This window comes from Hemiscyllium ocellatum, chromosome 11, assembly GCF_020745735.1.
Source record: "Hemiscyllium ocellatum isolate sHemOce1 chromosome 11, sHemOce1.pat.X.cur, whole genome shotgun sequence".
NCBI classification, from domain to species: Eukaryota; Metazoa; Chordata; class Chondrichthyes; order Orectolobiformes; family Hemiscylliidae; genus Hemiscyllium; species Hemiscyllium ocellatum.
In genome coordinates, this window is record NC_083411.1 from 50,474,062 (window position 1) to 50,546,150 (window position 72,089).

Below are 72,089 nucleotides of genomic sequence, written 5' to 3' on the forward strand. Positions count from 1 at the left end.
TAAAATCATAAGTTGTCCCGCGCTTCTCTCTCAGGCATATCTCCTCCATTCCCTCTGATACCGATCCCGTAATCTTCCCATGGGGTGCCCCCATCACAGGCTCCTCCAGCACCGCTGCCTGGTATGCGGGTGGGGGGTTATCCTTTCCCGTCAGGGCATGGTCGATCGTTCGTGTCACAAGCGTCCTGATACATGGTATACAACAACAACCACAGGTAATAAAGATAGCAACAGAGATGCATAAACCAAGGGCCAGCTGTCCCAGCACAGTTCCCCATCTACCGAGTGTGCTATTCAGCCAATCTATGACTGGGTTTTTTAACCCCTGACTGCTCAGAAATGATGCCAGTTGTTGTTCCCCTCCCTGTCGTTATCAAAATCATAAGCGGAATGGCTCTTTCTGCCCTTTATAGATCAGGACACTCCCGCCCAAAATGCCCTATCTTTCCACAATAATGGCATCCTGCCTGTGGAGACCTTCGTCTCTGCCCCTGTCGCTCAAACTCTCTATCAAATGCTCCTCCATGTCTCTCCCTACTCCCTTTCTTCTCTGCCCTACATGCTATCACTCGCTGCTCCGGTTGCTCACTTTTGGCTGCATTCTTCTCCTAATTACCTCATCAACCGCAGCTACCATCATTTACGCGTTCTGCTCCTGTCACTCGTCCTTTCTCTCTTTACAACCACTTTCTGTGCCCCTCCTAACAATTCATTTAATGGATTTATCCCATTTCACCCTTCTATCTTCCGTATCTTTCCCTATCCAGCATCCCCATATAGGTCTCCTTTCTCCCGCAGTAAATAGTATATTCAAAATAGACATTAACTCAGCCCACAAATACAGACTGGGCCTCAAAAATAAATTAATTTGTTCTGACAATCCTATCGGATTCTCAACCAGGACCGTCATTTCCCTTTAAATGTTCCGACCTCCCCACTGGTGAGGGGTCACACACAAACCCAATCTCCTTATCCCCTATCAACACTTCCCGAAGGGGACAAGTCGTTATGTTCTTCCCTGTTTCTTTCTTTTAAGAAATTTTCCAATGTTCCTATCTTCCCATATGCTCAAACACCAATTTATCAATTCATGCTTGACTAACTTTAAGGCCTGTTCCTAACTTGTAAACATATTTATATATTTACGTCCATTTATTCAGTGTTTAATATTTAAAATGTAAAATGCATACAGTTCCCAATTTTGAAATCCACAGTAATCGTCCAGATTTACTACCCTAATTTAGATCCAAAATTAGTTTTCTTATGTACTCCTGACCAATCATTTCTCAATTACAATACTTTAGGTCGTAAAAATAATCAGAGCTGTCTTACAACAATTTGTCAATTCAAGTTAAAAACTTCTAACGCATGCACAATGGTCGAATCCAAGGTCACAGATAATAACCATGGAAACTTTCGTTTTTTACAACTACCCACTGTCGAACGAAACTTCGACTGTCCTTCATATATTGCTTTTATGTAAAAATAAACGAGGTTAGTAAGAAAAGTAGTTAGGGAGTCATGACTCATAAAAGAACAGAAGTTATTAGCCTTAAAAAATCATGTTAAGCTCACATAAAAGAAATCACTTTAAACAGCAGTCCCGGAACTCAGGCTCTAGAAACAAAACCAAGAAAATAATCACCAAACAAACAGATGCATCTGAATCAGTTCACGAAGGGTTAAAGTCTTTGCAGGCTGTATTCCCGAAATGTTTACTTCAAACGTGCTGCCCTACTCTCTCTATCTATCTCTCTCACAGACACGGTCTGCTAGTGCTCAGCAGCATTCGCATTCTCTCTCTCCTTGGGATATGACACACAATTTCCTAATTCCACAGACCCACTCAGATTATTATATCAGTTATATCAATATCAGTTACCAACTAATCTTTCCCATCTCCACTCAATCTCAATAAAATCTCCAACCTGAAAAAATCATGTTAAGCATTCATAAAAAATCACATTCAAAAAAAAATCCAGGGACTCAAGCTCTAGGTGATAGCACTCAGACATTCATTCACTAACAAGCAGATGAATTTAAGCCGGAACACAAAGTGTTAAACTGTCTGCTGGCCGAGCAGTCCTTTGTTAGTGTCTCGCACTGTCTCTCTCTCTCTCTCTCTCTCTCTCTGTTCTCTCCCACAGACCTTTACAAACACAGAAATACTTACACACACACACACACACACACACACAGATTTTTACACACTCAGAGACTCTATCTTTCTCATAAACAGACTCCCTCTCACACACACACAGTCGCTCTGTCCGGAACTCTGTGTCTGTCTCTGACTGTTATAAAAATCCCGTCAACCACCCTGTCTAACCGTCCCGTTAGGTAATACGCCGTCCCCTCGTACCGTTACGTCCGTTATTATGTCAGCGCAGCGGAAGCTTCCCAGTCCCCAAGTCCGTCAGCGCGTGGGTTTATACTCCCGTAACCCCAGTACCCGCGTCTTACACTATCCCCCGACCCAACTTCCGTTCCGGGAGCCGTGCGGTCCGTAATACACAATCGCATCGCCTCCTACCTCCAGGATTTTGAAATTGCAAAGTTGTTGCCACGCACACCTGGAGAAATCACCGACTCACCACCAGGAGAGAAAGTGAATGAAAAAATAGTACTCACCGATTCCAGGACTTTCAATCTGCAGTGATGTTCCAACGCACACCTAGACGGTTCACTTGTCTAACGATAGGAGACTATAAACATATGCCTCAGCGTCTCCAGGAATTTAAAATTGCAGGGGTGTTTCAACGCACACCTGGAGAATTCATCCACTCTAGGACTTTAAAATTGCAGGGCTGTTTCAATGCACACCTAGAGGATGCACTTTTATAACCATAAGAGATCAAAAATAAATAACTCACTGTCTCTAGGACTTTTGGAATTGCAGGGGTGTTTCAACGCACACCTGGAGAATTCATCCACTCTAGGACTTTAAAATTGCAGGGCTGTTTCAACGCACACCTAGAGGATTCACTTCTCTAACGATAAGAGACCAAAAAATATAACACTCACCATCTCCAGGACTTTTGAAATTGCAGGGGTGTTTCAACGCACACCTGGAGGACTCACTCTTCTCACTATAGAAAGCAACAAATAAAAAAGAAACTCACCGTGTCCAATACCTCCGGCTTTTCCGGGACGACCAACACACCTAAAGGACTCGCACTTAGAACAAGCGATTCTCTGTCGTCTACTCACGTCTGCAACTTAGGTTGGCAAAGGTATTCGAGACGTCGGAACAGCTACTAATTTAGAGTGGTCAATGTCTACTGGAGACATTTATGCAAAGGGCGTCCCCGTACCCAGTTCAGAATGGCCGGCCGCCCGGCGGCTCTCAACTCCTGCCAACAAGCGTGTCTCCGTTCCCTCCGCACGTCCGGGGTCACCATCTGTTAAGACGGTTCTACCGTCCCCGTGTTCGTTTCGGAGGAATGAGACACCGGGTCAGATTCTAAGAAACAGACTGCTTTATTCGAGAGAGAATCGAGTTACAGCAAGGTATCAGGCTTGCTGGAGAAGGCGTTCTGACTATTTTTTAAATTTGTCTATCCTTTTGTTCTCTCACATTCCAGAGTTACATCCTTATTTGGTAAAACGCAGAATTTTCGTATGTGATTGGGTCTCGCCTGATAACGTTCTATTACCTCAGTTTGAGCTACGTGTATCTAGACACGGCTCTAATGTCCTGTTATCTCTCACCCTCCCTGGGGCCTCTTCAGGCTATGCCATCAGCTTTTCAGTCTGTTCTTAGTGTAACATAATGGCTTACTGTTGTCTAGTGAAGCTAACAAGTTCCAGACTTGCTAATACTACCTTACGTGAGCACTACCTAACAATAAAGTTTCTTACACTACCTAACCTTAATAATGGATCCCAACACTGTGTACCTTTAAATCTTTGTGACCTATCAATATTGTATAGATTTTATCTATATGCCATCTGTGTAAGAGCATTTACATTATCATAATTTTTTGTTTCACAACATGTAATGGTACTTAATCTTGTAAATTTCTTTGTTTGCTTCTCATATCCACTTTTGATGTGTCAAAGGGTACAATGTAGCTGTAATATCTGAGCACTAGATGCTGCTGAGTCATCAGATTTTAGGTTCAATATTCCCCACTCCAGGGATTTGAGCTCATCATCGAGGCTGACACTTCACTGCAGCACTGAAAGGGTGCTAAACTGTCTGAGGTGCCATTTGTGACTTGAGACATTGAACTGATCTCTGTCTGCTGGCAGTAAAAGATGCAGAATCACTTTTCAAACAAGAATGGGGAGTACACCCAGTGTCTCAGTCAATGTTTACCTCTCAACCAACATCATAATTGTCCATTTAAGTTATTGCTCCTGGTGGGATCTTTTTGTGCAGAAATTGGATGCTGCATTTCTCTGCACTTACGTGACTACATTTCCAAAGTAATTCATTCACTATAAACATTTTGGGACACGGTGAGTCATGCTGTATAAGTTCAAATATTTCTGTTCTTACCATCTTGGTATAAGAATATTTGTATTCCAATATTTGTGAGTTTAAAATGATAGTAATTGGGTGCCATTAGTGAATATGTAAACCATCTTGAACCTCAATGTTTGCATTTCAAGTCCTGCTGGCCTCCCAATCTCCTTGGGATATAAACTCTACTGTATCCAACAAATCCAGCTGAATTTTAACTCCGAAGAACTGTTAAATGGGAGCAGATGTTGGAGGTTTGGGATCGAGGGGGGAGTTGGGGAAGTGTCCTAGACTCGGCCATTTTCACCTCCTTCCACAATAACCTTCCCTCCATCTTAATGTCAGGAGTAGGGATGTTCACCCATGATTGCACGGTTCAGTTCCATTCATAATTCTTCTGATGAACAAAACAGTCCGGACTCATTTGAGGCAAATGCTATGAATGTGTCTCTTTAAAAGAGAGTAATTGAATTGAATTGAATTTAAGTTATTGTCACGTGTACCGAGGCACAGTAAAAAGCTTTGTCTTGCGAGCAATACAGGCAGATCACAGAGTTAAGTAGCATAGATAAGTAAATAATAGGTAAACAGCAGCAAAAACAAAAATACAGATACAGGTGAATGTCAAGAGTTTGTGAGTCCATTCCGTATTCTAACAACAGTAGGATAGAAACTGTTCCAAAACTGGCTGGTGCATTTGTTCAGGCTTCTGTACCTTCTCCCCGATGGCAGAGATTGTAGAAAAACATTGCCAGGTTGGGATGGATCTTTGAGAATGCTGCTGGCCTTTCCTTGACAGTGGGCCCGGTAGATGGATTCTACAGATGGGAGGTTGGCCTTTGTGAGTGTCGGGCTCAGTTCACCACTCTCTGTAACCGTCTCTGATCTTGAATGGTACAGCTACCAGACCAGATAGTGATACATCCAGACAGATTGCTTTTGATGGTGATCCTATAAAAGGATGAGTAATATCCTGCCGAAAGTCAATAATGAGTTCCTTGGTTTTGCCGACATTGAGAGCTAGGTTGTTCTCAGTGCATCATTTTTCCAGGTCTTCCACTTCCCGTCTGTAGTCTGTTTCGTCACCATCTGAGATTTGACCGACTATGATGGTGTCATCAGCGAACTTGTAAATGGCATTAGTCTGGTATTTGGCGATGCAGTCATGGTTATAGAGTGAATATAGTAGGGGGCTGAGTACGTGCCCCTGGGGGGCTCCAGTGATGAGTGTTAGTGAGGATGAAATATTGCCCCCAGTCTTCACTGATTGTGCCCTGTGGGTCAGGAAATTGAGGATCCAGTTGCAGAGAGTGGGGCTTAGTCCAAGTCAGTAAGTTTAGTAATCGAGGGGATAATAGTGTTGAAGGCTGAACTGTCGTCAATGAGTAGGATTCTTACATAGCAGTTCTTGGTGTCAAGATGTTCTAGGGAGGAGTGAAGGGCAAGTGATATGGCATCTGACATGGATCTGTTGGTCCAATAAGCAAATTGGAGTGGGTCAAGAGCAGTGGGGAGGCTGGATTTGATTAATGCCATGACCAGCCTTTCAAAGCACTTCATGACCACCGAAGTTAGGGCCACTGGGTGGTGGTCATTGAGACATACTGCATGAGCCTTCTTAGACACAGGGGTGATGTTGGCCCTCTTGAAACAGGCAGGGACAGTGGCCTGCTGCAGAGAGAGGTTGAAGATGTCCGAGAAGACCTCTGCCAGTTGATCTGCACATGAATGCACATTCTGGTACTCTGTCTGGTCCCATCACTTTCCTTGGATTCACGTGAAGGAAAACTGATCTGACCTCTGATGCAGTGACTGTCGTCAGGACTTGTCATATTAGGTGTTACCTCTCTGCTGAAATTCTGCTCAAAGCGAGGATAGAAGGTGTTGAGATGATCTGGGAGGGATGTATCATTGTCAGCTATCTTGCACTGACTCTTTTTAGAACTTGTGATGTCATTCAGTCCTTGCCATAGTCTCCAGGTGTCAGTCTGGGTCTCTAGTTTGGGTCGGTATTGGTCCTGTCTTAATAGCTCTGCGGAAGTCATACTTGAATTCCTTATATTTGAGTGGGTCTCCTGATCTGAAGGCCTCACACCTGGTTTTTATCAGGTTCTGTATGTCCTGATTCATCCTGGGTTTCCTGTTGGGGAACACCCGGATTGACATCCTCAGTTGTGTTCATGAGATGTCTCCTTTGACCTGAGGTGTGACAAAAAGTCCTGCGCAGGGATAGTGGTGATTATATTTAACGTCAATCCAGAGACAAGCCCATGTGATCTTTTGCTGTGCCCCAAACGTCTACAAGATGGATACAGTATCAAGAACAAATCCACAATCTTCTCAACTTTCTATCAAGCTCTCCTGGGTTCACCAGGATCCCTGAAATGGGTGGATTATCTTACAAACCATAGTTAAACAGGTTGGTACTCTACTCCCAGGAGTTTAAAAGAATGAGAGGTGATCTCATTGAAACATTTTAGATTTTTAATGGACTTGTCAGGGTAAATGCAGAGAGGATGTTTCCCCTCACGGGAACATCTAGGGGCAAAGGGCATAGTCTCAGAATTAAAGGCACCAATTTAAGACTGATGTAAGGAGTAATTTCTTCTTTCAGGGGTTTGTGAGTCTTTGGAATTTCTTGCACAGTGAGCTATTTGGAGCAGAGTCCTTCTGTGTACTTAAGGCTGAGACAGCTAGATTCTTGTTCAGTTGGGGAATCAAGGGTTACGGGAAAAGAGCTGGAAAGTGGAACATGAAGAATGTCAGATAAGGCATGATCCTATTGAATGGCAGAGCAGGCTTGAGACTGTAAGAGCAGAGATGAGACTCTATGAGGCTCTGGTCAGACTGTGTTTGGAATATTAGGAGCGGTTTTGAGCCTCATATCTAAGGAAGAATATGCTGGCATTGGAGTGGGAGCCAGAGGTTGTTTACAAGAATGATCCCAGGGACAAAGGCTTGTTGTGTGGTGAGTGGCTGAGGACTCTGGGCCTGTACTTGATGGAATTTAGAAGAATGAGGGGGGATCTGACTGAAATTTACAGAGTACTGAGGGGCCTGGATAAAGTGGATGTGGAGAAGATGCTTCCACCAGTAGGAGAGACGAAGACCTGAGGGCACAGTTTCAGAGTGAAAGGATGACCCTTTAGAACTGAGATGAAGAGGAATTTCTTCAGCCAGAGAGTGGTGAATCTGGGGAACTCATTGCTACAGAAGACTGTGGAAGCTAAACCATTGTGTGTCTTTAAGAAAGAGATAGATAGTTTCATGATTGGGAAGGAGATCATGGATTCTGGGGAGAAGGCAGGAGAATGGGGTTGAGAAATATATCAGCCATGATTGAGTGGCAGTGCAGACTCAATGGGCTGAATTACCTAAATCTGCTCCTGTATCTTACAGTCTTCTGGTCACCACTCCCTGCTGTATCAAGTTGCAACTTCTAGTGGAAAAAGAAACCCAAATCAAAACCCAAATTAAAAATGCAATGATAATCTTCACACCTTGGCACCGTAAAGGGGCTGGAAGAGAAAGGCAAGGTTGATACTGCGGTGTCGAGGCGTTGGTAGGAATCAATTTTTCTGTTTGAAGTGAGGGAGTAGAACTGTTGAGACTTTTGGAGCAATAGGGAAGGGAGGTAAGCAGCATTGAGTGGACCTTGCTGGTGGATCGTGTAGATTGACTGAGGGGAATGACATTTAAAGAACATTAGAAGATGCAATTTGATGTGATAGGGGGCAGTGAGCTCAATAGAAAGTCCTGAATCATGTGGGACTTGTTCTTGTAGGCTTATCTATCCACCTGATGTTTGATGCATGATGAAAGGAGTTGTAAGACGGACCTTGATTCCATTGGTTAGATACTCATCACGAGTTGCCCACAGGCCCACTATCTATGAGGGAAGCTGATGCTGCTGGCCCAGTCAAAGAGCTTAATAATCTCAATGAGAGAGAGAGAGGTGGGTGCTGCTGAGGTACAAGACCTTGGGAGCTCAGCCAGGGAAGTTTGAAAAAATAGATAAAATCAGGAGCTGAGAGTTGGAGGTGCAACCCTTGCAAGACGATCATTGCAGCTGCTGGAACTGCTTGCAGCTCCCTCCCTGAACTATCAGTCCTGAACGTTGAGCTGTTGTTGAGATGCTGCCACCATTTAACTGGCTTTCCCCCTGCATCGGGGCCGATTGCCTCACCACCAGCAAAATGACCCCAAATTGGGGCTTCAATTATGTTTTTGCAACCAAACATCCACTCCCTCCATCACTGACAACAGTGTGTACTATCTTCATTATGCACTGCAGCAATTCACCGACGATCCTCAGACAGCACCTTCCAATCCTACGACCATTTCCACTCAGAAGGACAAGAGCAGCAGATACATGGGAATACCGTTGACTAAGTCCCCCTTCAAGCCACTCACCATCCTGACTGGAAATATATTGCCGTTCCTTCACTATGCTGAGTCAGAATCCTGAAATTCCCTCCGTGAGGGTATTGTGGGTCTACCCACAGCACATGGACTGCAACGGTTCAAGAAGATATCTTCCTGCCCACCTTGTCAAGGGCAACTAGGGACAGGCAATAAATGTTAGCCAGCCAGTGACATCCATGTCCCAGAAATGAATAAAAAAAGCCCGTTCCCACCACCCCACCCCCCCCACACCCCCGGTGGACAGTCTCTGCATCCGTTCCCTCCACTGGGAAAAAGCCCTTTTGAAATGACTACCTGACTACTCAGACCCCTAGGAATCTTAGTGGCCCACAAACCGGTAAACACGTTTCACCAACTCCTCACAAAAGTTAAAGACCCGACACGGGGTCTGGCACGTGGGCGGCACGGTGGTACAGTGGTTAGCACTGCTGCCTCACAGCGCCAGAGACCCGGGTTCATTTCCCGACTCAGGCGACTGACTGTGTGGAGTTTGCACGTTCTCCCGTGTCTGCGTGGGTTTTCTCCGGTTTCCTCCCACAGTCCAAAGATGTGCGGGTCAGGTGAATTGGTCATGCTAAATTCCCGTAGTGTTAGGTAAGGGGTAAATGTAGGGGTATGGGTGGGTTGCACTTTGGCGGGTCGGTGTGGACTTGTTGGGCCGAAGGGCCTGTTTCCACACTGTAAGTAATCTAAACCCCCATTCAACAGGATGAACATAATCTACAAAGATACCCTGCAAGGCCTGTGAAAAACAGTACATAGGACAAACAGGAAGAAAAGTTGACCATATGAATGCATGAGCATCAACTCCCCACTGCCAGACTGAACCAGTACTCTGATTTCCACCCACACGGACAACGAAGGACACATATTCAACTGGGACGATGTAACCATCCCAGCACAGGCAAAATAGAGACACATGAGAGAATTCCTTAAAGCCTGTCACTCCAGCTGGAACTCAATCAATAAACATATTGAACAGGATCTGATATACAAACCATTCAGATACAGAACTGGAAGTACCAAAAAGCAGAGACACACAAGTACCAGGCAGGACAGACCGACAGCACTTTATCGAAGACACACTGATGATGTCACCTAGCAAGGTGACAAAACGTCTGCAGAAAACCACACCAGTTCAGCGAATGAATCTATGACCAAATCCATAACCCTACGAATCTTTTCAAAAACCCGAAGCCCTTTTGGCCGTATCACATCAAACAGCCAATCACACATGGCCACTCATCATTTCACCAGCTCTTCTACCTCCTGGTCCACCTCCGGGAGGTTTATAAAATCCTGGTTTCTATTCTCAGAACCTGCCTCAGCAAATTAACATGGATATTACATTTACAACATAGCCTTTACCTTGCTGATTTCTCTCAATTATGGCATTACATGCCGTGTACTGTAAAGCAAGTCAACGTTGAATTTATAAAACTACATTTTGTCACCAAAAGCATTATCGTTTTTGTAAATAAAATCTCACAAACAAAACAGAATGACCCTTTTCAGAAGCACAAAGCACTTTCAGTTGTTGAGAGTTTTGATTTTCCCTTGTCTATAATATAACAAACAGCCACAATTGCTACATCGTTAAAAGCCTTTATGAATTATTTATCTGCACGAGATCATGTCAATCACCTTGTCTGGAAGTAGCGGTTTTCTGATAGCCTGAAGTCAGATTAAATTTAATGTAACATAAATACCCTACTCCTTTAAGCTGCATCTTTGTTCCAATCCAGACTGTTTCATGAAAAATTGTTGCGCAATTAAAGAAGTAATTTTCACCCACAGATCATCAGCTCACATCTCTGTACAGTTGAGAGAATACTGTAGCTTAGACATTGGACAGTAGTCCTGTAGGCTCGAAGTCAGGCCTCCTGACCTTTTTCTGATGTACATTCCTTTTGAAATAGAAATACTAAATAGTAAAATGTACTCTTAAATCCCATTGCAAGATGATTAAGAGAAGGGGACTGTTCCACAAACATAGCTCAGGTATTTTCAAAGAACTGATTGGGGGTGGTCACAATGTACGAAACATTTGAAAGGTTAGATACAGTTCATATTTATACTGTCTAGCTTCTTAATATGGGCATCATGATAGTCTGACTGGCTCTCACTCAGAGCTGAAGCATCTTTAATACCCGATTCCAGTCGCTGACCAGAGTTGACAGTGAGATGTTCCGGTCTGCTCCCAGTGTTCTGGTCTGGCGGTGTTTGTGTGTGTGTTTGTGTTGTGGGTAGTGTGGTTATAGTGTGGTCATCAGGAAGGGCTTTTGCCCGAAAAGTCGATTTCGCTGCACTTTGGATGCTGCCTGAACTGCTGTGCTCTTCCAGCACCACTAATCCAGAATCTGGTTTCCAGCATCTGCAGTCATTGTTTTTACCTCGTAATGTGGTTACAGGGAGAGGGCTGGAGATAGGGCACAGTGTAGAGGGCTCGCTCCTTCCACCTCCTGTCGTGACCTGGCTAAGTCCCCTGTTTATAATTCACAATTTTAATAAGTGGTAGAGCAGGCCATCCCTGCTGTTTCCCCTGACCTGCAGAGGGGTGTTGCTATGGTAACCTCTGTTAGGCCATCCAGTTGGGGTCTGCATGGAACACTTCAGTGCACGGAATCTTGTTGCCCACCAATTAAACAAAAACATTCTAATCAGATTCAAACCGAACAAGGAGACTTCCTCTGCGTTTGTTTAAAAAATCTCGCTGATTTGAACTGATCTGTTGCTTTTTTACAAACTTTTTGTCAAGTACATCCTTTGAACATCCTGTACTTTCCAATACAGTGAAGTCGGGCTAAATTCTCCGATTTCTCCTGAAAGTGTGACGGCCAGTGAGTTTCACAGTGGCCCACAATCAATTTTCTAACACCGTCTTCTACGTTTCTACTCACTAATTATACTCCTGAGATGATGGCTGCATTTCTCATGAAATCGTGTTTCCTGTGCTCCAGGTAAGATCTTCTCCTGGTTTCCTTGTACCACCCACCCCTGCCCCAAAAGCCCAGCTGCCACTACTTCAGACTCTCCCAATCAGCATTGATCTCTCAGACCTGCAGGGGCTCGATCTGGAAACGGTCTCAAGGGGAAAGACAAGCTCCTTCCAGGACAGAGATCTGAAGGTGCTGCTGGGCTGTCTGGTGGAGAGGATGGGAATCCTTATCCTTGCTCACCTCCCCCATCCCCCAAAGGGGAACACCATAACAAAGACAACCAACCTTGGCATAAAGAGCAGTGTGGGTCAGTGCTGTGTACAGAGTGAAAAGATTTTCTGCGCTCTGCAAGATCAAGTACCACCATCTTCTCTCTGTTACCTCTTACTCAGGATACGGCACATGCCTTTGCCAAGGCTCATGAACTACTTGCATGCATCGTGTTCCACCCAAGGGCTCACAGCATCACATCCTCCCAAACTGCTAACCCTTTCTGCATTTCCAGCTTACTCACTGGGAACACCTGATGACTTCTTGTGACAATGCTGTGGCTTTAGGAAGTGTGTTTTGTCCTGGTTACAATTAAGCAAAGTTTTAAGGCAGAGGTGCCGAATTGGCTAGTAAGAGCCTAGAAAGTAAACAACTTGGGAGGCCTTGTTTTTATTTAAAGTTGGAATAATAGGTGCAGCCTGGATGGGTGTAGCCAGCTCTCACAAATCAGGATTTCTAGTTTTTAGTTTTTTTAGTTTTGAGATTCAGCATCGGTTGCTATTGTGATGTTGAAAAAGTGGAACCTATTTTCCCCATCTCTTGATTATAGCCAAAAGCTAGCGGTTCTCTTCGTAGGTTGCTGGATTACATGTGAGACAAAATCTGTTTTCTGAATTTGCCTTTTTGCCAAAAGGTGTGTTTATAGAATACTACTATACTGAAACAGTTAATTAATAATAGTTGTTGTATCTATTGTTCTGTTAAGTTTTCCAGTCGAGTTAATTTATTCTAAGTTCTTCTTTCTTTAGTTGTACTTTTAATGATAGCATTTGAATACATTATGTTTTGTTTAATATCAAGTAGTTTGACCAGTAAATAGTGTTCGGGACATGGCACTTTACATCTGTCTTTAAGGTAAGAAACAATTAGGGCCTAGGCTACCTTCTTAAAATATTTTGAGAGGGTCTGGTCTGGTCTGGTCCATAACACTCTCCTGCTCATCATCACCTCCTTCCGCTCATGTGTCCCTCTCTGTCATACTGAGTCTCTCCCTTTATCTCATTGCAAAGAAAAACTGGCCACACCCTCACAGATTGATCCCTCAACTGACCTACCTGTAATCACTACACTACATCACTTGAACTGACTGTGACCATCCCCATATAGTGTGATTGAATGACTGTGGTGGATCCTCTAACGTTCACACATCACCACTTACTCAAAGCACACGAATTGTATTTGGTGTGTAAGCAGCTGGCAGTCTGAGTGATGATAGTCTCTGACAGTCTGTAACCTGGTGCTAAAGTTAATGAGCGTCAATCCGCCATGTCAGCATCGATGTGTGAAGTGCATTGGGTGATGGCAGGATGGGTCTTCACCAAGCTATAATTGTCAGGAACTGGCTCTGACCTTTCTGTTGGGAATTTTCACTGTCTACGTTTCGTGGTAGAGGAGAGATGTTTTGGAAAAGCGATGTAAGTCTGTCGAATTGGGTTTTTAATGAACTGCAAATGCACTGAAATAAGGTCGTCACCTCTTTGAACTCACCTTTCTAAGCTCAGGGCAAGTCAAGACCTTCTTTTGCAATGATGCAAATCTATACTTTTTTCTTTCTCACCTTATTTTGTCACCACACTTGTCATTACTCTCATGACATCAGGGTGGGAGAATTCACTCAAAATTTTAAAATTAAACCTAAGCCTTTCAAATTCACAACTGTCCCAGAAGATGGCATTCCAAGATAATGTCTGGGACTGTAATTTTCAAAGTTTCCCAGCACTGGATCAAAATCCCATGGCCATTTGATGTCTAACCCAATAATTCAGATCTCTGAATCATTTATAGAGTCAGGGCAACACGAAAAGAGTATTAAATCCAATTCATCCATGAGGACCAGATAACTTAATTTAGTCCCATTTGCCAGCACTTAGCCATATCCCTCTAAACCCTTCCTGTTCATATACCCATCCAGATGCTTTTTCACTGTTGTAATTATGCCAATGTCCACCACTTCCTCTGACAGCTCATTCCATGCACACACCACCCTTTGTGTGAAAAAGTTGCCGCTTAGGACCCTTTTAAATCTTTCCCTTTTCATCTTAAACCACTGCCCTCTAGTTTTGGACTCCCCCACCCCATGGAAAAGTCCTTATCTATTTACCCTCACGATTTTATAAATCTCTGTAAGGTCACCCCTCAGCCTCCAGGGAAAACAGCCAATCTTGTGGCAGTGACTCTGTTGTCATTGTGTATCCCTCCTCCACATTCGTGTTTTGCTCCTTGATTTGTTCCATTCTGACTTAATTTGCCTAACACCATTACCCCCTTTGTTATTGTCCAGTCTTCAATCTCAGCACAGACCATCCCATGTTTTTTTCTTTCCACTCTCTACCCTTGCATTTGCTTAAAACCTGGTACATCCCTAAGGCTAGGATTTAATGTGGTGAGTACTAAGTGTGGGCATAGGTGACTTCAAGGGGCATTAACCTACTTAGGCTCTCTTTATCACCCCAGCATGAAAGTTCATTGGATTGAGCATCAATTTGGTACTTAAGGGCTTCTCCTTTGTCCAATCAGGAGCCTGCTCACTGAATCCTTGCCCTGTCCACCACCCACCCAGAGGTAACTGCTCAATCAGAAATTTGTAGGCTCAGGGTTGGAAGCACAAGTGGCACACCATGACCAGCTTCACCAGTGGGTAAGAAAGTGGGTATTTTGGGGACACTATTGGGGATGGGGTGAGTAACCCTCCCTGTCCCAATTAGCCCCAGATTCAGGCAAGTGGAGCTTCCCTGTGAAGAAAACACGCCCTGTTCCCACCAGCTGGGAGAGAGGGTATTCAGCCCAATGAGTGGCTTAGGCCCTTGGAATCAAGGGTTATGGAGATAAGGCAGGAAGTGGATACTGATTAGGAATGATCAGCCATGATCATATTGAATGGCGGTGCAGGCTCGAAGGGCTGAATGGCCTACTCCTGCACCTATTGTCTATTGTCTATTAGCTGGTGATTCAAAAGCTTCACTTGTTGGCGGGCTGAGGATGCCCACCATGGATTTTCCTGCCCGGAGTGGAGGTGGTGAGAAAGGGACTGAGTACACCTCTGGGTGAACTCAACCAAATATTTGCCCTTTCCTCACCATCTCCAGGGAGGGGAAATTGCACCCTGACTTTACCCACTTCTGATGAAGGCATATTGGAGCCTGAGCAGACCATTCAGCCCCTTGAGCCTGTTCCGCCATTCTAGACCATGGACTGATCAATCACCTCAATGGGCGTGTCAGTGACTCACTAACCTGAAAGTTTCTCCACAGATGCTGCCGAACTTGCTGAAAATTTCCTGGTTTTATTCACTAACTACATTTTGATCTCATCCTAGCCAATTTGCTGCAGTTTGGACAGAGCAGAGGTTCTGTGACTCATAGCCTCTGTCTTTGATTCTATTAACTCACCAAGAATCTTCTGATCCTTTGACATTCTCGAAACAGCTTGCTGGAATTTTTCACCCTGGTTTTGGCAGGTTCCTAGAGAATGGGTGTGTCAGTTTTGAGGTGGATACAGAGAAGCAGAGGAAATCCCTTTTACAATGACCTCTCTCTCAGAAAGCCAATGCGATGGGGAGAGACTACGAGTGAGAATTTTGCAGGAACCTGACCGAGTCCAGGCTGGGGGTGGGGGATGGGGGATTGAAGGGGTGTGGTGAGGATGGGTGAGAGGTGGATTAAATAATATGGAAAATAATAAGATTCTGACAATGATTGACAAATGTGACCCTTGCTTTGTTTGTGATTGAAGTAATCAAGGTCCAGCCGATGGAGCAGCTGCTAACACAAACCAGCCGAGCAGCCCTTTGAAGGTCACAGTGAAGATTATCAAAGATCCACTCCTGGACTACGGTTTTATGGTCTCAGAAGATTCACCAGTATGTGTGAAGTCTGTCACTGCAGGTAAATACCTGGGAATGGGAGGTTCCAATGTGGGCAGCATGGCAGCACAGCAGTTAGCACTGCTGCCTCACAGCGCCAGAGACACAGGTTCAATTCCAGCGTCAGGCGACTGTCTGTGTGGAGTTTGTACATTCTCCCCGTGTCTGCGTGGGTTTCCTCCGGGTGCTCCGGTTTCCTCCCACAGTCCATAAATGTGCAGGTTAAGTAAATTGGCCATGCTAAACTGCCTGTAGTGTTAGGTGAAGGGGTAAATGTAGGGGAATGGGTTTGGGTGGGTTGCGCTTCGGCGGGTCGGTGTGGACTTGTTGGGCCGGAGGGCCTGTTTCCACACTGTAAGTAATCTAATCGAACTGAGGGAAGGCCTGAAGTGTTTTCAAGAGGGGCTGAGGGTCTGATAGGGCCAGGGCTTTTAACTGATACAGTCCATCTCAACACCTCCAGCATTAACTCTGAACTCTTCTCAATCTTTGTCAGTTTTGCCATGGTGACAATACTTCAAGTGGAATTTTCTCTTCCCTGAAGATGGTCAGAAGGTGATATAATGGGCTTGGCCCCTCACCCTCTTCCTGCCACCTCGGTAATTAATTAAAATGATCCATAGACGGCCTTCTTGACTTCCACCAAAATGGTCAATTAAGGGCCTTAACCCGTCACCTTCCAAATTATCTGCCCCCTGGTGGACAAAGCTGCCTAGTTTCCAAACTGAGAAACCATGACAACTTGCAAACTAGGTTAAGGAATAGAGCCTGCATTTTATCCAACTAGTGACAATGGAGGCAGGGATGGGGGCAAGGGAATGGCCTCAAATCCGCACCCCTATCCAAGCCTCCAACTCCTCCTGAGACCCCTTCCTCAAGAACCCACCCCACAATAAGATCATAAAAGTGGCTTATCATCTCATTGCTGGATTTTTTCCAAAGGGTAAGACACGACCAGTGGACGTTAGGACCCAGAGGTTCTCTCCTCACGTATTTAAAAAAGTTCATAGAGATTTGTAGGGCCTTTACTACTGTCTCTGATCAGCTGAAAATTAGCTACATCTTCAGCCACTCTGTCCTTAATGATAGGCCTAGATATTTGCCAATGCAAGATGTGAGGTTAATTGGGCTATAATTCACCAGGCTTCTGAATTTAATTTAATTTAATTTATTGTCTCGTGTACCGAGGCACAGAGGAAAGCTTTGTCTTGCGAGCAATACAGGCAGATCACCGAGTTCAGTAGCATAGATAAGTGAACAATAGGTAAACAGCAGCAAAAACAAAAATACAGGTACAGGCGAATGTTAAGAGTTTGTGAGTCCATTCAGTATTCTAAGAACAGTAGGGTAGAAACTGTTTCGAAACTGGCTGGTGCGTGTGTTCAGGCTTCTGTCCCTCCTCCCCAATGGTAGAGGTTGTAGAAAAACATTGAAGGGTGGGATGGATCTTTGAGAATGCTGGCGGCCTTTCCTTGACAGCGGTCCTGGTAGATGGATTCTATAGATAGGAGGTTGGCCTTTATGATTGTCCGGGCCGAGTTCACCATGGTGACGCATCATGGGTATACAGTGAGTATAGTAGGGGGATGAGTGCACAACCCTAGGGGCTCCAGCATTGAGCGTTAGTGAGGATGAAATATTGTCCCCAGTCTTTACTGATTGTGCCCTGTGGGTCAGGAAACTGAGGATCCAGTTGCAGAGAGTGGCTCTTAGTCTGAAATAACTAAGTTTAGTAATCAGTCTCGAGAGGATAATAGTGTTGAAAGCTGAACTGTAGTCAATGAGTAAGATTCTCATGTAGCAGTTCTTGGTGTCAAGATGTCCTAGGGCGGAGTGGAGGGCAAGTGATATGGCATCTGACATGGATCTGTTGGTCTGATAGGAAAATTGGAGTGGGTCAAGAGCAGTGGGGAGGCTGGAGTTGATTAATGCCATGACCAGCCTTTCAAAGCATTTCATAACCATTGAAGTTCGGGCCACTGGGCGGGAGTCACTGAGACATGCAGCATGAGCCTTCTTAGACACAGAGATAATGTTGGCCCTCTTGAAACAGGCAGGGACAGTGGCCTGCTGCAGGGAGAGGTTGAAGGTGTCTGAGAAGACCTCTGCCAGTTGATCTGCGCATGCTCTGAGTGCACGGCCTGGTACTCTGTTTGGTACCATCACTTTCCTTGGATTCACACGAAGGAAAACTGATCTGACCTCTGATGCAGTTCTTCTCCCTTTCTCAACTGTTGGAGTGACATGAGTAATTTTTTCAGTCTATGGGACCAGTTCCTCAGCTTTGATAGGTTACAGTCAGGGCATATGCATTGTCTGCACCAATTCTCCTTTAAAACTCTGGCATGGAATCTTCTGCTCTGGGTGATTTGTCACACTTTCATGCCTTTAACTTGTTCTTTATTTTCATAGAATCATCATTGAATCCCTACAGTGCAGGTAGAGGCTATTCGGGCCATTGAGTCTGCACTAACCATTTGAACAGCATCTCACCCAATCTCCTTAACTCCACATTTACCACAGTTAACCCACCTAGCCTACACACTATGGGGCAATTTAGCACGGCCAATCCACCCAACCTGCACATCTTTGGACTGGCAGGAAACCGGAGCACCTGAAGGAAACCCACATAGATATGGAGGGGGAAGGTAGAAGCTCCACACAGGCAGATTTGCTTTGGTTATTTTGGTGAACTCCTGTCCTTGGTCCAATATCAATTTCCTTATGATCTCTAGCATGCTGGTCCTCGGGTTCTACGCTGTGATTATTCAACACACACAAGAATCCTTAGTTTCATTGACATTATCTGTGTTCCCTAGTTCTTTATAAGAAAGTCACAAACAGGTACAATTCACCTCTCTCTCTCTTCACAATCTGAGAAATGCATCATTCCCTTTTCATTGAGATGAGACAAGCTTCAGGCAGCAAGATGTGCAGTTGTCAAAAAAAAGTATGAATAATTATCTGTTTTTTTTTAACCTTTGCATATGCTAATAGCTTCCCATGTACTTTCAGTTTTTTCTCCTCTTTCTGTGAGGGACAACTAATGCTCCATTCAAAAATATGCTGACTTCATTTTGCTTCTTAGGTGGTCCTGGAGAGGGAAAGCTATTCCCAGGTGACCAGATTTTACAAATTAACGACATGCCTCTGGATACAATTTCCCAGGAACGTATCGATAACATTATTAGGTGAGGACCCTTTTAGCGCATTCACTGAATGTAAAGTTTTAATAGTTACCACCAGCTAATCATTAATGGCCAGAGTCGTAGGTAGACAGGATAGTGAAGAAGATGTTATGGTTTCCTTTATTGTTCAATGCATTGAACATAGGAGTTGGGATGTCATGTTGTGGATGTACAGGACATTGGTTAAGCCACTTTTGGAATATTACGTGCAATTCTGGTCTCCTTCCTATCGGAAGAATGTTGTGAAACTTGAAAGGTTTCAGAAAAGATTTATAAGGATGTTGCCAGGGTTGGAGGATTTGAGCACTGGGGAGAGGTTGAACAGGCTGGGGCTGTTTTCTCTGGAACTTCAGAGGCTGAGGGGTGACCTTATAGATGTTTATAAAATCATGAGAGGCCTGGTTGGGGTAAATAGCCAATGACTTTTCCCTGGGTGGGGGAGTCCAGAACCAGAGGGCATAGGTTTGGGGTGAGAGGGGAAAGATATAACAGGGTCCTAAGGGGCTTTTCACGCAGAGGGTGCTGCATGTATGGAATGAGCTGCCAGAGGAAGTAGTGGAGGCTGGTACAATTGCAACATTTAAAAGGCATCTGAATAGGAAGGGTTGAGAGGGATGTGGGCCAAATGCTGGCAAATGGGACTAGATTAATTTAGGATATCTGTTCGGCATGGATACGTTGGACTGAAGGGTCTGTTTCTGTGCTGTACATCTCTATGACCTTATTTGAGGGCTGTCTTTAAGTCCTTTAATAGGTGAACTTGCTATGAAGTTTGAATTGTGAAGTTTTGTGACCTTCAAAGTGCTATATAAATGCAAGTTGTTGGTGGCAAACTCAGAAAATAAAACAAAGCTAAAGTGTAGAAAATTGTTTGCAGTTCTAAAGGGAGATCACCAACAAGACTTAATTGAGTGTCATATGTCTCCTTAGTTCTACAGCAGCTCACCCAGACATCTTGCACAATAGTGTTCTATAATATAAACCATTACATATATTGAATTACACAAACAGTTGAGTTCTCAGTTACTCACAGAGACAAATATTCTGCTGCACTCACAGTCGACATTTCAATCGAAAATTCCATTACACAGACAGTTGAGTAAGTTTTCACACACAAGTTTGAATATTCCATTACACACCCGGCCAGTTCTCTATTACATGCAAACATAATTGAATACCCCATTTTAAACACATGTGAAAATTCAAATACAAAGACAAACTTGTATGCACAATTGAATGCTTAGATATGCATTAAGATTGTGGTGCTGGAAAAGCACAGCAGGTCAAGCAGCATTCGAGGAGCAGGAGAATCGACATTTCAGGCAAAAGCCCTTCAACAGAAACCCTTTATTCCTGATGAAGGGCTTTTTCCTGAAACATCAACTCCCCTGCTCCTTGGATGCTGCCTGACCTGCTGTGTTTTTCCAGCACCACAGTCTCGACTCTGATCTCCAGCATCTGCAGTCCTCACTTTCTCCTTCTTTGATATGTGCACTGCCAGGTTATACATACAGTCAAAAACTTGGATATACATATAGTCAAATACTCCATATACACACAATCAAGAACTCCATTCCAAGTACTATTGAATGCTCCGTTGTGTACCCTACACAAACAACCAGTACCCCATTACACATACAGCCAATTTCTCCATAAATACAGACAGTTGAACACTCTATTATCCACACAGTTGATTCTTGCTTGCTTACCTAAGATGAATTCTCCATTGTATCCATAGTCCCACTATTTATAATTCAGTGTATTCTATCAGAAATGTAGTTAAAGAAAGCATTTTAAGTTAAAGATTGTTCATAAATGATAAACCAAAGCAAGGTGTATGTAGCGTGTGCATTTGTCAAACCCAGAGCCTCTTTTGTTGGAATATATTTCTCCTGTCCAATGCTTGTAGCTCTAGGATTCAGTGCTAAGGTGGTGATCATTACAAAAGAATCTCTCAGTAACTTTACTGAATTTGATTTGCTTCCTGTTAAAGGTGTTATCAAGGGTCTTGGGCTTAAACAGTGTTGTCTGGCTGGATCTTAAGAACTGTTTAGCAGAATATATAGAATGGAGTTCCCACCTGTGTAGAAAACCTCACTGCAATCCCAATTTAAATACATGCCAAACATTGGAGGCAGGGTTTGTAAGAACCAAATATGTAAAACTAAGTATGGTCTGAGTTATGACTTGTACTCTTTTGGATGTATTTCAATCTCCAATGTGTTCGTGATCACATCCAGAATGTGTAAGGCTGACGTCTTCATTAGACTTCACTCTGCTTTAATCTGGGCTGTGGGAGACTGCTTATAGGAAGGCATCTTTACCCTTTGTATCTGAACTCTGGACTTACACTGGAGCTTTAGTGCGATTGTTTACCAGAAATGTTTCTGATGCTGATGTCTTTGTGTAAACATTGGTTACCATGAGGGACTCTCCTTCTCAACCTTTCCCCTTGTCTGAGGTTCAAGTTAAACCACTACCATTACAGAAAGCCCTAATAGAGCCAGAGAGTCATGGAGATGTACAGCACAGAAACAGACCCTTCTCCAACTCATCCATGCTGATCAGATATCCTAACCTAATCTAGTACCATTTGCCAGCGCTTAGCCCTATATCTCTCTAAACCCTTCCTATTCATATACCTATCCAGATGCCTTTTAAATGTTGTAATTGTACCAGCCTCCACCACTTCCTCTGACAGCTCGTTCCATACATTCACCACCCTCCGCGTGAACACGTTGCTTCTTCAATCCCTTTTATATCTTTCCCCTCTCACTCTAAACTTATGCCCTCTAGTTCTGAACCCCACCCCCAACAATAGAAAGACTGCATTGTGAATCTTTTTATTTCTTTATTTCTTATTTTCCTAACATATACTGTGTATATCTGTCATGTTCTGTAACTTATTTCTTTATTTTCTCTAATTTTATACCTGAGATTTATACCTAGGTATTTTCTACTTAAGGTGCCACTGTGTGTTGGTGACATTGTACACTTTTCACTGCACTCCAGTACTTTTGTAACTTGAGCACACGTGACACTGAACCTAATTCTAATTCACCAGTCACCTCTCTTTCTCAAATGAGAGAGCAGTCCCATGGGGCTTGTAAGATCGTGGCAATTTTATTTTTAACATCGAACTACAATCTGAGTGAGATAGACGGACTAGATCAGATTGGGATGTCTGGTCAGTGAGGACAAGTTGGACAAAAGGGTCTGGTTCCACGCTGTACAACTCTTATGAGTCTTATGTGTTGCTGTTAAGTTCAAGCCTGTGATCCCGGAAAATAATATTCTGTGCCAGGAGCTTAATTTTGCAGGTTTTAGTCAAGTGTCCTTTTTTTTCTGCATTGGATCCATATTGCTTTAATATTTGTCAAATTGTTTATTGCAGGGAATGTGGTAACACTGTTACAGTGACTGTCCTGCGAAATACCCCTGTAAGTACAATCTTTCGACTTTTAAAAGCAGAGCTTTCCAATGCTACTCATGGTCATCAGTTCGATTCCAGCCTCGGGCGACTGTCTGTGTGAAGTTTCCATATTAAATTACTAAATTGCCCGTAGTGTTCAGGGATGTGTGGGTTAAGTGCATTAGTCAGGGGAAATGTAGAGTTATATGGTAGGGGAATGGGTCTGGGTGGGATACTCTTCAGAGGGTCGGTATGGACCTGTTGGGCCAAATGACCTGTTTCTACACTGTCGGGATTCTATGGGTTTATTCACAACTCGGTTGCAGTCCAGGAGAGATCCACTCGATGTGATTCAGATTAATTCCCAAATACTTTAGTCTGGCATTTGCAATGGCAGTTTGAATGACATGCCTTAGATGGAGAGGCTAGACAGGATGGGCTTGTATCCCGTGGAGTTTTGAAGACTTATTAGTGAAATAACTAACAGATATAACAAATCTATAGATGGGATGGATGCTGACATTTACAGTGAGCACTTGATCTTGGACACGGGAACAGGAGCAGGCTATTTGGCCTGTTCCTTCAGTCAGCTGTACCTCATCTCTGAGTATTCCAATAAAAATCTATCAAACTTCAATTGACCCTGTTTCCTTAGCATTAAGAGAACTAGATGTCTTGAAGTAAGCTTGCAAAAAGCCACCTGACTCTGAACAGGATGGTGCTTTATGTTCAATTAACATTTGATGGGGCTTGATGAGACTGTGCACTGCTCCAAGTTTGACACAAATTCAACCAGCTCACGTCAGAAGGCTTTGATTCATGCTTCAGTGGCCATTTGTCTTGTGTGATGTGTTATCAAGCTACATAATCAAAGAAGTTTCCAGGCTTCATGCAGGATACAAATGAAGATTTGATCATTAATCTCAGCATATCCTAAAGTGGAGCAGCACCCATCAACTAGACCTCCAGCTCTCTCTATCTAGTTAGAAGTACATGCTATTACGGGGATATTGAATGAGCTTCAGTGCAAGACTGAGGCAAGCACTAGACTTTTAGAGTTGAATTATTAAACCGAGATGCCATGTCCTCTTTCAGATGGATACAAAAGGTCACGTGGCACAATTTGAATGGTTTATTGCAAAGGGAATTAACTGCAAGAGTAGGGAGATTATACATTAATTTTACAGGGCTTTGGGGAGACCACATCTGGAGTACTGTATACAGTTTTGGTCACTGTACTTATGGAAGGATGTTAACGCATCAGAAGCAGTTCAGAGAAGGAATACCTGGAATAAGTGGATTGCCTTAGATGGAGAGGCTAGATAGGATGGGCTTGTATCCCGTGGAGTTTTGAAGAGTTATAAGTGAATTAACTAAAACATTTAAGATCTCAAGGGGTCTTGAACGGGTGAATGCTGAAAGAATTCAGGTTTCCTCTATGAAAGAATCTGAGAACTGGAGATCATTATTTTAAAATGGGGGGCACCCATTTAAAACAAAGATGAGGAAACCCTTTTTCTCTCAAAGGGTTGTGGGCCTTTAGAATTCCCTTCCTCACGAGGTGGTGGATGCAGAGTATTTAAATATTTTTTAAGGCAGAGATAGACAGATTCCTGATGACTGAGGAGTTGAAAGATTATCAGGGAGATACAGGAATGTAGAGTTGAGGTTAAAATCAAGAGGAGGCATGATGGCTCAGTGGTTAGCAGTGCTGCCTCACAGGGCCAGGAACCTGGGTTCGAATCCAGTCTTGGGTGACCATGTGGATTTTGCACAATCTCCCTGTGTCTGTGTGGGTTTCCTCCTGGTGCTCTGGTTTACTCTCACAGTCCAAAGATGTGTAGGTCAGGTGAATTGGTAGTGCTACATTACCCATTGTATTCAGGGATGTGTAGGTTAGGTGAATTGGTAGTGCTAAATTGCCCATTGTATTCAGGGGTGTGTAGGTTAGGTGAATTAGTCAGGGGTTACTGTTGGAGAATGGGTCTGGGTGAGTTACACTTTGGAGTGTTGGTGGGTGGACTTGTTGGGCTGAAGGGCCTGGATCCTACAATAAAATCAGAACAGCTGTGATTTTATTGAAGAGCGAAGTAGGCTCATAGGCCTACTCTCTTGATCCTTGTTTGTATGTTCGTATTTTAGGTTACAATCAAACTTTTGGAACTCAGAACATCAGTGCAGGGCTTTCCCAATTGCCACACATTGTCAACACAAAACGCCAAAGCTGTTGTTTAAGTGCCATGGTTTCTGTTTGTATACAGGGGCCCAAGTCATCATTTATTACTGAAGAAAAGCGAGCCAGATTGAAAAGCAACCCAGTCAAAGTACACTTTGCTGAGGAAGTGATCGTCAATGGCCAAGTACAGGTTTGTGCCTTCCACAGGCATTTAGCCCACTGACTAGTTCAGCCAGATTATAATTAATCTGATTTGCTCCCAGTATGTTCTGGACTGGGTAACTTGTATTTTTCTATATAACACTAGGTGCCTTATTGGTTTTATGCTTCCTGAGGGCCTGAATAATGTTGATTGTGGCGAGCGTTGGTGAAACCTGAGTCCCATACTAGTATTTTAGAATTAAACAAAGCTAATTACATAGGGAAATCGACAGATTTGGCCCAGTGGGCCATGCGGAAAGACTAAAATGTAGGACTATTGATGAACATTAAAGGAGATATTTAATTCCTCCAACTAAAATATATTTAGAAAGGAAGAAAAGAATATAAGAGGGATAAATGCATCCATAGCTAACTAAGGAAGTTAAAGATAACATAAGGGCAAAAACTAAGGCATGCCATATTGCAAAGAGCAGTGGCAGGCTGGAGGATTGGGAAACTTTTAAAGACCAGCAAAGGGTGATTCAAAAGTAATAAAAAGAATGAAGGTTAATTATGAAAGAAAACTAGCTCAAAATATAAAAACAGACAGCAAATAATTTTATCAGTATATAAAAAGGAGAGTAGCTAAGATGAATGTTGGCCCTTTCGAGGTCGAGGAATTAATAGTGGGGAGCACAGAAATGGCAGAGACTCTAAATCAATACTTTACCTCAGTTTGCACAGTGGAAGACACTGAAACCATCCCAATTGTAACAGGTAATGCAGAGATTATAGAAAAGGTAGAATTTGTAGCAATCACCATCAATAGGGAGAAAATTCTGAGCAAAGTATTGGGATTAAAGGCAGACAAGTCCCCAGGATCTGATGACCTATACCCTATAGTCTTAAAGGAAGTGACAGCGGGGATAGTGGATACATTAATTATAGTATTCCAAAATGTCCTGGAATCTGGAAAGGTTCTAGTGGTTGGAAAATTGCTAATGGAAGACAATAGTTCAAAACGGGAGGGAAATAGAAAGTAGGAAACCACAGAATGGTTAGTTTATTGCCTGTCATTGGGAAATTGTTTGAATTCATTATTAAGTGGTATTACATTTGTAAAGTAAAAACAAACCACCACAGTCAGTGTGGTTTGATGAAGAATAATTCATTTTCTTTGTGAAGAGTAATTCATTTAATTTGCTAGAACTCTTTGAAGATGTAACAAGTGAAGTGGGTAATGGAGGTCCTGTAGATGTAGTATATCTGGACTTCTGGAAAGCATTTGATAAGGTGCCACACATAACTGGTCTGTGGTTTCCTACTTCTGCCTCCCTCCAGATAATGTGGAACTGGAAGGAACCTGTGTGTCTTCCCCATCAGGTTATTAAAAACAGTTTGTGCTCCAGACATGTGTGGACTTTGGATCCCCTGATACTGCATACCATGGTGCCAACTCTCAGTTATGCCACTACTTTTTTGGATGCCCAGAACAAAATTTAGTGCCCTCCAACTAGCCACGTTTTGAGGCCTTCTTTCACTAATCTGAAGTAACTGTATGTCCTTCATTAGATCTACCAACTCTACTTAGGGCAGCACAGTGGCTCAATGGTTAGCACTGCTGCCTCACAGCACCAAAGTCCCAGGTTTGATTCCAGCCTTGGTCGATTGTCTGTGTGGAGTTTGCATGTTCTCCCCGTGTCTGTGTGGGTTTCCTCCGGGTGCTCCGGTTTCCTCCCACAGTCACAAAGATGTGCAAGTCAGGTGTATTGGCCGTGCTAAATTGCCCATAGTGTTAGGTGCATTAGTCAGAGAGGGATGGGTCTGGGTGAGTTACTCGTTGGAGGGTCGTTGTGGACCGGTTGGGCCGAACGGCCTGTTTCCACACTGTAGGGAATCTAATCTAAACCTAACACAAGGCCCTTAATAAGGCTGTAAATCTGAAACTTTAGGCATAAGAAGCACACTATCTTAACCCCACCCTGGATTCCTGATCTTCAGTGTAGTCCCTCCAAACCAGTTGCTTTGTTTGGCTTGGTCTCCGGACAAAACATAGAAAACTCCTATGGCTGTGATGGGGTTTTTTTTGGTTGTTTAATCCCAAAGGATTGGCTGAGCTTTTCTGTGGATGTGTGTGTGTGAGTGAACTTTGGAACAAAATGACAGCATGAAGTTCATGAATACCTGGAGAGATTGGATCTGAAACTTCAGGAGGGATATTGGAGGCAAACTGTATGTATCACTAAGCACAAACACAAAAACAGGTACACAGACACACACACACACACACACACACACACTCACACACACACACACACATGCACAAACGCAGACGCATACAGACACAGATACAGACACACACACACACAAGCACAGATCCCGACACCCACACAGGCACACATACGCAGACACACACAAACACAGACACATACAAACACACAGGCCAACACACACAAATGCATACACACACACAAAGATACACAGAAACATATATATGCATGCACACACACATGCATACGCACAAATACATCCACACCTATATATTTTATATATGCGTACACACAATCTCTCTCTGCTGTCCCTCATTTTAGTATTTGTAACAAAGATAATGAGGAGTCTATTATGTTATTTTGCTTATCTGTTTTCATAAATAATCCTAGAATTTTGCGTTTTATCATTCCCACAGGGTAACTCGCTACTCTTAATGCCTGGTATTCTCAAGGTGTATTTGGAAAATGGACAGACCAAAGCCTTTCGATTTGAGAAAAATACAACAGTGAAGGTAATGACGGCTATAGGTGTTCTTTGTTCCTTGCTGTGAATTTTCCTGTTTGTTGATTTTGCTCAGCTTTGAATGTACTATTAATTTTAACCATCTACTGGGGGTGGGGTAGGAGGGAGGGAGGAGGTGTTGGGGATAGGCTTGGTGGAGAGGGCAGTAAATGAGTGAAAACTTTTAATTCAGTTGTCAATGGATTAAAGTAGCATTAGTGACAAAGATATAGGAGAGAGATGATGGTGCTTTTTTTCTTTATTTCACTATTTTTGTACTTAAAGTTTGTAACTAGGTAGAACTTTTATAGAATCCCTACAGTGTGGAAACAGGCCCTTTGACCCAACAAGTCCACACTGACCCTGCGAAGAGTATCCCATCCAGACCTATTCCCCTACACTATTACTTTACATTTCCCCTGACTAATCTACATTTCCCTGAACACTGTGGGCAATTTAGCATGGACAATTTACCTAACCTGCACATCTTTGGATTGTGGGAGGAAACCAGAGCACCCGGAGGAAATCCACGTCAACACAGGGAGAAGATGCAAACCCCACACAGACAGTTGCCTGAGGCTGGAATCGAACCCAGTCCCTGGCGCTGTGAGGCAGCAGTGCTAACCACTGAGTCACCGTGCTGCACCTAACTTTGTACTTAACGTGGTGCCGTGTGTGGCGGCATCGTGACTTGTCACCATACTCCTGTACTTTTATACTTGAGTACACGTGACAATAAAACCTAAAATCTAACTCTGATTTAAAAACCAATTCTAGACCATTCATTCCTGTTTACAAATGTTACTTTCCATTGTCACAATTTTTGTTTATGCTTTATGAACACTAAATGTTGTAAATCAACATTTCCATTCAAGTGCCATAATGTTTTTACAAGCTGCAGCCACTCAGTGATTTCCCTCAATATGATGTGTAGTAAAGACTCAGGTTTGTTATCTAACCATGGAAGCTGCTCTGGGCAATCTAGTATTCATTCATATAAATAATAGTGAGATTGAATTGGATTTATCATTCTGATAAATGTTAGATTCAGCACCTTACCTTTAAACAGAGGTCTCCTCTGGGAGCACTGGTGAGACATAAACATCCAATAAATGACTGGTTCCAAATTCAAGGAACAGGCTGATTGACTGAAATGAGTTAGATTGTCTTGTCATACAGTCATGGAGTCATGCAGCACAGAAAGAGACCCTTCGGTCCAACTCAACCATGCTGACCAGATATCCCAATCTGATCTAGTCCCATTTGCCAACATTTGGCCCATACCCCTCTAATCTCTTCCTATTCATCTACCCATTCACATGCCTTTTAAATGTTGCAATTGTACCAGCCTGCAACACGTCCTCTGGCAGCTCATTCCATACATGCACCAGCCTCTGTGTGAAAAAGTTGCCTGTCAGGTCTCTGTCAAATCTTTTCCCCTTCACTTTAAACCTATGCCCTCTAATTTTGGATTCCCCTATCCTGGGAAAATGACCTTGACCAGTCATCCTATCCATGCCCCTCCTGATTTCTATAAATCTCTATAAGGTCACCCCTCAGCCTCCGACACTCCAGGGAAAACAGCCCCAGCCAGTTCAGCCTCTCCATATAGCTCAAACCCTCCAACTCTGGCAACATCCTTTTTAACATTTTCTGAACTCTTTCAAGCTTAAGAATGTAATTCTTATAGCAAGGTGACCAGAATTGAATGTAGTATTTTATAAGTTGCTTCACTGCCTTCTTCACCACCCTGTCTACCTGCAACTCCACTTTCAAGGAACTATGCACTTGCACTCCTAAGTATCTTTGTTCAGTAGCACTCCCCAGGACCTTACCATTAAGTGTATAAGTCCTGCCCTGATTTGCCCTATCAAAATGCAGCACCTCACATTTATCTAAATTAAACTCCATCTGCCATTCCTCGGCCTATTGACCCATCTGATCAAGATCCTATTGTATTCTGAGATAACCTTCTTCACTATTACTACATCACCAATTTTTGTTTCATTAACATCCTGTTTTGCCCAGTGAAACCTTGTCATTTAATCTCTCCTGCCTTCCATCACAGACCTTTCTTTTTTCTCTTTCACCACTCACTGCTCTCTGTCTGCAATATTCATTTTGAACCTGTTACGTCTCCAACTCTCTCTAATTCTGAAATACGCTCTTCATTAATGCTGAAACTTTAATTTTGTTTCTCTCTCCATAGATGCAGTCTGACCAGTTTATTATTTCCAGCTTTTACTATTTTTTATTTCAGAGTCTCAGTATTCTGATCTGCCCCTTATATTAACATGATTTTTATTAACAACATCAATGACAACAATCTGCATTTAGAGAGTGTATTTACTCAGGTGTTTCACAGGACATTTATGAAACCAAAATTGACACAAATCATATCAAGAGATACTAGGATAAATGATAAAACTCTTAGTGAAAGCGATGTGTCTTAAAGGAGGTGAAAGGAATGGAAAGGCAGGGAAATGCTGAACTTGGCTATCAGCGATGGAATGTTTAAAGTCAGGGAGTTGAATGAGGCCAGAATTTGAAGAATGTAGATGTCTTGGAGGATGGTAGTAGTGGAGGACACACAGAAATAAGGATGGTCAAGAAAATGGAGGGTTTTGAAATGAAGGATAATGGTCAAGTCAATGTACACCAAAGAGACAGAGTTCAGGTGAACAGGAACCTGTAAGTTAAATGTAGGCAACAGATTTTTGGCTAAGCTATCATCTATGAAGGGTGGGGGATGGGACACCGGGCAGGAATTCAGACCTCAATATAATTAAATTGCAGTAGAGTGTTTCAGCAATAGATGAGTCGAGGATGGAGTCAGGCAATAGTATTGAGGTGGGATATAGGCAGTCTTAGTGATGATGTGGATTTGTGGTAGGATCTCTGGTCAAATGTGGTTCCCAGGTTGCAAAGTCTGGTTCAGCCTCAGCTAGTTGAGAGCGAGGTGGAATTGGTAACTAGAGAACACAGCAGGACTTGAAGATAATAGCTTTAGTCTTTCTGGTATTCAGTTTGAAGAAATCTTCTCTCATCAGTACTGAATGTGAATCCAAAGTCTGACAGTCTGGAGACATTGGAGGTTGGAATGGAATCATAGTTCAATAATTTCTTTAAGAATTTAATTTGGTTATGAACTGAAAGAGCAAGATTGATTATACTGTAGCCATCTGGTAATCTGTGAAATGAGCAAACTTTGAGGTACAATACTGACCACGTTTCAGAAGTAGCTCTTTAGCATTAAAGCACTTTGGAACATCTTTTGGTGATAAAAAATGTGTTGTCCTAATGCTGTCGATTTCTTTAATGCACATGAACAGTATACAAAAGCAACCGAATCTGCAGAATAGCAAACAAAACATAGAACAAAAATTATTGATGTAGGCTTGTCGGTCAACACTTGATTTTTAATCTGACTTTCAAGGTAATATCCAAAGTCTTGTATTCACTGCGTAATGGATGAAAGCATTTATCCACTAAAGGCCAAATTCTGCAGTGAGGATTGTCAAGATTCATGGATGATAACTGAAATAAGTCAACTCCGAAAATGCTTTTCCATTTTTGCAAATCAATGTATGCAGCAATTCAAAAAGCTTTCAAAAGCTTTTAGACATTGACAGAACAGGACAGACAATAGATGTTGGAAAGGGAAGCAAGAACGACTGCTAATTACAATGGGCTCTGTTCCTGCCAATGGCAGAGGTACTGGGAGATATAGTAACCCCCTCGACCTTTATGTCTGGTCACCAATTAGTTCTAGTCAAGAGAGTCCATGGGCAACCTATTCAATCTGCTAAGGTCTTAAGTAATCAATTATTGGCCACTGATGAGCGTCAAGTGACCACCTTCGATGTCTCTCTCTTTACATTCCTGCTGGTGTTGGTTTCCCTGGAAAACCAGGGTGACCTCGCTGCCGGATTGGGAGGGGGGATCTCCAGTTACCCCAAATGGCATCTACCTCTAAACTCCCTGACCATCCCCCATTGCCTTCCCACACTGTGACAAGAAGATAAAGAAGACTTGTGTTATTGCAGCTGGATCTGATGATGAGTAGGCCTTGCCTGACTTCAGGGCTCAAAGGCTGCTAGCCTCTGATTGGCAGCCAGTTTCTGACAACCCAGGATACTAGCATTGAGCCCAATGAAGGACCAGGAAACTCGCCCAGGCTTACCAAGTCAGCTCTGACTGTCTTCTCAGCCAAGGGCAGGGGTACATTACTCACCACCGAAAGCCACTGTGAGAAAAAAGAGGAACTTCATGCCCTCTGAGTCGATATATTAGGCACCAGGATTGTGGATGGTGCATAGGTTTGGACAATTTATAGAGCAAGAGATGTAGTGAGTGGATGGAGGAGGGGGATTGGATAGCAGGTGGAGAAGGGGTTTGGGAGGGTGGGTGAAGAAGGGGGTTGGGAGGGTGGGTGAAGAAGGGGGTTGGGAGGGTGGGTGATGAATGGGTTTGGGAGAGAGAGTGGACAAGGGGTTTGGGACAGTAGGTGGAGAAGAGGGCTGGGAGAGTGGGTGGAGAAGGGGTTTGGGAGAGTGGGTGGAAAAGGAGGCTGGGAGAGTGGGTGAAGAAGGGGGCTGGGAGAGTGGGTGCAGAAGAGTGCTGGGAGAGTGGGTGGTGAAGGGAGCTAGGAGAGTGGGTGGAGAAAGGGTTTGGGAGAGTGGATGGAAAACGGGGCTGGGAGAGTGGGGGAGAAGGGGGCTGGGAGAGTGGATGGGGACGGGGGTTTGGGAGTGGATGGGGACGGGGATTTGGGAGAGTGGATGGGGACGGGGCTTTGGGAGAGTGGATGGGGATGGGGGTTTGGGAGTGGATGGGGACGGGGGTTTGGGAGAGTGGAATGGGACGGAGTTTGGGAGAGTGGAATGGGACGGAGTTTGGGAGAGTGGATGGGACGGGGTTTGGGAGAGTGGATGGGGACGGGGGGTTGGGAGAGTGGATGGGGACGGGGTTTGGGAGAGTGGATGGGACGGGGGTTTGGGAGAGTGGATGGGACGGGGTTTGGGAGAGTGGATGGGACGGGGGTTTGGGAGAGTGGATGGGGACGGGGGTTTGGGAGAGTGGATGGGGACGGGGTTTGGGAGAGTGGATGGGGACGGGAGTTTGGGAGAGTGGATGGGGACGGGGGTTTGGGAGAGTGGATGGGGACGGGGGTTTGGGAGAGTGGAATGGGGATGGGGGTTTGGGAGAGTGGATGGGGACGGGGGTTTGGGGAGTGGATGGGGATGGGGGTTTGGGAGAGTGGATGGGGACGGGAGTTTGGGAGAGTGGATGGGGACGGGAGTTTGGGAGAGTGGATGGGGACGGGGGTTTGGGAGAGTGGATGGGGACGGGGTTTGGGAGAGTGGATGGGGACGGGGTTTGGGGGAGTGGATGGGGACGGGGGTTTGGGGGAGTGGGTGGAGAAGGGGTTCGAAGAATGGGTGGAGAAGGGGGTATGAATGTGGATGGAGGATGAGGTTGGGACACTGGATAGAGCAGGGGGTTCCCACAGCAATGGAGCAGCAGATGTAGACTGTGGATGGAACAGGGACTGCAGACTTGGGGAGTGAGTAAGGCAGGATGTTAGGAATGATTTAACACTTTTTCCTTCATATTTCTGCAGTGCTTATTATCATGTTGCTTCGGAGTCTTCTTAGATCGTAAGAACAGAAGGAACAAGTGGAGAAGTCGGCCATTTAGCTCCCTGACTCCTATCCTGCCATTATGCAAGATCATGGCTGATCTGCTCCAGCCCTCAACTCCTGTTTCATGCTTCGTCTTAATATTTTAAATATCTACCTAGTGTTTCTTTAAATACTTTCAGGGATCTCAACTCCACAACTCCTTGTGATCGAGAATTCAGATATTCACCTTGCTCCGAGAAAAGAAATTTTTTTCCATGTCATTCTGTAACTATGTCCCCTAGTTTGAGATTCCCCAACAAGTGGAAACATCTTCTCAACATCCAGCCTTTCACGTTCCCTGAGAATCCTATATGTTTCAATCAGGTCACCCCTCATTCTTCTACACTCGAGTGAATAATGGCCGAATCTGTTTAGCCGTTCCTGAGAACTCAACCTCTTCGTCCCAGGAATCAGCCAATAGGAGAGGATTTTAGATTAGATTACTTACAGTGTGGAAACAGGCCCTTCGGCCCAACAAGTCCACACCGACCCACCGAAGCTCAACCCACCCAGACCCATTCCCCTACACCAAACACTACGGGCAATTCAGCATGGCCAATTCACCTAACCTGCACATCTTTGGACTGTGGGAGGAAACCGGAACACCCGGAGGAAACCCACAGACACGGGGAGAATGTGCAAACTCCACACAGTCAGTCGCCTGAGGCGGGAATTGAACCCAGGTCTCTGGCGCTGTGAGGCAGCTGGGGATAGGTAAAACGACCATATATCTTCAACAGGAAATTCAGAAAGGCAATAAGAAATTAATTTTGTTTTCCCTTTCTACTGAAATTTGAAAGGATATCATCCTCAGCCTGAAGTCAAAGTTATCCATCCGTTGTATTGAGCATTTTGCTCTGGTTTTGAAGGAACGATACACTATCAACAAGATCTATATCTTACATGATGATGAACTCATTGAGCAGGTACGTTGGGGTTTCTTTGAACTGTTTACATGAGGGAGTGATATCCTTGAGAGTTTGCAAGCTTTTAAGTAGACAACTAAAGTTACCCACATGTTCATCTACAGAATGAAACCCTTAACCATCCTCTGTATCAGTTCTGAGGAAGGGTCACTGGACCCACCGGGTCACAATAACTCTGATTTCTCTTCACAAATGCTGCCAGACCTGCTGAGCTTTTCCAGCAACTTCTGTTTTTGCCTCTATATCTGTTGGCTTTGTTACCTAACATTGGACTGCTGTCCAAATCTGGCATTTTGAATAGTTTGTTCCATTTGCTGCAGCCTAAAGAAAAGTTCTGTTTTTGGAGACTTTGTGAATGGAATTTGAACAAAGCAGCATCTCTTGGCTTTATCAAATTCTGGTTCAGAAATGCTGATCAATATTACACAACATAGGAGTGAAGAAGATGTCTCTCTGCATTACCTATGGTATTTCCTGGTAATCACTTTTCTGGGAAGGCAAATTGTACGTTCACTTTGGATAAAAAATTAGATTGGATATAGGAGTCAAGCAGTCTTCTCACAACAATTCCAGGATATTGGTGAGGTCACACCTAAACGACTGTTTACAGTTTGGGTCCATCTACCAAAGGAAGGATGTAACAGCAGAAGAGGGGCTGTGACCAGTCAGATTGGTTCATAGAATGAGGTGGTTGTCTTATGTTGGAAGGTTGAGTAAATGAATTCAGTGTTTCTTGAAATTCAGAAGAATGCGAGGAGATAGAATGGAAATCCATGGGACTGTTCTTAATGTCCCATATAACATAAAATATGACAGGTAGCTGCCTTCCTGTCCACTCCAACCTGCTCCTGATAAAATGAAGGTACGGTGAGTGAGTGCCAACATCAGCAACTGAACTGTATTTTTAAAAGAAATTAACAGGTATTTGGAATTGTTAACTTGATCTCAATATTACATTGGCAATGCCATGATATACTTGGCATGGATCAGCTCTTTTCTTAAGCAGACTGGTTAAAAGATGGGAGGAAAGAGAGTGGTGGTCCATCCTTCTTCGGGTGGCGTGTCCACATCGAGAGCCTTCCCCTCGGCTGTCACTCCCCACCTTTGTAAGTTCCCACATGGCTGGTGAATCTCGCACATAGGGTCACTCACTCTCTCAGAATGAGATGCTGCCCAAGTAGAACCGGGATGGAGAGTTGAGTTGTGAATCTTTGGAAAACTGTATTTTGGAGAGCTGAGGATGGTCTGACATTGAGCCTATTCAAGGTAAAGGGTGGCAGATTTTTGTGTTCTAAAAGAACAAAGGGATATGGAGATAGTACAGGAAGGTGAAGTTAAGGTACATGATAATTATAATTTTGTTGAATGGTGGAGCAAATGGCCTGCCCCAGTTCCTAATGCTTATATTTCATCTGTTCAACTGCAAAATGTATGTAAAAATTGATTCAGCATGGAAATAACAAGTTTTATTGAGACTGCTAAAAATAGCTTTGCATTGCAAGTAATTAAAGAACTTGGGGATTGGGCCTCTATTTAACAAAAGGAAGCCTGGGCTGATATCAACAAATTTATCCAGAGAAGCCCCCCTCCTCTGTATCACAACACCACCCAGTGCGAAATGCTTCTTGTTAAAACATAAGCTTAAAGAATTTTTTTTGTTGATTATTTCCACAGTGTGACAATAAGAAGGTATTTCCTGATATAAATGTTTTCTACCTTGTCACAGGTGGTCCAGAAGCGAGAGCCCCGTGATTATAGGTGTCTCTTCAGGGTTTGTTTCCTGCCAAGAGATCCACTTGTACTTTTACAAGATGATCCAGTTACTTTTGAATACCTCTACTCACAGGTATCTATTTGACATGAAGGATCATGGTAAGCCCCTTATAACAATCATGACTGACCACACCAAAAAAGGTTCTGTTTCCCAAGAGCGATAAAGCCGGAGGACATATTCTGCGCTTAAAGTGGAATATATTCAAAACTAATACGCTGAAGTACATTAGGGAAGATTATGACCTCGTGCTAATATCACTGGACTATTAATCCAGAGACCCAGCTAATGTTTTAGGAGCCTCGGAACAAATCCTGCCACTGCAGATGGTGGAATTTGAATTATCTGGAATTAAGGGTCAAATGTTGATTGTTAGGAAAAACTCATCCAGTTCACTAAAATCCTTCAGGGAAGCAAACTACATACATGTGACCCAGACCCACAGCAATGTGGTTGACTCTGAAACCACCCTCTGGGTAATTAAGGGATGTGGTCAGTGATACCCTCATCCCCGAAATGAATTTTAAAAATATTTCGATGAGGACATTGGGGAACATACCTCTAAGGGAATGGAGTAAATCAGCTTGGGCAATTCACACAAAAATTAAATAGATTACTTTCAGACAATAGCAATTTTGGATAAGTCATATAAACATGACATTTGATAAATGTGGCTGGTCTAGGAGAAATGGGTGACTTTGGATCTGCCAAAATCCCCACCTCCAGTGGTTTTGCACACCTGTCTGCATCTGTTGTAGATTAATAGTTAGGGATGAATTACCGTGATTAGTTAATAGTAATATTATCATTGTACAATTAATATAGCAAGATTGCAGATGGTGAACTGGATGGACTTCATTTTCATACATCCAGCAATTTCGGTATTTGTGAGATGTTCTGTATTCATGGTTAAAATTATAGTTGACATGTGGGGATTGGCAATTTGAGTTTTGTAGCAGCTAGAGAAAGTGAGGTGGTTCTCTGCAGGGTAGAGAAAATTAAGGGGAGATTTAATACGGGTGTCTATAAATACAAGCGGCTTTGACTGAGTAAATGAAAATAAATTGTTTTCATTATTTTCACTTTGGTTCCTAACCTGAAGGCACTGGTTTAAGGTCAAAGAACAGTAGGCAGATGAGCAATGTTCCCTCTCAGAGGTCCTGTAGATTTCAATGACTTCCGGTTCTGGAAGATCCTGCAGGAATTTCAGGATTTCATGCAACAGAAAAATAATTTTTGAGAAAGGAGATGAAAGTTTATATTCAGTGTGTTATAATCTGAAATTCACTGCCTGAAAAAGAATGGTGGATGTAGGTTTGACAGTAAGATTTGTTTAGTGTTTGTAGATAATTTCTGCTCAACCTGTTTTTTAAATTAATTCATGGGATCAGGGCATCACTGACTAAGCTTACATTTGTTACCCATTCCGAATTGTCCAGATGGCAGTTAAAAGTCAAACCACATTGCTGTGGGTCTGGAGTCACATGTAGGCCAGACGGTAAGGATGGCAGACTCCTTCCCTAAGGAATGTTCGTGACCTAGATGAGTTTTTCACCAACAATGGTTCACTGTTATCATTAGACTTTTAATTCCAGATTTTTATTGAGTTCCAGTTTCCAGCATCTACCATGGTGGGATTCAAACCCAGGTCCCCAGAACATTACCTGGGTCTCTGGGTTAAGAGTCCAGTTGTACCACTAAATGATCACCCTCCTTCAGAGCTCAGAGGTGTTTTTACACACCTCTGGAGCAGATGGGACTTACAGCCAAAACTCCTAGCTCAAAGGTAGGGACATTGCCACTGTACCACAGAGCCTTTGATTAGTTTTGGATACGTAGTTGTAAAGAAAATATGTAGAGCTACAAGGAAAGAACTAGGGTGTTGGTTTAACTGGACAGATCGTTCAAAGAACCAGCAGCAACACAATGCACTTGCGAAGCCAAGGCAGACAAAGCTATGGACCAAGTGCTGGAAAAGGGGTTTTTGACAAGCGCATACTTGATGGACCAAGGGGCATTTTTCTGTTGCATAGTTTTATTCTATTCTGTAATTTTGTGAAAGCATTTGTAAGTGGTGGCAATTTGTGTGGATATTTTCTAGATTGCTGTGTGATGCCTTTAGTAATCTCTTTTACAGAGTTGCAATGATGTGCTGCTGGAGAGGTTTGCGATGGAGATGAAATACAGCACTGCTATCCATCTCGCAGCACTGCAAATTCAGGAATGCATCCTCAGCTCCAACCATTCTGAGAAAGTCTCCATGAAGTACATTGAGTGAGTCAATACATTGGGCAGATTGAACTGGGCAATGCTTCAGCTGCACCTCACATCACACTATGTTCACACAGCACTATATGGACTTCTTGATAGCAAGACCCCTGTTTCATAAGCCATCACATCAGTCAGACACTTTCTTAGTGAGCTGCTTAATTGGCAAATCTTCCCATTAGTGTGATCCTTCGTTAGCTAGTCTTCCTTTTATTGAAACTCCTTATTAACGAGATTCTTTATTAGTCAGTTTCCTTGTTAATAAGATTCCTAGCGAGTGAGACGTTTGTTTGGAGGAACTTGCTGTTAGTGAGGCATTGTTTGCATGAGTTTAGCAACTAGACCCTTCATTAAGGACACTCCTCATTGACAGCACTCAGTGTTTGTGAAACTCCAGGCTAGAGGAACTTCTCAGTTATGAGTTACTTCACTAACATGTCATAGAATTACCCCTTTAAGTGGAATTAATCTTAGATTCTTATTTTTAGTCTTCTACTTGAAGACTAACTCCTTGGCACTTTGTAATTCTTCAAATTTCATCCAGACCCGATTTTAAATTGGGATAGGAATGAAAGTCAACTTAGCATCAATCTCTACTGACACAAAAACAGGCCCAGACACCTTTCACTCCCAGACCCTGTCAGTGTGACCTCAATAGCTGTAACAGCAGTCCACTGATAGAGTCATAGAGATGTACAGCATGCAAACAGACCTTTGGTCCAACCCGTCCATGCCGACCCGATGTCCTAACTTAATCTAGTCCCATTTGCCAGCACTTGGCCCATATCACTGTAAACTCTACTTTTTGATATACCCTTCCAGATGCCTTTTAAATGTTGTAATTGTACCAGCCTCCACCACTTCCTCTGGCAGCTCATTCCCTACACGCACCACCCTTTGTGTGAAAAAGTTTCCCCTCAGGTCCCTTTCAAATATTTCCCCTCTCACCCTTTGGTTCTGGACTCCCGCACCCAGAGAAATCACTTTGTCCATTTACCCAATCCGTGCCCCTCATGATTTTCTAAATCTCTATAAGGTCACCCCTCAGCCTCCGACGCTCCAGGGAAATCAGCCCCAGCCTATTCAACCTCTCCCTATAACTCATACCCTCCAACCCTGGCAACATCCTTGTAAATCTTTTCTGAAGCCTTTCAGGTTTCACAACTAGGAAGCAGAAATGCAGTACTTGGTATATTCTTCCTGAGAAAACAAGAATTTTTTTAAAAATCCAACATGCATTGAATATTTCTAGCCAATATTTATTGCTCATCAAAATCAGGTTTTCAGTTCACATTGCTGTGTGTCAGCTATTGCTGTGTACAAATTAACTGCAATGTTTCTTTTATCATGACAGTGACCATATTTTAAAAGTACTTTATTAGCAATAAAGCACTTTGGGTCGTCCCAAGGTTCTGAATCATATACAGGGATCCCTGATTTACAAACGTCCAACTTAAGAATGCTCATACAGATCATTCTGCTAAAGCGTGCATTTTGTTAATGTGAATTCGCTATAACATAATTGACGAATTGGGGACACTGTTTCCACAGTGTGAACTTTTGTGTATAACACGACCATGGCCCCATTAGTTTAAGTAGTGCTGCTATTACGTGATTTTCTTATAACACAGGTTTGCACGAGAACAGAACAATAGCGTTATAGCAGAACTGACTGTACTTATGAATGTGTTCCATTACATGTTCATAACGACCAGATATCCAAACATTTCCTGTACTTATGAATAGCTGCTTTCCATTGTCCTGTATTGTGTGCTGCCATGTGTACAAGCCAACTTGTGAACAAACTCCAGAATGGAACCCATTTGCAAACCAGACACTCCCTGTATTGGAAATCACTATGGCAACTGTCACAATGTAGTTGCAGCTTCAGATCACCAGATGGCTCTATGAGGTAGGGTTCTTTGTTCCAACTCCACCATCATTGTGCATAAGCTGCAACTATTAATTAATTGAACATGGGATTTTAAAACAAAATCACTCATAAATCATGGGTGATGCTGGCTGGCCCAGCTTTTCTTGCTCATCCCTTGTTGCCCTTGAGAAGGTGGTGGTGAGCTGCCATCTTGAACTGCTGCAGTCCACGTACTGTGGATTGACCCACAATGCCCTTAGAGTTGGAATTGCAGGATTTTGACCCAGTGACATTGAAGAAATGGCAATAGATTTCCAAGTCAGAATGGTAAGTGGTTTGGAGGGATAGTTTCCAATATCACAAATATCATAGCTCTTCTGGGAGTCAGTACAGACACAATGGGTGAAATAGCCTTTTTCTGTACTGTACAATTCTATGATTGGGGTGAAATAGTTTTAAATGCAACCTTATTATTTTCAGGATGAATTGGGGAATTGAGAATTTTGTCTCATCAACTGTACTTGACAACATGAAAGAGAAAGATATCAGAAAGGCCATTAACTATCACCTTAAGAACAATCATAGCTTGATTGCACCAGGACAAAAGGTAATTCTTTATAACTGGCTATCCAAAGGTAAAAGTGAGTGTTTAAAAAAAATCAATCTTTACTGCTTTCCACCCAATCACAGATGCTCTTTCTGCACGTACCCTTGAGTTTTTTTATGCCTTGTTTAAATACTGTTACATCTCAAAGTGCTCTCAGTTCTGTAAAAGCATTCCCCATGTTAACTGTTTTCCTCCCTCCAATCATGCTACCTGACTTGCTGAATATTTCCAACTTTTTCAGGTATCTATTTCAGATTTACAGCTTTCTTGGTTGTTTTGCTGTTTTATAAAGCCATGACTCAATGTGTAGCGCACTTGCCGTTTGGTCAAAACATTGTGGATCAGGTCCAATTCTGGAGACTTGAGAACAAGTAACTTGGTTGATGTTGCAGTGCAGTAATGAGGGCATGCTGAAGTGCTTAAGGTGCCATCTGTTGAATGAGTCATTAAACCAAGGTCCCTTCCTGCTCTCCGGAGATTTCATAGAATAGAATCCCTCCAGTGTGGAAACAGGCCATTTGGCCCAACAAGTCCACACTGTCCCTCCGAAGTGTAACCCACCCTGACCCATTCCCCTATCCACGACTCTATATGTACCCCTGATTAATGCACCTAACCCACACATCCCTGAATAATATAGTCAATTTAGCGTGGCCAATGTACCTAACCTGCACATCTTTAGATTGTGGGAGGAAACTGGAGGAAACTCGTGCAGACACGGGGTAACATGCAAACGCCAGACAGACAGTGCCCCGAGGCTGCTAACCACTGATCCAAGAGCACAGGAGTATTTCAAAGACTTGGACAGTTCTTCTTGTGTCCAAGAGAATCGATAGCTCTCAATTAAGAGAACAAGCAAAATAATTATCGTTCATTTACACATTACGATTATGGAATCTTTTTACTGCACTGTGTACAATACTGATCACCATACGTATGGAAGGATATTAATGCATTGTGATTGGTGCGGGGCTTTACTAAACTGGACCTGTATAGGAGTTTAGATGAGTCAGAGGTGACTTCATTGAAACATGTAGGAACATGTGAAGAGGTTATTATCCCAAGTACAAAAGTTTCTAGTTTTATATTGAAGGGAAAATTACACTTTAATACTGTTGCTAAAGCAGGGCGGTGTAAAGTGTGAATGTTCTTTGCCTTCTAAGAATCAGTGAAATATTTATTTGTTACTTATTAAAGCCTCTTAAATATGTGTCTGAGTGACATTCCAGATCAAATCTGTATTCATGAAGTATTAAAGGAGGAGAAAACAAACTTTTGCTGCTTTCTATGTTTCCATCTCCTGATGCTGTTAGCTCATTCCGAGTGTTTGGTTTTGCTGCCATTATTCATTCCTTGGTGATATGTCCAAGTGGCCTTTCCTCATATGGGAACCTGGTCGTGAATGGTTGCTGTATTCAACTGTAGAGGGCATCACAATGAAGCCCTGTCATACCCAGAGAAAAAAACCCCATAAAACCGGCAGATGACACATACTGGTCTGCCCCTCTTGTAATCAAGCTTCATCAAGGGCCAAAGGGCCTGTTCTGTGCTGTATTGAAATTAAGCTTCATTGTGTCCAAGGATCACAATTCTTTTTAAACTCGCTATTTTCTCCATTTGTCTCCACCTTAAATCCAGCCTGAGTTAATGGCCATCATCTGAAGGGCAAAATCTGAACTTTTATCCCTTAACCCAAGGTCATTGAGGCCTATTTAAAGGAATGAAAGACGTGTACCTAACAATATTCTTTTTCACAAAAGAAGTCACAAATACTTCAGACCAAGTGACCCTGTTTTGAAATGTTGTCATTGTTATAGGACAGGAATCCTAGCAAACAATTTCCACAAGACAGGCTCCCACAAACAACAACACGATAACTAACCAAGGTACCTTGATAAAATGTTGGCTGAATGGTAAATATTGGCCACTACTGTACTTACCATGGAATCTTGTTTAATTCTCTTTGTGGAATATCTCACATCTCAATCAAAGGATGGCAACTTTGTCCCTGAAGAACAAAAATGAAGTTTTCCCAACAATTGGCAATAGATTTATGATCATCACTAGACTCTTTAATTCCAGATATTTATTGAATTAAAATTTCACCATTTTCCATGGCAGGATTCAAACAGTTCACAGGGCATTATCTGGGTCTCTGGATTAACAAAACAGCAATAACAGCACTAGACTATCACCTCCTCTATCAGTCAGCCAATCATTAATGCCTGCCTGTAAAGTGCCTCTCATCCTAAGTGCTTCAAATTAATCTTAGCACCAGTGCAGAATTATCCTTTATCTTGAATCACCCTTCGATTTTTTTATCCATATACTGCATTTTAATAACACTTTTACAATCCCTCTATGGTCTCATACATCTCTAGGAAACTTTTCCTCCTTGACCTACAAGTCCATATCCTTTTAACCTCATCATGTGTTTGCCTTTTCTGCTGCTGTATTCCTCAATAAGAGACTTCAGTTGTGTATTTTCCTCCACTGCTTCTGCCTCTCTTTAGACATCCTCCTACTCAGCTGTGAAGTGATGTAGGAAATTCCACTGTAACCAGCACTATTAAGTTGAAGCTTGTTTGTAAAGAGTACTTGAAACAAAATTGCTTTTTTGGGAAATGCAGTTTCAAAGCTGCATATTTTATAATTAGGTCATAAGTTTTAATTAAAGCTTCTCATATTGTAAGCCCAGTTAAGCATTTCAATATTTTTGTGTATGAAAGATTAAAGTTGATCAGCCCCTGAAATTGCTCATCATTATCTATCAGTCACTTTGAGATCCTAAGTGTTAACTGCAGACGTTCAGGACATTACATTTTAGGGAGGAAAACCAATTGTTCACAATATAAAGAATATCTTTGATAAATTGAGCTTCATGAATATACATCGATTATTTGATATTAAAAATTTTTTTTTGTAAAGCAGTTATTTAAATCCATGCAGCAAAGATAAAAGATAAAATGTATTCATCACATGGATTTTCCATTAATTTCTTTCAAATCAGAGGAAGTGTGCCTTGTTGTTTTATGGTAATAAACTCAACTGGATTAATTTGTTAAATAATGAAGTCATGGAATCAAAATGTGAAGATGGCAAATTAAATAGACATCTGAAAATTTAGAACTATAATTATGTCTGGGAAGGAAATGCTGGAAATCATGGTATATGCATTGAAGGAGAGACTTATTGTAGGGTCTTTATAAACATGCAAGATTGAGTTTAAAGAGGATGTAACCACAGGGCCACACCTGCTGCCAATGCATAACCTGATTTGCTGATAGGTGTTTTCTGTCATTGTACTGAATCACTAGTTGGAAAATTCCAGGCGGGATTCCCATTATTTTCCATTGAAAGTCTTTGACCATTTTTGATCAATGTTGCCACATGTGCAACGCTGTTGGGGACATCTTTTCATTAAAATAACTTTTCATGCCAGTATATTAAAATACACTCATTCTGTTTGAAGCAACTGATATCCACGGCACAAGTCCGGCTGAATTACCTGAACATACTGAGTGATCTTCGAGCATATGGAGGGAAAACCTTTAACGCAACCCTTCTGGTACGTAGGGAGAAACAGAAACTGGCTCATTTTTTAAAACTAGACTTTTTTGTCATCTTTAATAAGTTTCTAATGAAATGCAACTTTTTCAGCTGCAGGACAGCGAATCATTTATCACATTGTTGGTCGGAGCGAAATACGGTATCAGCGAAGTTGTTAACAGCAAACTCAATATTATAAACCAGTTAACAGACTTCAACAACATCCAGAAGTTGGAATTGACCTTTGAGTATGAGAAGATCAGCGTGGTGAACATCTACCTGGTGGATGTGAAGGTAAAGGCTATTGATGCTAACTGCTTGCTTGAACAAGGACTTAGTACATTTTCTGATACGGGTGTTGTCTGCTCAAATCCTTGCTGCTGTGACCTGTGCTGCAGTAACATTTGTTCAGCAATTATTCCTATCCTCAGTTTGCTAATGTTTTGCAATGAAGTTACTTGCGGGTGACTCTTACCTTTGCTCACTGTCAATCAGACAGCAGATGGCTTTACTACGTAGCCGCACTGGCACGTCCATGATCCCAACATCAAGAGACCTGACTGCAATTTAACTCGGCCCTGAGCTAGGGAGGTCTCTGCATATTTCCAGCCAGGCCAGGCCAATCTGATCAAGCCCAGAAAGTGAAGTGAAGGAAAGGGAGGAGGTACTAAGGACATTTACCAAGGAAAGGTGGGATTTCTGCCTGTCTGCCAGCCCATCTTGCCTGTTTTCCCAGAATGCCAGTGAAACTAATCTGCTGACACCGGAGTAATTTCCAAAGGCAGCAGTGACTAGGCCACTGCAGATCAGTGGAAGGCAGGCTCTTCGAGTCATAATTCCTGCCTCTCCAATTACAAATTAATTCTGTTCCTCTGAATCATTCAAGCAATTTCTCCAGCACGAGGTTAGACTGACTGGCTTCTAGCTCCTGGTTTATCCTTTGCTCCTTTTTGAATAACAGTACTACATTGGCTGTCCTCAAGTCCTCTGACTCTTCTCCTGGGCCAGACAGGTATAGAAAATTATTGCAACGTCTCTGATTTCGCCCCTTGCCTCACTCACCAACCTGGAATATACTTCATCCAGCCCTGGACATTTATCGAATTCTAAGCCAGACCACTCAGAGCTCTCTCTGTCAATGATAATTTATTTAATTGTATCACAGACCTTCTCCCTGATTTCTGTATGCATATTGTCCATTTCACAAGTGAGTACTGTCTGAAAGTATTCTTTTGGAATCCTACCTACATCCTCTGACTCCCTGCCTTACTCTGTGGTCCCAATGGCACAACTCTTTTACTCTAACTGTAAACCAGTTTAGGATTTCCTTCTATTTTAATTGTTAGTATCCCTTCATGTCACCAATTTTGGTCTCCTATTCTCCATTTTAAGTTCCCTCTTGAACATTCAGTACTCCTCTAGGATTTCAGCTGTTTTCAGTCCTGGATATCTGCCATAAGTATCTCTTTATTCTCTAAATCCATTGCTGTGTATCCTTAGATATCCAGTGCTCACAGGATTTAATGGTCCCACCCCTTCTTTTATTGGAACATGGTGGCCCTGTACTCTCCATATTTCCTTCTTGAATGCGCCCCATTTTTCTGTGACATATTTGCCTGAAAGTTATAAGAAATTGTTGCATTTAAATATTAATGATTAATTGAACTCATCCCACTCCTACATTGGAACAGTGACTGTATCTGAAAAGTAATCCGTGTTTGTAAAGTGATGTCTAGTGGCTCTGAAATATGCTATATAAATGCAAAGTTTCCGTTCGGGAAGTTGGCAATAGTTAGTACTTAACAACACCAAGACATTTTTAATGATGAAGTTTAGGTTTTCATAATACAATCCACCTCTCCCATTCAGAAGAGGAATAAATCAAACCTCAGATATTATTCCTAATTGTAATAAATGTTGTTAGAAATTTGCAACGTTTTACATTTGCTTTCACTTCTCCTTTCTCTCTTTTTTTTGTCTGTATCCAAACAATTTTTCTTATTCTTTGTTTCTCTTTCTGAGCCCAATTTGACTAATTCACCTGCCTGCTCTATTGTCCCTGCTTCTTTCTCAATCCTTGAATTTCGTGGTTAAAGAAATAGATTGTTTTATCCAGTATTTGCCCAGATCTCAGATTCCCTGTTGCCCTCACTTATCAACTCGCAATTTCAGCATTGTACAACATTTTCATGCTATAGATGAAGGAAAACAAATGAGGGAAGACACTGCACCCAGCAAATTCAAGGAAGCTAATGCTGAGCAAAATCTTTAAAATGAGTGAGCTGATATCATTTTCAGGTTAGGTCTGTTAGTGGAAAAGTTTAATTACTGACTCTGTTTTTATTTACAGTCTCTGACGTTGGTACTGGAAACTCGTCATGCTAAAGACCTTGTGTGTTTGATTGCTGGATATCATAGGCTATATGTGAATTCAACAGACTCCATATTCATCTGGCCTGGCAACTATCAAAGTCAGACAACTGAAGAAGGTAATACATTAGTCATTTCTTTTTAAAATAAGAATCCCAGTTTTATTCCTGCCATACTTTTGCCCAAGAAACACAGAGAGTGATAGATGCCTTGAATGCAGAGGTAGTAGAGACAGGCATGGTAGATTAATTTAAGGTGCATCTGGACAGATGTATGAGTAGGTGGGGAGCAGAGGGATATAGATGCTTAGGAATTGGGCGATAGATTTAGATAGTGGATTTGGATCGGCTCAGGCTTAGAGGGCCGAAGGGCCTGTTCCTGGGCTGTAAGTTTTCTTTGATCTTTGAAAGCAAACTTCCAAATGTGAATTTTGTTTCTATTGTCACTACCCCCAGGCAGAACTATGTTTTCTCTGCCATTTGTTAACATTCCAAATCCGACAAGGATGTTCTGAATACTGATTGAATCTTTGGTTAATGTCAACTTTTGTTAAGTGGCAACCTTTACATCCTGTGTGAAAGTTGCAGTTTCAAGTAACACTTGAAGACTCTCTCACTGACTGGGTGCTGAACATTAAGACTTGGGAAAGCTTAGATAATTCTGTCCACTATTTGGAAAAAAGGGAAGGGGTTTCTCCTGGCATCTTGGTCTGTTGTACCAGACTTGGTGTAGTGCAACGTGACAAGATTGATTATTGGCCACAGAGAAAAGGCATCTCTAGGTAGATTGAATCTCCTATCCAGTTTTAAAGGGAGATGAGTGGGTCTGAGACTAGTATTTTATAATTTAAAAAGGGCAATTATGTATGCTCGAAAACTGCACACCTAAGATGAACTGGGACACTAAGTTCAGGAACAGACTGATATAGAAGTAAAGGTCAGATATTTAAGGGATATTTCAAAATAGGTATATTTAAGAGTAAATATATTCCTACTGTAAAAAAGAAGTTGCAAAGGAAGAACAAACCATCTATGGCCAACTTAAGAATTTAAGGAAGGTACTGAGATTAAGGAAGAAGTATAATATGATTAGCAGATCAGATATTGGACAGAAGATAAGGAATGGCACAGAATGACAAAAAGATGAATCAAGGGAAAGAAATTAGAGTATGAGAGGATGCTAACTAGAAAAGGAAGAACAGATAATGTGTTTTTACTAGTATTTAGAAAGGAAAAGATTAAGTAAGGTGAGTGGTCCTCCTGATAGTGAGAATGGGGAGAAATTAATATATAATAAATAAATGGCAGTTGAATTAAACAAATATTTGCTTCTGTCTTCACTATAGAAAATACAAAAACACTCTAGTAATAGCTGTAAATCAAAGGGAGAGAGAAACCTGGTGAAATTACAATTAAGAGGGAAGTGTGATGAAGCCAACAGGTAGACCTCTGGGCTGACAGGCTTTCAGGCCCATTTGGACTTCATCCTGGGTCCTTAAACAGAGGGACCAATGTGAAAGTCGAAGCATTGATGTTGATTTTCCAAAGTTTCATAGATTTGGATAAGGTTCTATTGGACTGAAGTGTAGCAAATGTTATGTCATTATTCAAGAAGGGAGGGAAAGAGGAAACAATTGACTTGTCACAGGGTAGGTGTTAGAATCATTATTGAGGAGCTTATAGCTGGACGCAACTCTAGCTATTTGGGAAGAATCAGCATTATTCTGTGAAAGGGAAATCGTGCTTAATCAATTTATGTCAATCTTTGAAGTGTTAGCCTATGCTTTGGATAATGGAACCTGTAGAGATACTATACTTGGGTTTTCAGTGGGATTTGATGTGCCACATAAAAGATTATTGCACCAAATAGGACCCAAATATTAACATATTTGAATTGATAGAAGATTGGCTGGGTTCAAGTCACATCTGCTCCAGAGATGTGTAATAACATCACTGAGCAGGTTAATTAAAAATATCTAGAAGATTGACTGGCTGACAGAAAGAGAGAATGTGTTTGAAAAAGCTCTCTTTCTGATTGGCAGGATGACGAGTCCCAGAAGAATCTGTGTTGGGGCCTCAGCATTGAGAACAATGATTTAGATATGGGGAGGAAAGCCATGGCAGCTAAACTTGCAGATGACTCAAAGATGGGCGAGGAAGTATGTTGTGAAGAGGACATAAGGAGTTTTCAGATGGGTGTCAATCAATTGAATGAGCGCCCAAAAATTAGATTCTAGATTGGAGTGGTGCTGGAAAATCACAGCAGTTCAGGCAGCATCCGAGGAGCAGGAAAATCGACGTTTCGAACAAAAGCCTGATGAAGGGCTTTTGCTCGAAACATCAATTTTCCTGCTCCTCAGATGCCGCCTGAACTGCTGCGCTTTTCCAGCACCACTCTAATCTAGAATCTGGTTTCCAGCATCTGCAGTCATTGTTTTTCCCCGCCCAAAAGTTAGGCCAATGTAGTATAATGTGGAAAAATTATTTAGTTTGCAAGCAGAATAAAAATAAAGCAGAGTATTACTTAAAGTAAGAACAACTGCACCATTTCAAGGAGCAGAGATATCTATATGTGATAGTGCATGATTCACAAAATGTTAGTTTGCATGTGCAGCACATAATTATGAAGGCTAATGGAATGTAAACATAAAGGTATTTTGCTTCAATTATCCAGGGAATTGATGACAGTACAGCTCTAATATTTCATGTAGTTTTGGTCTTCTCGATTAAGGAAGACCATAAATGTTTTTAAAACAGTTCAGAGGAGCTTTCTGAGATTGATACCTGGAATGTGCAAGTTGTCTTATGAGAAAAGGTTGGGCAGACTGCCTTGTTTCCTTTGGAGTTTAGAAGTGCAATCCTTGACAAGTTGGAAATGGAAATGGCCTGTCCTCTTGTGGGTGAATCAAAAATTAGAGGTCACAGTTTTTAAAAGAATACAATCTTTTAGAGCAGAGATGAGTGGGCGGCACGGTGGCACAGTGGTTAGCACTGCTGTCTCACAGCGCCTGAGACCCAGGTTCAATTCCCGACTCAGGCGACTGACTGTGTGGAGTTTGCACGTTCTCCCCGTGCCTGTGTGGGTTTCCTCCGGGTGCTTCGGTTTCCTCCCACAGTCCAAAGATGTGCGGGTCAGGTGAATTGGCCATGCTAAATTGCCCGTAGTGTTAGATAATGGGTAAATGTAGGGGTGGGTTGCGCTTCGGCGGGTCGGTGTGGACTTGTTGGGCCGAAGGGCCTGTTTCCACACTGTAAGTAATCTAATCTTCAGAAGTGTTTTTCTTTCAGATGGTTGTTGGGGGCTACAGTCATTAAATCCTTTTTAAGGCAAGAGTATTTTGCCTTATAAATATTTGTGAAGCAGGAGAATGAAAGGTTATCACATGGAAGTGGGGAAATGGAATTTAAAGCACAAATAGATTAATTATGGTTGTATTGATTGGCAGAGAAGACTTTATTGTCCAAGTGACTCACATCTGTTCCCAAGTAGGATGTGCTTACATAGTCATAAAGCCCTACCTCTTCTCTTCGCTTTCCGTTCAGTCAATTTCCTGGATGTAAAGGCTCAGTTCCTTTTCTCAGTGTACATTTCCTGCTATGACATATCATCCACACAGTCAGTAAAGATAAAAGGCAGCTCACCCACCATCCTCTCAAGGGCAATTGGGGATGGGCAATAAATGTTGGTCATCCAGCAATGCCCTCCTCACATGAATTAATGTATGAAAAAACACAGTGTAAAGGACAGGAGGACTCTTCTCTCAGACCCTATGAGATGTGTGCAGATTATTAGAAATCGAGGTTAACGGACTGTTCAGCTCCTGTGGGTGTTGTACCTAAGGGATGGTAACAATTTTCATGTCCATGCCAATCCTTCCATTAGACTGATCAGTTCTGTGGAGCACTAGCGAGGTTTGTAATTATTGGCATCACTTTCAGACAGTGACTCTTTGCAATGAAGTTATGATAGAAAATAAACTCATGTCAGTTTAAACACGTTTCCCTCTCAGAATGATATCAGTAGCAGTGATCTGAGAGAGATGAGTGAATCACAGTTGAGACACAACTCACATTTTCCAATGGCATTGCTCACTCTGACTTTATGCCAGTTAGGTGAGTTTCAGTTGCTGATAGGTCTTGTTAAAATTCCAGAATGTAGGAACTTGCATTTTATCATATGTATCCGTAGGATCTAGAAAGTGTTGAAAGCTTATTCAAGGAATGTCTCAATCAGAAATATTGATCAAGAAATAGGATATCAAATTTTACTTACTGTAAAAGTTACTACTTTTCCTTTTAAATCATGAATAATAGCCTGGCACTGTATTTGAGTGGTGTCCTGAAGCTGAATGAACACGTACAATTGGTATGACTTCAATATTGAAACTTTAACAGTTAAAGGCTCCATCCCAGGTATTTCCTTCAACTAACTCCTTGCAGACGGGAATATCCTGTTTTTGTGAAGAAACTTATCCAAACAAACATTTTCAAGCAAAATAAATAACTTAAACAGAAAGGAAGAGCATAGAAGTTAATCATTGAAGTTTTTATAATTTTTTGTAATTCATTAATGGGATGTCATTTATTGCCCATTCCTAATTTCCAGGAGGGCATTTTAAGATGGCAGAATTCAGTTTTTAAAGAAATATTAGATGGTTCTTTCATCTGACCTTAGATGTAACTTTTTTACTGTGCAGGTGACGAGGCCCAAAGATTAAGTGATTCAGAGTCATCATCAGACATTGAGTCTTTCGATATCCACAAATTGAGAAATGGATTCATAGGGCCTCTGACTGAAGAAAATGAGGACATTGAGAACTCGGAAAGTGAGGCTACAGACAGTGACTGCTTACGGGAGAATATCCAGGAAGAGACCAGTTGCAGCACAGGGGATGTGTCTGATCTGAATGATGAAGCAACAAGTCAGGGAGGAGACTTTTGTGATAGAAGCTGTTCTGCTGACTCTATGGACGAACTGCAAACGGAGACTTCAGCTCCACACTCACATGGTGAGATTTCTGAAGATGATGACAAAGATTCTAACACTGAAGAGAGTGATGGTGAGCCAGTTACAAAGAAGCACTGCACCATGGAATTGAAAGACAGTTTTGAACAACCTTCAGCAGACTCCTTAGCCTCTACTTCGACCCTTTCTAAATGCTTTGCATGTTTTACAAAGGTGGTTTGCTCTATTCCTGACCTCAGCCAAAGTGAGAACCCATGCACTGCAGAAGTTTGCAACCAGTGCCCCAGGAACGAGGATGACAGTTATGCAGAAGGGGACAAGTCTTGGAATTTGACAAGTCATGGCCTGCTCACTGAGTTACCACCTGCTATTGATGGGGACTTATACAGTGAGGTCCTCACTATCCCGATTCTGGCTCCTCCCCCTGACGAATTTTTCGATGCAGCTGAAAAGGTTACTCATCTGGAAGGTTCAGGTGACATCAAATTCAGTGGAACTGAAGCAGGTAGGTCTGACAGATGACAATCAGGTTTCCACTTGCTTCCATTTACCCCATACAACAAATTAAATGAAATCCAAAATATATTTGAACACATTTTCAAACATACTTAAGAATGATGAATAATTAAAATATATTCTGTGTTTATTTTAATTCACTTATTACATGTTACCAATGCACCTTTATATACCTGACTAGTGATGACACATGAGGAACAGGTACTGAGTTCCAGTGATGGTATGGTTGCAGAACAAGAGTACATTTGTGATTTTGGTATATCTTCCCATTGAGGCACAATACTGGCAAGGGCACAAGCATTTAACCAATGAATCCTTGTTCCATTGAAAAATCCACTTATAAAAATTCACCCTAATGTGCCCCTAGAATCACTGGAATAAATCATTTCAAGGGGCAACTCCAGTACAAAAAATACATTTGATACGCTGATCATAAAATAGAAAGGAAGATAGAAACTTGAGGTTTTGCTCCTTATCCATTATTCAATTCATTTTATTTAAGATAGGGCAGTTCTTCTTTGTATACCTCTATTGGTATATTCAAGAACTTATTTCAATACAGGTTGAAAATGAATTAACAATAGAGGCCAGTGATTACATGTATATGCTAAGAGTCATGTAGATGAAAATTAAACTGCTCTGTTAACTAGCAGAATAGTCACTGTTGTTTGATGTTTGGAGAAAGGATAAACAATATGTCAACAAATTAAATATTTTCTTTTGTTTTCTTGGTAGAGTTGGAGTCTGCCAAAATTAAGGGGATTGAAGCAAAACAAAATGTGCAGATAAGTCCAAGTCTTTTTGGCACAGGACTGGACATCAAATCTGTTGAATGCATCAAAGGTAAACCAGAAGAAATAAAATACACAACCACAGGAAAAAGACATTTTGCATCTGATGACGTATATGATGTAAAAGCTGTTCAATTGCAGAGTCATTCAAACAAACATGGAGATCGTATGCGTTGTAATGAAAAGAAACATGTTAAGACAAAAATGCATCGATGGAATACTCTTTCTTCTTTGACAAGTATCGAAAATGAACCTGCCTTGTTGGAAACTAAGCCTATTGGTCCATTAACATCCATTTCCACCTGTGCCAATAAAAAGGTCCAATCAGATTTAATGGAAATGGAGCCAGATACCATGGAAACAAAGTCAGTCACAGAAACAATACCAGTCATTACTCCAGTTTCAGTCAGACGTTACCCATGTGATTCAGGCATGAGAGAGGAATGTGCTTCTCATACAGAGACTACAGCAGGAGAAAAATTAAACATTTCTCTTAAAGCTCAGCTGCCTGGAGGTGACTGCACCAATGTGGAGGAGTGTTCAAGTCCTTCAGGAGTAATTCTAGAGCTTGCTCATGCATACTCACAGAATCTAACAGAAGATGAGATGCATAATGTTACCACTGTGTCTTGCACTGATGAACAACAAACACAATTAGCATGAAAGACAAAGGGCAAGGTGAAGCAATTGTCAAAAACAACACAGTCCTAGAAATGGGAGATGAACATGCTCAGTAGATGAACAAGGATCAAAGTGGAACTGCATTCAGGCAAACTTTATATCAAGTAAACTCCAAGGAAAATATGTTCATCTCTGAAGAAGTGGTTAAAAATAGTCAAAGAAGAGGATCATGTTACCAAAATGATGATGGCACTATAACTTCACAGATGTATTCTATGGTGTCTACAGAAGATCTGACAGCACTGACAGAAAACTCAGTTCTGGAAGAGGAAATCTCCAGCAGGAGGAACTCATCTAAGACAGACAAAAAAAGCAAAGATGCTTACTCCCTTGACATATCCAGGTTACGTCTGAATTTAAACTGAGTTTCCTTTAAGACATTCGGCATGTTTAAACATTTAAAATCACCACACTTAGAACCAAAGATTGAAACTTGCGCAGTGAGGTCTCTTAACATTTCTGAGTGCAACACGGAGCCTGCAGAAGACAGCTCGAAAGATGACTTATCAAAAACAGAACAGATCTCTAACCAGACTGAGGCAAGTATAACTGAGATCAGTACATCGATAATTTGCCCTCAAGATAGAAACCTTCCTCAGGAAATATCTTCACTGACAAATACACCAAGGCATCTTTATGAAGTAGACAACTCAACCATTCAGGAATCTGCAACTGCAACTCAGCAAAATGAATGTCCCTCCACCAAACTGAGCTGTCTCCAACAAATAAAAAATAAACACAGTTTGAATGTTGACTCCAGAGTTCAAGCTATCCTCACAACTGACTTGGATAAGGAAATAGATGAACAGCTCCCAATGAGTGATAAGGACACATGTAGCTGTAAGATAGTATATTGGAATCGTTTTTGAGCACAGGGTACTGATGTTAATGACGAAAGCAAAGATTTAGCATATTCCATACGGCAGTGTTCACCAAAGACCACCCCACCTGATTCAGAAAACCACCTCTCTCAATACCTCACCACATTTACTGGGCAAAGTGAGAAATCCATGCTTACCAGTTGCTCCTTTGATTTTCCTAAAACTGATCTTACACCAAAGTTTGAAGGCTCCATTCTGTCACAATTCAAGGCTGAAAGATATAGCATGCCGAATGGGTTCCATCTGATACAGAACAATATCATGGAGCTACTCAATGTGCTGAAAGAATTCCCCAGAGAAAGTCATATTGAGGAAGAATGTGCAATACTTACTTCATCAATAAAGGAGAAATTATATATTGAAAGTGGAAAACTGATGTCTGCTGGCCAGAAGGGCATTAAAGTAGACCAGGCTCCTGTGGAGATGCTCCTGGGAGTTTCTGAAAGTTTCCAGGCCCTCATACAGCTAACAGCAACATGTCTCCAGTTCACGACCTGCATGCATTGCGCAGAACGTCATGCCGAAGTGGTCAATAACTTAAAAGACGTTTCTTTGACTTATAAAACCTTTGTGAAAATCTCTCAGGATGCATGCAGCAGGAAGTGTGATGACTTAAGAATGAAACTCCTGGCTCAACAGTGTAATGCACTGACTGCTGATGTTTTCTGCCTGACGCAGTCATTCAAATAATATACCCCTGAAACAGAAAACAGTGTTTGTAAAGTTTGGGCCATGAGAGAATATTATTAGAACAATTTAAAGAAAGATGTAGAATTGTGTGACAAGTACATGATATGCACTAAACTCATCCCCTGGAAAAACATGCGCACTACAATATGACACTTTGATTGGCATTGGCCATATGACTAATAACAATCAGAACTAAAAGTTTGTGCGAAGTTTTGTAGCTCGGGTGCTTGTTGCAGTGGTTCTGTTCGCCGAGCTGGAAGTTTTTGTTGCAAACGTTTCGTCCCCTGGCTAGGAGACATCATCAGTGCTCTGGAGCCTCCTGCGAAGCGCTTCTTTGATGTTTCTTCCGGCATTTATAGTGGTCTGTCCTTGCCGCTTCCGGGTGTCAGTTTCAGCTGTCCACTGTAGTGGTTGGTATATTGGGTCCAGGTCGATGTGTTTGTTGATGGAGTTTGTGGATGAATGCCATGCCTCTAGGAATTCCCTGGCTGTTCTCTGTCTGGCTTGCCCTATGATAGTAGTGTTTTCCCAGTCGAATTCATGTTGCTTGTTGTCTGAGTGTGTGGCTACTAGGGATAGCTGGTCGTGTCGTTTCGTGGCTAGTTGGTGTTCATGTATGCGGATTGTTAGCTGTCTTCCGGTTTGTCCTATATAGTGTTTTGTGCAGTCCTTGCATGGTATTTTATAAACTACATTAGTTTTGCTCATGTTGGGTATTGGCTCCTTTGTTCTAGTAAGTTGTTGTCTGAGCGTGGCTGTTGGTTTGTGTGCCATTATGATTCCAAGGGGTCGCAGTAGTCTGGCTGTCAGTTCTGAAACGCTCCTGATGTATGGTAGTGTGGTTAGTCCTTTTGGTTGTGGCATGTCCTCGTTCCATGGTCTATCTCTTAGGCATCTGTTGATAAAGTTGCGCAGGTATCCGTTTTTGGCGAATACCTTGTATAATTATCCCTAGTAGCCACACACTCAGACAACAAGCAACATGAATTCGACTGGGAAAACACTACTATCATAGGGCAAGCCAGACAGAGAACAGCCAGGGAATTCCTAGAGGCATGGCATTCATCCACAAACTCCATCAACAAACACATCGGACAGCTGAAACTGACACCCGGAAGCGGCAAGGACAGACCACTATAAATGCCGGAAGAAACATCAAAGAAGCGCTTCGCAGGAGGCTCCAGAGCACTGATGATGTCTCCTAGCCAGGGGACGAAACGTTTGCAACAAAAGCTTCCAGCTCGGCGAACAGAACCACTACAACAATCAGAACTGATGCAAGACATGTCCTCTTTCTATGGTAATGTAGTACTCTGCTGATTCTTCAGACTTCTATATGCATCATATAGACAGCATTTTAATGCTGCCCTTTCAAACTGAAACTGAGGTCTGAATTCATTCCATTGACTGTTGGGAATCTGAAGGTTTCAGGGGCTTCCCATCGTGTTTCCAGAGAACCAGGCCATGCTACAAAATTCCATATAATTTGATATGAGTTGATACCAAATAAGCAATCTCCTCCAGAGAGCTCTCGAAATGAAAATATTATGTCTGCCCACGTGTGTCTGTGCATGAGTGCATTTGTGTGTGTGTGTGTGCGTGTGTATATGCGTGTGCGTGTGCATGCTGAGGTAAGAAGGTGCTGCCTTGAGACTGTAGATAAAGTAGGCAGTGAAAAGTAATAGAAATATAAGAATTTTCCTTTAGCATCTATCTCACGTTCTGTTGTTTGATATTAGCATTAGATACTTTAAGCTGTAGAATGTTTCAGTCTTTGAATTTGACATTGTTTGTTGCAATAGAAAATATATGGTATTAAAGAATTCTATTTCCACATTACAGTGTTAAATAGTGATCATTGGATTTCCTCAGGATGGCGGGAGGCAGGTTGCAGTATCTATCACTTGCTGGGTTTACAAGAAAGGCATTCTTAGTTAGTTGATATATTTGTGTAATTTCTATCTGAATCGAAAGAGGCTAGGATTTTAGGATACAGAGCTTAAATGGGCAATGCTGCGAAAGATCATTAATTCTCTCAGTGGTTTATAACAACAGAAAAACTTAAATTATCACCTCACCAATTCTTTTGACATGCCAATGCTGATTATATCAAGATAGAAGCCATTATTTGTCACATACAAGACTATAAAAATTCTAAGTTTCTTTGTAATTATACACATGGTCTGGGACTAATTTCTTGATGCACAGCACCGAAAGAGCTCTTGAACACAATTATGTTATACTGAGGCTAACAATTTGCCCATCATTAAAACTAAGGTATTGAAAATTGTCGCTTGCAATTCTGGGTCTACAGTTTCCCTACAATTATCAGTCCCTGGATTGGGAGTGTTGGTTTAAGGAATCACCTTTGTGATAATGGATGCCCAAGACAGCTTTAAATCAGAAAATTTTCCTTGTTTTTTCTTTTAATGGTTCAAAACTCAAACAACCTTGTATGTACAGAGAAAGTCATACTTTCAAACATTTTATTTTCTCTTTCAGCTATAATTCACATAAACTGATCTTTGCTCCTAAGCTGGAAGTTGCGTTTTTTCAGTGACCTATCACTGGAGAGTGGCATAATCCAAGAACTAACAGTAGGTTAACACCTTCCATCCCGACCTCAAATTCACCTGGACTGTCTCAGACTCCTCCCTCCCCTTCCTAGACCTTTCCATTTCTATCTCGGGCGACCAACTCAACACAGACATCTACTATAAACCGACTGACTCCCACAGCTACCTGGACTACACCTCCTCCCACCCTGCCCCCTGTAAAAACTCCATCCCATATTCCCAATTTCTTCGTCTCCGCCGCATCTGCTCCCAGGAGGACCAGTTCCAATACCGTACAGCCCAGATGGCCTCCTTCTTCAAGGACCGCAGATTCCCCCCAGACGTGATCGACGATGCACTCCACCGCATCTCCTCCACTTCCCACTCCTCCGCCCTTGAGCCCCGCCCCTCCAACCGCCACCAAGACAAAACCCCACTGGTTCTCACCTACCACCCCACCAACCTCCGTATACAGCGTATCATCCGCCGTCATTTCCGCCAACTCCAAACGGACCCCATCACCAGGGATATATTTCCCTCCCCTCCCCTATCAGCGTTCCGCAAAGACCACTCCCTTCGTGACTCCCTCGTCAGGTCCACACCCCCCACCAACCCAACCTCCACTCCCGGCACCTTCCCCTGCAACTGCAGGAAATGTAAAACTTGCGCCCACACCTCCTCCCTTACTTCTCTCCAAGGCCCCAAGGGATCCTTCTATATCTGCCACAAATTCACCTGCACCTCCACACACATCATCTATTGCATCCGCTGCACCCGATGTGGCCTCCTCTATATTGGGGAGACAGGCCGCCTACTTGCAGAACGCTTCAGGGAACACCTCTGGGACACCCGGACCAACCAACCCAACCACCCAGTGGCTCAACACTTTAACTCTCCCTCCCACTCCACTGAAGACATGCAGATCCTTGGACTCCTCCATCGCCAGAACATAACAACACGACGGTTGGAGGAAGAGCGCCTCATCTTCCGCCTGGGAACCCTCCAGTGTCCTACTCACAGTCATTTCCTCACTAATCATTGATGGTCAATTTCCATGGGTTTGGGAAGAGGAGAGTCTCAACATGTGGTTAAAAAGCCATATTCATTCCACAAAATGACTGAAAACATTGTTTCTGCTATTTGAGGATTTCTGTAGGGATATTTACAGACCACATAGACATTGATATTTACAGGAAACACGTATGATGACCGCCTGCATAAGTGACGTGATTAGCTCATGCTATTACAGTAGCAAGAAATTTCACCACGGGTGATTTAAAACGCAACTTGGTCTTTATAATCTAACAAGAGTGGGGGAATTCAAAAGGTGAGAGGAGAAAGATTTAAAAGGGACTTGAGGGTCATATGTAGAATGTACTGCCAGAGGAAGTGGTAGATACAGGCACAGTTACAAAAGTTAAACAACATTGGACATACACATGATTGAAGGATAGGGGCCAAACACAGGCAAGTGGCACTAGTTTAGTTTGAGAAACTTGGTCGGCATGAATGATTTGTACCAAAAGGTCTGTTTCCATGCTAAATGATTTTATGACTCTAAATTAACATGTATTTATTATTATTAAAAAGAACTGTGATTTTAGGCATAATCTATGGGGACCACAGACATGTCTGTCTGTTGCAGAGTTCCATGTGGTTATACAATTTGAAGGATACTTGTCTGCATTAAGCATAGCAAAGCAAAAATTCAATCCTTTATGTGCAGGATTTGAATGTCCATTGTTCATTTTATTCTACCCCAGATACTAGTCATCCAGCCCAGTAAGCAAATCAACCCTCAGAGAGAGATATAAGGGACAAGGAATAATCCTTTTAGCTTACGATATTGATTAGTATGAATTCATACTAAGTCTTATTCACAGACTTCTACATAAAGTTAGTGAAATTACAGCCACACCTTTGAAATAAACTTACACATATCCTGAAGAAGGGCTTATGCCCGAAACGTCGAATCTCCTGTTCCTTGGATGCTGCCTGACCTGCTGCGCTTTTCCAGCAACACATTTTCAGCTTTAAAATGTGTTACCAGTGATCACAGATTACTTGTATATTGCAGGAAACAAACTCCTGCTGTTGGCATCACCTTGCATCGCAAGCCAACCATCCAGCCAACTGAGCTAAACTGACCCCCAATTCATATCATGCAGGACTATACATTAGCACCGTCAATTATTCTTAGCTTCTCTTTTTGTGAATTGCACATGGTGAGGAGGTAGCTATTTGTAACTTTGTCACCGTGTTGGCATTTAATGTGCACTATAGCTTTCTTACAAGCATTGTCATTAATGCAGTGTTTGTACAATCTATATATCCAGTTTTAGTTTTGATTGCTTCTTTTGTTCATTTTGCCTTACCACTTGCAAAGAACTCTGGGGCCGCTGAGTACTCTCAAAACTCTGCCTTTTTCAGCAGCAGATTAACTGTAGCGGATAAAATTGGATCTTTGGAAAAAGATGGTCTGAGCAATGCATGAGTATGTGGTTGAAAGCTCTTCTTGGGGTCAAATATGAGGTCAAAGTTGCAAACAATCTGTTTTGGTCTCAAATAGTTGCTAGAGAGAAAGAGGGAGAGAGATGAACCATAGCTAGTGAACAGAGTTTGGAATGGCACATCAGTTTTCTCAATATTTAACTGGCGAAAATTTCTGCTCTTGAAAATCAGAGTCAAAAAGTGTGGGGCTGGAAAAACACAGTCAGGCAGTATCTGAGAAGCAGGGGAAATGACATTTCAGGCAAAAGCCCTTCATTAGGATGCTGCCTGACAGACTGTGCTTTTTCTGCTCCAGACTCTTTGACTCTGATCACCAGCATCTGCAGTCCTCACTTTCTCCCAATCTTGAAAGTCAGACAGATCATTAATTAGCAACAGTGCAGCAGTCAAGAGAGATTGTGGTTAGGTAGAGTTAAGTGTTGACAATATATCTTTTTTATAATAATGTGGTTAAGAAGCAGCATATCAATGTGAAACAGGAGGACACCTAGGATAGATTCTTGGGGGCATGAAAGATACTGACATGAGCAGTGATAGCATGCATCTGTTTCTTTGGAGGACTTGACTATTATTCTTAAAAACGTATGACCGAGGCCAAACAACAACATAGTGTTTTTCCACAAACCCATGCTCTGTAAGAATATCTAGGAACTCCCTCGGTGGGATGTGTTGTCCCAGTCGAAGTGGTGTCCTTCCTCATATAAGGATAATAGTGAGAAAGTGTCATGTCATTTTGTGGCTAGTTGATTTTCATGTATCCTGGTGGCTAGTTTTCTGCCTGTTTGTCCGATGTAGTGTTTGTTACAGTTCTTGCATGGTATTTTGTGAATGACATTAGTTATGCTTGTTGTCTTTATAGACATCATAGTAACCCACACACCCACCAACACACTAAAACCACAGCTAATGAACTTGAAAGACCCTATACAGACAACAACAAAACTAATGCCATTTACAAAATACCATGCAAGCACTGTAACAAAAACTACATTGGACAAACAGGCAGAAAAGTAGTCACCAGGATACACGAACATCAACTAGCCATAAAACAACATTACCCTCTCTCACTAATATCCTTAAATACAGATGAGGAAGGACACCACTTTGACAGGGACAATGCATTCATCCTAGGACAAGCCAAACAGAGACACACATGAGAATTCCTGGAAGCATGGCATTCTAACCGGAATTCTATCAACAAACACATTGACTTGGACACCATTTACCATCCCTGAGAAAAAGAAATGGAAATGATATCAACAATCCAAAGAAACCAAACATATAAATAGAAAGCAGGAAGCATCAGCAATGCTTTGTCCAGAGGCTCACTGAAGATATTACCTAGTATGGTGACAAAATGTCTGAAAATGAACCTTCCAGCTCAGTGGGCAAACCTAGATCCAGAACCCCAACCTGAGCTACAAATCTTCTCAAAACTCACTTAGAAAAGGAAGCTTAGTGAATTAGTCTGTTGCCAGAATGTCTTGTATAATTGCTCAGAAAGTGTATTATGCATAGACGGCATCATGTTGTGCTACTTTCCTGAGTAGATCTCATGAAAGATGTGTAAAGACATATGTACTTATACCAGTGTCAGTCTTGGCATATAGCACATGTGGCCCATTCTATATGGGATCTATCACTTAAATGGGAAAAAAAGCTTCTGAGTTGTTGACATGCTGGTTGATTGGCAAGACTTTGTTTGGGGGAGGTGTTACCATGGAGAATGAACCAATTCATGAGGTCTGATAGTTAACTACCAAGCATCGGTTAAAATTTAAACCAGGCAGGTCGACTGATCAAGGAATTGCCTTGAGAAATTAACCAGAGAAAAGATGTCATCTATTTTATTGAATTGAAACAGGTGCAGTGTGTGTATACATTGCTTCGTTCTGCAAAAAAGGGACTTGTGTATTAAGATATGTAGCGTCCAGTGCATGCAAGTGGACCACATTATGTGCCTGACTACCAATCTTAAATTGTTTGTCAGTATAATTCTTTTCATATTCAGCTTACTTAACATATTACGACTTACTGAGATAGCATTCACTGTCAAGCTCCCTAGCAGTCACTAGATTAGATTCCCTACAGTACAGAAGCAGGCCCTTTGGCCCAACAAGCCCAAAGAGTCCAGACCCATTCTCCTACATTTACCCCTGACAAATGTACCTAACAATTTAACATGGCCAATTCACCTGACCTGCACATCTATGGATTGTGGAAGGAAACCCATGCAGACACGGGGAGAATGTGCAAATTGCTTGAGGTTGGAATTGAACTCAGGTCTCTGGCATTCTGAGGCAGCAATGCTAACCATTGAGCCACCATGCCACCCTAGTCAATCACATAGTTATTGCCAAGCAGAAGGCCTTTGTTAATGACAACTGGCCACTATTGCACAGGCCATTTAGCTACAGATGCCAGCTGAATCTCCCTTTGCACATACCTTGACTCTAGCTGAACAACTTTAAAAAAGTGTGTCTTTTTCTCTGCAATTTCAAATTCTAAATGACTACCAAATGATTAATTAAAAACTTGAAGTGCGGAATATAAATAGCAAGGAAAGAATAAACCATGGATGTTAAAGAAGATTTCAATGGACGCCTCGTTTCCAACTACTGCATACGGAAACAACTACCCTGAATTTCTGATACATAGCGGCTATTCCAGGCTACCCCTGTGATAATAACAAATAGCTGTGTGCATTAAACAAGTCATGGATGCATCATTTACTCCAACAAGCCAACTCTCCACTGGAAAATGACAAAGACATAGCAGGGCTCTACAATTTGACAAAATGACAAAACTCCCCCATGACCAGTGAGTTATAGATATAATGCACCAAGGTTCTTTAATCAAAGGACATATTTGTAACAGGTAAGAATTTCATCTACTGAATGTCAATCTTGCTCAGATCCATTGACATTACATTGTTGATGTGAGTACTTGCTTTTCTGGAAGCTGCAGAAATGCCTTCATTTCATGAATATCCATGTTCACTGGCATTCTTCAACTGAGAAAGCCTCGAGGTATTTAACTCTTGAAGAAGCATGAAACCTACCCAAATTCCAGATTGTAAGCTCTTAATTAGAACAGGGAAAAAATTGCCCAGAGACCACCTCCAGCATGAAGATTAAGCTGACAATCAACAAAACAAGGGGCCAGATCATTTCAATTGCAGTAGACATGTACTTTCACCAACTTTTCACTCAAGATTTCAATTCAGCAGTAAACCTGAGCTAAACATCACATTTAGAGAGCATATTTTATACCAGGAAATAAAGCCATCTAAGTAAAATGAGTCTAGGATGTCACAGCTCAGAAATGATTTGGAGATGCTGGTGTTGGACTGGGGTGTACAAAGTTCAAAATCACACAACACCAGGTTATAGTCCAACAGGTTTAATTGGAAGCACAATAGCTTTCGGAGCACTGCTCATTCATCAGGTGATGAAGGAGCGTTGCTCCAAAAGCTATTGTGCTTCCAATTAAACCTGTTGGACTATAACCTGGTGTTGTGTGCTTTTTAACTTTGTACAGCTCAGGAAGGCTAACATATTTTACAACTGTAACTATTCTACATTTTCCCTTGCTATCTCTTTTAATTCTTCATCTGGGCTGCATCTCTAAAGAAAATAGTTGATAGTTTTGTAGCAATGTTAATGTCAAGGTATAAGTATAATTATAGCTATTTTGTCATCAAACACGGCAGAATGAAAATAGTAAAGGCCATCAAATAACTTAGAAAATTAAATAATGTGCTCTAGTATTGTTTGAAGAATAAATGTCAAACAAGACACTGTGATAACTCCCGTAAAATCGGATTATTTTACATTCACCTGTAAAGATAGGTATCTTGCTTTACTATCAAATCCTAAAGACAGTGATGAACAATTAGGCACTGTATTAATCCCTCAGCACCACACTGAAAGTTTAGTCAAAAGGACATGAGTTGCAATTATCATACTTGACAAGGAATTAAGTACTTTTGAAATGTAGTCATTGTTGCAATATGGATAACATAGAGGCCAAATGATAAACAGCTATGCTCTACAACTAACAATATCATATAATCTATTAACGGGAGGATAAAATATTGGCTAGATCTCCTTCAAATACTGCAACACCATGGGATCTTTTACAGTCACTTTTGAAAACGCAGACTGCCAACAAGCTGGATACCTTCAGTAAAAAAGTGATGTTAGTCTCGTGATTGGAATATGAACCTTCAGTCTTCTAATTGAAAGGCCAAGGAAGTATTATATCCACGCTGGTGGTGTTACTGGTCTGCATTGATGTCCATGTCGCTGTTAGGCAGAGGCCAAAGAGAAAGAGGATAGGTTTCATCGTTTCACTTTTCTTCAGTCTTCCTTCCTTAGTGGCACCTATGTCAAGGGAAGAGAAAATACATACAACAGTAGCTGCCCCTTATTCTCATTCCTCCCCAATAAGCTTGCAATGGTGTAGGCTGATCCAGGCTTTACGACCCTCAACCTTAACAGCAGTAGGGGTGGTAAGGAGGACTTGAAAAGGGCCCTCCCACCGGGGTTCCAGGCCGTGCTTTCTGGCAAAGTTTTTGATCAATACAAAGGTGCCAGGTCGGATGTTTGGGGGCAACGGCAAATCCGACCGCAAAGGCCTGGCAGCTTTAACCATCGCATGGTTCATGCGTAAGGCATCAGTTAAGGATAAAACATAGGAGATCATCCCAACCGACATCTGATGTATGTCAACTGGAGAATCAGAGAAGTCAGAGCTGAAGGGAGTGCGGAGGGGCCGCCCATACAAAATCTCGGCGGGGGAGAGACGGTGGGCTCCTGCCGGGGACACGCGGAGTTGAAACAAGGCAATGGGCAAATTTTGGAGCCACGAGAGACCATTGTCAGCTGACAGTTTGGCCAATTTAGATTTCAAAGTCTGATTAGCACGTTCCACCACTCCCGCGCTCTGAGGGTGGTAAGCACAGTGGAACTGCTGCTTGACATTAAGAACTTTACAAAGTTCTTGACTAACAAGGGCCACAAAATGAGGGCCGTTATCGGAACTGAGTGTCCACGGCACACCAAATCTAGGAATAATCTCCTTGAGTAAAGTCTTAACAACAGTGTCAGCCTTGTTATCGGCTGCAGGATCAGCCTCAATCCATTTACGAAAAACATCTACAATAACTAAAACATATTTACACTTGGCCGTTCTGGGTAGCTCAATGAAATCCATTTGCAACGTATCAAAGGGGCCTTCAGGCAGTGGGGTTCTACCCTGTTCACAGGGGACCCCCTTGCCGGGGTTATGCTGCATGCATGTCAAGCATTTTTTAGTTTGTGCTCTAGCCAATTGCAGAACACTGGGATGCCACCAAGATTCCCAGACTAAATCTGCAGTTTGTCTAGCCCCACAGTGTGTTAAGTGATGGACAACATCAACCACCCAGACGGCTAAAGCATCAGTCATACACACCTGGCCTGCTGGGGTTTTCCAAAGACCGTCAACGTCCTTGAAACATCCCAGATCAGTCCATTCATGAAGTACATTGTCAGGGGCGTCCCCCTGTAAAGCAACAATATCAGCGGTGGAGGGAGGCTGCTTGTCAGGAACTGAGGCCCTAATAGATTTCCTCTGAACCATCATTAAGGAGCCAGGGAGCTCCGTAGCCTGTTTAGCAACTTCATCTGCCTGTTTATTTCCCATAGAAACCGGATCTGTTCCGGCAGAGTGCGCGGAACATTTAATAATGGCCAATTCGCGAGGACTTTGAATGGCCTGTAACAAATTAATGACTTCCTCCCTGTGTACGATAGGAGTCCCCGACGAGGTGAGAAAACCTCGATTTTCCCATAGTGTCCCAAAATCATGGGCAACCCCGAAGGCATACCTAGAGTCAGTATATGTATATTAGCTGTAAGTCCGGAGGCTAGCTCACATGCCCTAGTTAATGCAATTAATTCAGCTTTCTGAGCCCTTTTGGTTTTGCCAGCCTGGGACATAAAAATCCAGTTCCAGATGATAGCATCTATTGTCAGACTGCAGCTGGGGACCAGGTAATCTCCACAGCCCTTGCTGCTGTGTCTGCTGGGGAGGGGTGGGAGGTTGCCGCAAGGGGGCCATGGTATTTTGATCACTTTCCCGTACAACAAATTCAGATTTAATAGGTTTTTCGGCCTTAGGACCGTCACCCTCGCCCCATAATGCTTTAATTGCCCTAGCTGTATCCCCCTGTGAGGAATTGATCTAATTTAAGTTGTTAGTTTTCCATCTATCTTGTGTAGGTTTAGGCAAAGTGTTCATCAAGAGACTATTATACTGTTGTGAGACAGCCCCCGCTCCCAAAGGGAAAAGAGGGTCCCCAGAATATGTGCCATAAGTTTCATTAAACCTCTGTAGGTATTCCTCAGCACCCTCCCCCTTTTTTGGTTTTAAATCAATGATTTTTGCTAAATCAACCGGTTTTCTGAGGACCTGCCGCATTGCTTCTTTAATTTCCTGCTCCTGTTGTTGTTGATTCGGGTGTTGTGCTGTAAAGGCAGCCCAACTGTTGGCACCAGGGGGCATATTTAATATTTCCAAAAATTTTGTCCACTTAGAGCCAATAAACACAACCCTCAAAAAATTCCAAATATCTTCTCCCACTGCCCCGTAAGCCTGCCAAATACTTTCAACTGATTCACACCATTTTTGTGGATCCTTATCTTTGTCAAGGAGATTCATAGTCAGTGCCAAAATTTCCTGCGGTTTCCATGGCGTAAAAATTTCTAGGATAGGAGGGTGAAGAATTGCAGCAACAGGAGGGACAGCGTTCGGCTGGGCGGGGACTCTTACCCGTCCCGCTTGAGGATTAGGAACGGTACGCATAGGGAACATGTGGCCTGGGGGTTGCTCTATCTCTGAACTGTCATCGTCAGCCTCCTCTGTCCAAGGGTAGGGCAATTGCCGTTCGGGTTCACACTGTGGTGGAGGCCGATATCCTTTTTTACCTGTGCTTGGGGTAAAACTCCTTTCACTACGTGCCTCCTGGGGTATTGTACCCGATGGAGGGGGTTGGGGAGGGGATTCCACATTCCTAGAACTAATTCCCTTATCTTCCCATCCTGCACCCAGCCTCAGGTCTGACAATGCCGTCTCCACCGCTTGGTTGGCCAACCGTTTGTTCTTATTAATAATTTCATCAAAATTTGCACATGCAACCTTGAGCTCATGGAGGGTCAAAGGAAGCCCATCCTTAGTGACACTTAGCCCCCTTTTTGTAGCATTATGTAACCAACTGTTGTAAACCTTCTGCTCGTGTTGTTGTTTAGCTTCCTCTTTCTTTTTTAAGCATGCATCTCTTAGTTTAGCCATAATTTTCTTACCCTTCTTTCCCCCTGTTCCCTTTTTCCATACTAACTCCGTAGCTCTCTTTACAATCTCCAATTTCCACGTACCCCCTGCAGGCCATTCATCAGGTCCACTTTTTCTGTTAGCCATCCTGACAATTTCCTGAGTGACTGTGCATCCTCAGGATATTCTGCGCAGACTGTTACAATTAATGATCCCGGATCCTCACATTTATCCATGAACTGTCCCATAATGTTCCCTAAACTTTCCCTAACCTTTTGTGAGTGTTGCTTTTATGAGATCCTGCTCAAGGGACTTTAAACCTTCTCACACATACGTACCTCGGTGCTTTTATGGGGACTCTAACCCCAAGGGACTTTAAACCCGTACGTATCTAAACAACTACTTGTGAGCGGTGCTTTTATGAGATCCTGCTCAAGGGACTTTAAACTCTCTCACACAGACGTACTGTGGTGCTTTTATGAGGACTCTAACCCCAAGGGACTTTAAACCCGTACGTATCTAACTATTCTTATTTCTCCCCGCGCTCCCAGCGCTCTTTTTTTTAAATTGTCCTACCTTCTGTAGCACTCCCAGCGCTTTTGTGGTGGTCCCTTTAAAAAGCTGTTCACTGGTTCGTTCTCGATCCCGTCCGGTAGCAGCTCCTGCTGCGGTGAGTTGGATCCAGGTCCGCCCCTGACTTGGGGAGACACTAGTCGTGAGTCCCAAACGGTATACTCACGTCCTAGTTGGGCCCGTGTCCACCTTGCCACAGCAAGACCGTGTCCTGTTGAACCGTCACCAGGAGCCGCCTTCCGTTGGGATCCCACCGCTGCCACCAAAATGTGGAAGCTCAGCCTTGAGCTCCTGGGCTTCTTGTGAACGCCTGTCCAAGAACAGAGAACCACCACTTAATTAATACCTTTCAACAGCACTGTTTTTATTCAAGACTGTCAGTATACGAATATACAAACAAGGCTTGGGAGAAAAGCCACTTTAGACCACGCCGGGTACTAAAGAGTGGATTCTCTCACTCTCGATAGGGAAAGTTGTTACATTTATACATAACTTCTCACGCAATACAGAGTCCCGTGTCATTAGGCTATCGAAAAGTATATTAATCAAAGTATACTTAATTGTAAGCTTACACATCAAAAAATGCTCTAAATCTAACACACAGACACCAGCAGCCATCTGGTTAAGATATTAACACTATCTTTAAAGTCAGACATTAGCCCCCATTATTCTTCTCCTGCTCTTCAAGGTAACAGTCAGATCTCAGAGATGCTCTTAAATGTAAACATTCAAACCTCATTACTGTGTTACAGCTAGACCGTGAGGCACCAGTACTCCTCTGATGGCTGCCCTTTGACCTAGTGCTATGTACTATATCATTCTCGGATCTGTGGGATCGGACATGTTTATCCAGCTTGTGCAGGGACCCTTACAAGTTGCTGTGTTAGTAATTTGTTTCGCTCGGCATGCCGGGCAATACAGCCAATGTGCTTCAGCCATTTTAGTTAACATTTCTGAGCTCCATTTTCTATATGGTCACTATATCTATTTCCAACTTATCAGAGCAGTTTCAAAGCAATACATGAGGAACTATCTTCCAGGGATCATGCCTTGCTGTATTACATGCAGCTAATGGGGAAGGAGCGATGGTCTCATGGTGGTAGAGGAAGAGACTACAGCAGCAAGCCAACTACAATTTCAGCCCATGTCATAAATTGACTGAAACACCAACAACAAATAATATGGATCTTTAATCGTGTTCTCAGATTCAGATGATAGATTGTGTTAATCAGTTAACTTTTTTTTTAATTTAGTGTGATATCCATTGCTTTGGATTGAAGCAATGATGCAGCAATTACATTTTTACTGAATTAATTGAAATGATGGGAGAGCCAATTGTTTTCCTTAATATTTTCTGTCACATTGCTAATATATTATCTGTCAAAAATCATCAAAGAATGACAATTATGTTTTTAGGCAAGAGTGTTTCAGCTATCACAAGTGCTCTTAAAATTCTATTATATACCATGCTCCCTAATTGCTCTTGGCAGTAAAATGATGCAGTTTTGAATGTCTTCTCTTTTTAACCAACCAGCCAATTCTCTACTGAAGATTTTATTGATGCTATCTAAATGAACTATTTATTATTGGAGGTACAATAAATACAGTACCTCCATTTAAAATCTGAGGCTTTACTTGAAAACATATCAAATTTAAACCCATAGTCTTCCATAAAGTCATGTTGGTCTGTGCTCTAGATTTTCAGAAATACTTGGTTAATTAGTATTTTATCATTCTTCACTTTGCTCCTCCATGCATACTTTGTACTGAAGATGTTTTGCTGGAATTTGGTTTAATAAATCCTTGCAGATAATTCTCTACTCAGACATGAAGGGAAAGTGACTCATTGTGACTAGCAGCAGTCTGAATTCTTGTTGAGTTGTTTAAGCAGTGTAACCCTGATCCAGTTTCGGAAGTGTATCCGTTCTTGCACTCATGAAATATAGTAAGCTCCTATGGATGTTGTTAACATTGTTTTTGCTTTAACATCTTCATCAAATGGTTGTTCTTCAATCCAAGGGTTGTGAATCTTAGTAATTCTCTGCTGCAGGGCATTAAGTTATCTCCATTGTTGAATACATTTAAGACAGACATAGACATATTTAGTCTCTTGAGAATATGGAGATATGGGAAGCAGGCAGAGAAGTGAAGTCACACTCCAAGATCAGTGATGGTTGGATTAAATAACAAAATAGGCTCAATGGCCTATAAGGTCTACTCCTTTACATATTTCTCATGTTGTGTTAATAAAATTATGCCAATATATCCCTTCAACATTGCACATTTTACTCTAACTTCATTCCCATTTGGTGGCTTCCCTCTTCCCACAACCTTTCTGCCAACACTCCAGCTCCTGACTTATCCATCAAGATCCTCTTCAGTCCCAACTCTATTCCCAGTCTCTGTACTTATTGTTAAAATCCCTCATGTCTATTGCCAATAGTGGGGACTTTAGCTTCTTCTCACACTCGATCTGCCTCCTGTCTTGCCTCAGTCTTGTTCCCAGCCTGGCTTCTGCCTGGCTGCCAGGCTTGTCTCCCACCTTTACTCCTAACCTTACTCATGCTTTCAATCTCAGTCCCTATCTGCTCAACCTGAAAATCCAGTTCCTGTTCTCACCCTCTGTCCTTACCTTTAGTATCTCTTATGTCTATTGCCACTATCAGAGATTGGTTGCTACTATTCCATTGTGAACATGCATTGAAGTCCTGGGATCTATCTAAAAGAAGAAGTAGATCAATGCAAGTAACACCTTGGACAAAATCTGATCTGATTTGTATTCTTGTTCATTCCTTGAAGCATCCAGGTAGATGTAACATCAAAGCAGCGCTTCACACGAGGCTCCAACAGCACTGATGATGTTCCCTAGCCAGGGAACGAAACGTTTGCAGCAAAAACTTCCAGCTCGGCGAGCAGAACCACAACAGATGTTTATTCATTAATTTTCCTCATGGACTCTTGTAATTTGCTTTTGCAGATACAATTGCCCTTAGATAGATCATCTTCCTACTGTCCCAAGATTGCAACAACAACTTGGGGAAAGAAATGGACTTGTGACATTGTTACTGAGGTCATGGAACCAGGGGCCAGGTAATATTCTGGGGGCTTGGGTTCAAATTCCTTCTTGACAGATGCTGAAATCTGAGTTTTCATTTAAATATAAAATTGAAAGTCACTAATGTTGACACGAAACCACTCCTAATGCCCTTTAAAGATAGAAAAATATCACCCTTATCTGGTCTGGCCAATGTGTAAATGCAACAATGTACTTGACTCGTAACTGCCCTCAAAATAGTTTAGCAAATCACTCACTCATATCAATTGGTAGAAAGTCTCAAATAAGAAGTGAAGCTAGATGGGCTAAGGCACCAGAAATGACAATGGCAGTCTCAGCCTTGTCAATTCTATGAAGTCTTCCTTATTTACTTCTGAGGCTAGTGTTAAAATTGGGAGAGCTGTCTCAGAGACTGGTCAAACTGATAGTCATACTCATGGCATCATGCATTGCACAAAATATCCCAAACAATGTCATCACCATCTCTGGTATGACCTGTTCCAGCAGCTGGACCAACCAACTGTCATGAAAGCAGGGACATACAGTTAGAAGGCAGTTGCCTTGGGAGATATCAACATTGATGCCGAATGCAATGAAGTAAAACGAAATCACTTTAGACATGGGCATGGACAACTCCAGCTGATTATCACATACCACACCCTCCCTTGACTCACTGCCCCCCAGCTGATGAATCAATACTTATACACATTGAACATTACCTTGAGTAAGCACTAAGGGTGACCAAGAGCTAAAATATATAGCTGCTAGATAGGGTCTGCAAATGTTCCAATGAAGTCAATAAGAGTGAAAAACATACTCAATCCATCCACACCAAACTGCCTGCTACAGGTATCCT

The 72,089-nt window shown here is 42.3% G+C and overlaps 1 protein-coding gene across 1 annotated transcript; it reads left to right on the forward strand.

Moving 5' to 3' along the window:
• Positions 1 to 3,324: 3,324 nt before the first annotated feature.
• LOC132819979 (FERM and PDZ domain-containing protein 1-like) lies at positions 3,325 to 55,225 on the forward strand. The gene is made up of 16 exons (XM_060831915.1): positions 3,325 to 3,386; positions 15,835 to 15,986; positions 19,053 to 19,155; positions 22,547 to 22,592; positions 24,826 to 24,930; positions 27,568 to 27,663; positions 34,138 to 34,263; positions 35,990 to 36,109; positions 38,172 to 38,308; positions 40,656 to 40,782; positions 44,255 to 44,350; positions 44,443 to 44,625; positions 46,682 to 46,820; positions 51,398 to 52,171; positions 52,918 to 53,093; positions 54,716 to 55,225. The coding sequence occupies exons 1-16, from the start codon at positions 3,325 to 3,327 to the stop codon at positions 55,223 to 55,225; spliced, it is 2,952 nt and encodes a 983-aa protein (XP_060687898.1).
• Positions 55,226 to 72,089: the final 16,864 nt, after the last annotated feature.

What these genes read in the sequence shown, in the direction of transcription:
- LOC132819979 (XM_060831915.1), top strand. Translation starts at nt 3,325, where the DNA reads ATGGCCGGCCGCCCGGCGGCTCTCAACTCCTGCCAACAAGCGTGTCTC. An exon ending in AGAAAAATACAACAGTGAAG is followed by an intron (nt 27,664 to 34,137) that starts GTAATGACGGCT and finishes GAAATTTGAAAG; the next exon opens with GATATCATCCTCAGCCTGAA. An exon ending in TTGAATACCTCTACTCACAG is followed by an intron (nt 36,110 to 38,171) that starts GTATCTATTTGA and finishes TCTCTTTTACAG; the next exon opens with AGTTGCAATGATGTGCTGCT.